At 40.6% G+C, this 72,089-nt stretch overlaps 1 non-coding gene across 1 annotated transcript; it reads right to left on the bottom strand.

Annotated features, from left to right (window-relative positions):
- Positions 1-46,968: 46,968 nt before the first annotated feature.
- Positions 46,969-47,074, bottom strand: LOC118484460. The gene has a single exon (XR_004873571.1). It is a non-coding gene; the product is annotated as a small nucleolar RNA R71 (small nucleolar RNA).
- Between the last annotated feature and the right edge of the window lie 25,015 nt (positions 47,075-72,089).

The raw sequence follows: 72,089 nt of genomic DNA, 5'->3' as shown, positions 1-72,089 counted from the left end.
TTTCATCCAGTTGTTTGGTGATTGATTCTTCTTTTACTCTAAGCACTGCTTTTAAATGCTCGTTTTCTTTAAAAGTTTTACCATTTCGATCATCACTATCTTTTACTGTGCTTTTGAGTTTTTGAAATTTTTTAGAAATCTGATGGTTTTCAAGAATTAACTTTTCATTTTCTTGTTTAACTTTTTCATGTTCAATTTTATCAGTTTCAATTTGAGCAGTTAATTCTCTTATCCGTTCAGTTGAAGCTTTAACTGTTTTGTCACAAGCAAGAATTTGATTCTCAACGTTTCTGACCTTCGCTGTCAGATCTTCAACTTTCTTACTGTTGAGATACGTGACTGTGTTACAAAATTTGCACTCTTTGTTGCAATTTTTGCAATCAGCATTTCCATCAATTTTCTTACCTGACGCATTTGTTGACAAGTTTGAACTGACCTGGCTTTTTGACTCAGACACGGAGTTAGAGTCTACCTCAAGTGCCTTTGCAGCCATCACTTTGTCAGCCATTTTTCCCAGGTTCTCTGCAGTCAACTCCTGCTTTTTATCGATAACTCCAGTATCAATCTTCTTTGATTTCTCTATCTCTTCTTTCTCCTTTCTTTCTTTCTCTTCTTTCTCCTTTTTCTCTTTCCCTTCTTTCTCTTTCTCGTCTCCAGTTTCCCACCATTTATTCTGCCAATACTCATCCTCATCTTTTAACTCCTTGATTATGGCTTCCAGATCAAGAGTTTTGTGATCAATCGCAATATTTCCATACTCATCAAGATAATACTCTCTGTCCGGATCCCATCTTTTCGCTCTCTTTGCTTCCAGATAGATACCAGAAATTCTAATCATTCTGTTTTCAGCAATCATTTTTCTGTATCTATACTTCTGCTCTTCAGTACGATTGTCTTTCCACGGAATAGGTTCATTTTTCGCCATAAATGCGTAACCAACCGCATCTTCTTCAGGTAGAACCTCTTTGCTCCAATCATACCCCTCATCATCGTAGATCACCGCAAGAGCCCTAGATTTCTCTCTGTTATCTTCAGCCTGCTTCAATCTAGGCGGCTCAGATTTATTCTGGTGATAAATCGCCTTCTTGTAGTAATCATCTCTGAAAGGATTCTCGGATTCATCCGCATAAGCGTTTCTGCACTCTCGCTTGAAGTGACCCTTTTTCTTACACTTGAAACAAGTCACTTTGGACTTATCGAACCCCAATTTGGTAGATGGACCACCAATTGTCTTCCTGCCGGTAATTTCCATAAAACGTTGTGCTCGACGAACAGCACTTGCCATAGCCCAACGAAGATCGATTAACTCCATTTCTTCAGGATCTATTTGATCATAGTCCTCTTTCGTTAGGTTGGTGTTGCCTATCTTCCCAGCTACTAACCCTTCATACGATTCCAACACCGATGCTAGGAAGATCATCTGCTGTTTAGCCGACTCCTCGTCAAAATTCTGAGCATTCTTTAAATCTATCGCGATGTTGCATTGAAACTTAGCATCAGAATGACTTGCAGATGATGAAGATCCACTGTGATAACCACTGTGATTTCCACTGCTTTGACTGCTTTGACTTTCTTTGCTTGCTGTTGACACATTCTCAGCAGAAAAAGCAGTTTTGGGAGAAGTTGCTTTTGGCATCATGCTCTTCGGATAATACAAATCCAGATTTTGTTGATAAGATGAATGATTGACTTTGAATGTTTTCTTCAATTCCAACTCGTGACTCTCGAGTTTTTCAATCAGCAAATCTAAAGTCAACTTTTCTGGTGCCTTGATGGTATTCTGTAGCATTAACGCATAGTATCTCCAATCCATCTCGTCTGGCAACGAATCAAACAACTTGTCAACAAGATCTTCTTCAGAATATTTGATTCCATGTCTTGCTAATTCTAGCTTCAAGTGACCAAACCTTTCTATCATTTTACAAACAGACTCATTCTTTAAACACCCAAACATATCAAACTCTTTCCTAACTAGTTTCATTTTGTTTTTCTTGATTTCTTCACTACTTGTACATTTCTTTTCTAACTTCTTCCAAAGATCTTTTGCATTCGAATAATCAATCAGTGAGATAATGTCTGCACGAACAGATTGAAATAACAAAGCCACGCATTTTTGCTCAGCTACAAATGATTCAATCTCATCAGCTGAAGATAGAGTTTCACCATTTTTGTTTCCTTGATCATAACCGGTTTTCAAACTCTTCCAACTGGGATATGCGAATGCCATCAGCCAATCTTCAAATTTTCTGGACCATCGACTGTACTCCTCTATAGCCATTAGCTTTGGGGGTTTATTGAATGTTCCGAAGGCACTTTCCAATTCCCAAGCTTCCGTTAACTTTTTCTTTGCATTTGGCAGGTTCTCATTCGTATTGCTTGAAGAAGAATCATCATTTTCGGAATTTCCAGCAAACGCGTACATATCACTGAACGGGTTCAAGAATATATCATCCATCTTGAATGTACCTGCAAAATCAGCAAACACTTAGACAAATTTTCGAAATTTTAGAAAGTGATGACTGATAAGCGAAACTATCAGTGTTGTCCAAATAAGCGAGACTATATATGTCTGGATGAGCAGACCTATCAATTGTCCAAATGAGCGAACCAGGATATGATCAAATATGTGGACCAGATTATGTCCGGATGAGCGAACCTGGTAAGTGTCCATTCGAACGGTACTACTATGTTCGTTCGAGCGGATCTACAAGGTTCGAATAAGCGAAAGTGGTCCTATGAGCGGAACTACCAAGTTATTTTGAGCAAAATCTAGGTATTACGAGCGAACCTATCGATGTCTGTAAAAGCGGACCTAACTTTTTACCCAATTCTAACCACTTTTAAGCCGAGTTTTAACCTGAAACTTTCTAGGGTTTGTTAATTGTACGTTCCACACATTATACTAAAAAATCAGACCATTTCAACCGTAGGAACCAGTTTAATTCAAAAAAGTATGAGAGAAAGTGAGTAGAAATGAGAGAATTCTGTAGATTCAAGCTGTAGTAGTATGAACTCCTCGTCCTGAGCTCTGATACCACTTGTTGGACCGTGTTCCGACCCTAAACAGTCAGTTGAGAATGTTCATCTTCACGTACGAAGGCGGAATCAACGTAAATGAAGTTACAACAGCTATTCCTTTCAATTCCTTCTTTATTAAAGCTTTCTGATTACAATTTGACAGAGTTTCAACACCAAAAGCTCTCAACAGGTTCGCTCCAACGTACACGAATAATGATCAGGTTCGCTTGTATCGCCTATATATAGTGTGAGAAGGTTCGCTCCAAGGACATGACAAATAAGCGGACCTATCTAAGTACCAAATAAGCGAACCACCTAATGACCACAAAAGCGAACCTACAACAATACATGTTCACAAAAGCGGACCTATTACATTATAACCTAAATTTGACTTTTAAGCTCCTATGTTGACCTATCTTGACCTAAGACTTGATGTAGACGTAGTTAACAGGCATTCTATGCATCAACAACCCATACCTATATGGAGAACCGATACCCCAGTACCCTGACCCAATACCAGCACCACCACCACCCATGAGTACCGAAAACGTGCCTGAACTCCGCACTTTTGGTGAGGAGTTAGTAGATGAAGGAGAAAGAATAAGACAAATATGGGAGAGGCTCGTTTGGAAGTACGACGAGCGAAATATGCAATACTGGATGAACCCCTAGTTACAATAATATATATATATATATATATATATATATATATATATATATATATATATATGTGTGTGTGTGTGTGTGTGTGTGTATAGTTTGAAAAAAGAATCAACTAGAATAGATAATCCAATACCTATTGATGCATAACTAGTATTGTATTTTAAATTCTAGTTGCCACTTGTAATAGATATAGATATCTATAAAATAGAGTAAATGTCGCAATGCACGACGGTTTTGATCAATGTGTTTGTTTGTGTAATTGCTCGCATTAAATCTTGTTCTGTGATATTAATACTTGGTAAATGTTTATAATCCAGATGGACAACGAAGAGAATCAGGAAAACCCGAATAACGATAATAACGGGAACCAATTAGATAACAGTGCCATCCAACACATAGTGGCACAAGGGATTATAGACGCTATGCCATATATTATCAAAACGGTTAAGGAAGTGGAAAATAATAAAACTAACAGTGGAAGTAAACGACCACCTACTGAACCCAGTCACGGTGTAAACAATGGACCGTTACTTGAATTGCATATTCCAAAAAGAAGAAGAACCATGTCATATGGTTGTTCTTACAAAGAATTCTGGTCTTGTAAACCAATAGAATTCTCTGGCAATGAAGGAGCCATTGTAGCTCTACGTTGGATAGAAAAGACTGAGGCAATCTTAAAAATAAGCAAATTTGCAGAAGAGGATAAAATCATATTTGCTTCCAATCTTTTTAAGAATGCAGCTCTAGAATGGTGGAACACTATTCTCCAGTCTAGGGGAAGTGACAGAGTCTATAATATGGAATGGACCGATTTTAAGAACATGGTTGAAAGAAAATTCTGTCCTCCCAATGAAAAAGAACAAATAGCTAATAAGTTCTTAAACCTTAGAATGACTGGAGTAGACTGTAAGGGTTACACTACCGTATTCTTTGAATATGCCAGAATAGTACCAACCCTAGCTTCACCCGAACCAGTATTAATCTCCCGTTACATCTGGGGATTAATCAGTGAGAATAGAAATGTAGTCAAGGCAGCTAGACCACAAACCATAGAAGAAGCAGTAGAACTAGCAAATACCTTGACTGATGAACTAGTACGTACACAAGAAGAAAACCAGAGGAAGAACCTAGTCCAAAAGCTTACTCAGGAATTTCGCTACGGTAATTCCAATCGTGGGAAAAACATAGGTTCTACTTCTACACCTTACTGTACGTCCTGCAAGAAGAAGCATTCGGGAAGGTGTTCTAAATACTACAATTTCTGCAAAATACCGGGACATAAAGAATAAGACTGTAGGAAGAAACCCAGTAATGGAGTATGCTTCAATTGTGGAGAAAAGGGGCATATCAAACCGAGTTGTCCGAAACTAGCTCCAGCCGTGAACAACAAGACTACTAAGAATGCTAGAGCATTTATTCTGACTGCAGAAGAAGCCAAGATGATCCCGGACGTAATTGCCCGTACGTTTTTAGTTAATGACATTTTTGCTAAAGTATTATTTGACTCTGGTGCGAACCAAAGTTTCATTAATACTTCATTTTTCAAACTTCTCAATCAACCATTAACTAAACTTCAACAAGAATGTCTGGTAGAAACGACAAATGGAGAATCCATTAAGATCACTGAAATCTTGCAGGGAGCAAGAATAGAAATATTCAACCATAATTTTATTGCTAATCTTTACCCAATGAAGCTGGTTGGATTTGATATTGTATTAGGAATGGATTGGTTAATAGCCAATAAAGCCAGTATTTTAAGTGATCAAAAGTCAATACAAGTAAATTACCAAAGGGTCAAAAGATCAAAATTAAAGGAGATAAGCCATCTAGATCCACGAAATTCATCTCTGTGATGAAACAACGAGTTATGCAAGAAAGGGTCATTAGTGTATATGATTTCCATAATCATTAACACTAATGGAAAAGAATTGAAAGATATTCCCGTAGTATATCAATTCTCAGATGTTTTTCCAGAAGAACTAACAGGACTACCGCCAGACAGGGAAGTCGAATTCAGAATTCACCTACTACCATGGACAGCTCCAATTGCCAAGGCACCTTACCGTTTGGCACCAGCTGAGATGCAGGAACAAAAGAAACAGTTGGACGAACTTCTGGAGAAAGGATTCATACAGCCCAGTTCATCACCATGGGGAGCACCAATCTTGTTTGTCAAGAAGAAGGACGGATCAATGCGTATGTGCATTGATTACCTGGAATTGAACAAAGTCACGATTAAAAATCGGTACCCATTACCGAGAATCGATGATCTGTTTGATCAACTGCAAGGAGCTCGATTCTTTTCTAAGATCGACTTACGCTCAGGATATCATCAATTGAAGGTACAGGAACAGGACATTCCTAAAACTGCCTTCAGAACAAGGTTATATAGCCTATGCCTCTAGACAACTTAAGAATCATGAAGAGAAATATACAACCCATGATCTAGAGTTAGGAGCCATAATTTTTGCCCTTCAAATTTGGAGACATTACCTTTACGGTAGTAAGTTTACCATTTTCACCGATCATAAGAGTTTAAGATACGTTTTTGGGCAAAAAAAGTTAAATATGAGACAAAGACGCTAGATGGAAATTCTTAGTGATTATGATTGTAGTATCCAGTATCATGCAGGAAAGGTTAATGTAGTAGCCGATGCTTTAAGTCAAAAGTATCATGAAAACCCAAGAAAAGTACGTTCTCTCAAATTAAATCTGCAGATAGATTTAAATGAACAGATGAGGGAAGTACAAGAATCAGTAATCAAGGACGATACTGAAAAATTTAAAGGAATGATTAAGGAATTAGAACAAGGAACAGATGGAATTTGGAGATTCCATTAGAAAAGGATTTGGATACCCAAACGAGGAAACCTACGCCACCGAATATTAGAAGAAGCCCATAAGTCTAAGTATACGATACATCCAGGAAATAATAAAATGTATCAAGACTTAAGAAAGAATTTCTGGTGGATAGGGATGAAAAATGATATAGCAGCCTATGTTGCCAAGTGTCTAACCTGTTCCCAAGTTAAAGCTGAACATCAGAAACCTTCAGGTTTATTGCAGCAACTAGAATTGCCAATATGGAAATGGGAATTGATAACAATGGATTTTGTTACCAAATTACCTAAGACACGAAAAGGTAATGATACAATCTGGGTGATTGTAGACAGATTAACCAAATCTGCTCATTTCTTACCAATGAAGGTAACTTTCAGTATGGAATAGTTAGCCAAGTTGTATGTAAATGAAAAAGTTTCATTACATGGAATTCCTTTATCTATTGTATCTGATAGAGATAGTTGTTTTACTTCTCATTTTTGGACTAGTTTCCAAAAAGCCATGGGAACCAAGTTAAATCTAAGCACAACTTATCATCCTCAAATGGATGGACAAAGCGAAAGGACAATTCAGACAATGGAAGATATGCTTAGAGCTTGTCTAATTGATTTTGGAGGAAATTGGGATGATCATTTACCATTAATAGATTTTTCCTACTATAACAGCTATCATACCAGTATCAATGCTGCACCATTTGAAGCACTTTATGGACAAAAGTGCCGAACTCCAGTCTGTTGGGCGGAAATTGGAGAAATGCAACTGTCTGGACCAGAGATAATACAAGAAACAACAGACAAGATTATTCAAGTCAAGGAAAGACTAAAAGCAGCACGTGATTGTCAAAAGAGTTATGCTGATAGAAGGCAAAAACCGTTGGAATTTCAATTAGGAGATAAGGTATTATTAAAAGTTTCGCCATAAAGAGGGGAAAGCTAAGCCCTAGGTATATTGGACCTTTTGAGATTATTAGAAGAATAGGACCCGTAGCTTATCATCTACAACTGCCAGAGGAAATGGCAGGAATACATGATGTATTTCACGTATGTAATCTCAAGAAGTGTTTAGTAGATGAATCATTAGTGGTACCTCTTAAAGACATAGAGGTAAATGAGAAACTTAAGTTTATAGAGAAACCCCTACAAATTGAAGACAGAAAGATAAAAAATCTCAAACACAAGAGATTAGTTCTAGTTAAAGCAAAATGGGATTCCAAGAGAGGACCAGAGTACACTTGGGAACTTGAATCAGAGATGCAGAGGAAATATCCACACCTGTTCTAGTAGACCTCAAGGACGAGTTCTAAAACAAGGTGGGGAGGATATAACAACCCTCCTAAAATTTATTAAAACACCCCTTTACGCCCTAAAAGACACCCCGTATACGAAAACGTCCCCGAAATACCTTTATTTTAACAAAAATTAAATAAAAACATGAAATTAGGGGCGCTCGCGGGGCATGACCCCCTTGTCTACATTCAGTCGTGGGTCGCGATAGCTTGGCCACAGGCTTAACCCAATGCCGCCACGTATCCCAGTCGTGTCGAAGCTAGCCCTTAAGTCAGACAAGTAGGGCCTCCCCTACCAGGTCTCGCGGGCCGTGAAGACCCTCACTAAAACTCTCGCGGGGCGCGAGAAAATGGTCGATCAGACCTATAAATAGGGGCCTCAGGCTTCAGTTGGACTTCGCTCATTCTCGATCTCTCTCTAAATTCTGAATAGTAATTATAATTGCCGGGCATAATACCCACTAAAATAGCGAAGCTCTACCTCAATGTAAGTATCATAACCCCCGGTTACGTATTAGATACGCTGCCCGATTGATCTAGTGCTCCGTAACGCATGTCAATGCTCTGCCTGACTAAGTCGTTGGAGTTCTGTCACGGGAAGGTATAGCGAATGTAAATTTGGGTTATTATACTAACGCGTGTGCATTGTTTAATTTAGTAGATTATAACAGGAAGTCACAAGGAAATACCTAAAATAGCAATGTGAGTTAATCCTTCTTTTTTGTGAACTGTTTTTATAAAACCTCAACTGTTTTAAATTATAATTAACAGTGATTGAGTATTTGTGATTCTAAAATTATCGTTGGTATGTTGGGGTGTCGTATACAAAATTTGTTACTAAACTGTGAGTAGTAACATTACCACAAGTTGGGATTGGCAGTACCATGGGTGGTAATTAAAGTAGATGAAAACAAATGTAATTGCTGGATTGCCCTCAATGCTGTAAAATGATAAAACCTGTTTTGATTAAACTGGGATTCACTCGCCACTATTTCTTGCTGATAAAATGTTTTTAAATGCGTTTCAGGTAACAAAATATGAAAGCCAATTAGAAGCCAGTTGGAGAGCACTGAAGGCTTGGAAAAGTAGCTATAAAAGTTACCTACATAAAAGAAGAAGTTTTATTTCAATAAATAAGGGTTTATCCCTATAAACATGTTTGTAATGGAAACTTGGGATTTTCCCATGTATTTATTAATTATAAAAGTGTGGTGTTTTACTCTGATAAACTATTTCCTGACTACGGTCTTGATGTAAATTTCGCTGCCAAATTAATAAACACCGATACCACCAGCTCTAAGTAGCTCGCGGCCACCCGCCTCCCGGGGCAGGGGTCGGGGGTTGCAGTAATAAAGGACAAGTATGGTAAAGTTGCTCTCACTCATCTTGAGGTAGGTGCATTGATCCATTTAATTCTTTACAAAACCTTGTTTCTTCATGACTTCATTAAACTTGAGATACCATTGACGTGATGCTTGTTTTAACCCGTAAATGGATTTCTTCAACTTACAGACTAGATGCTCCTAGCCTTCAGGTTTAAAGTCTTTAGGTTGTTTCATGTAAACATCTTCGTCTAACTCTCCGTTAAGGAAAGTGGTTTTAACGTCCATCTGATGTAGATCTAAATCAAAATGAGCCACTAGGGCCCTAATGATCCTTAATGAATCTTTACGAGAGATAGGGGAAAACGTGTCTTGATAATCAATTCCATCTTTCGGAGTGTAGCCCTTTGCAACCAATCTCACTTTACAACGTTTAATGTTCCCATTCGGATCCAGTTTTGTTTTGAATATCCATTTACATCCTACGGGTTTGAAACTGTTGGGTAATTCTACCAAATCCCAAACGTCATTTTTCTTCATGGATTTAAGCTCATTAATCATTGCTTTATTCTATTCAGAAGTTTGATCACTGCTAATGGCTTCATTATAAGAGATAGGATCATTGAACTTTCTGACATCCATTTCAGTTAGGTAAGTAACATAATCATCCCAATTAGTAGGCCTTTTGTGTCACGTCCGCTCGTAGCGGAAGCGCAAGGTGTGATCTGATCGGTTCTCATTGCATAACAATATAAGTGAACATACTAGATGAATAAAAACATGCTCCAATGCCATTTCCACAATTGTTTCAAAAGAACACAACATAAGTTTAAGTGTATCAGTTACAAACCATTAACTGAAAGTAAAGTGTCATTGTTTAATACATTAAAATGCAAGTTCTAAATTGTTAAGGCTTTGACCACTATATCACCACAAAGAGGCGGTATATAACGGACAAACACTTCAAATGGTGGCATGGAGTCTTGATACTTGTTTTCTTGTCTGAAATCCCCGACATGGTCCACTAATTACCTGAAATACATGTTAAGTTGAAAACATCAACAAAAGTTGGCGAGTTCATGCAGTTTAGTTATATAAGATGTATCTATAAAATGTGAGTTGTATAAAATGTATCTGTAAAATGTGAGTTGTATAAAATGTATATGTAAGATGTGAGTTGTATAAAACGTATCTGTAAAATGTGAGTTGTATAAGGTGAAAACAAGTATGTAAAGATGTAGTATGTAAAGCGTCAATGAAATCGTTGATCATTAATGTTTAACAAGGACATTAATATGTGTGAAAAATTAGGAAGCAATCCAAACCTAGACGATTTCATGTCGACTACCATCAACTGGGACACAAACGCACTCTTCAGTATGGGTCCACGACTAAGAGTGGGGCTCGCCAAAACCCATTAGATCTAACCCTCTGTACCTAGGTCCAAACTGGATTAATGGTGCTTAGATGTATGACCCTAATCGCACATGATCTAAGGTGTTTCATTCCATGACTTAACATACAATTGAACATGTATTTTCCCCGACAGTTGTAAAGTTGTAAAGCATTTAAAATGAATAGGGGACATGAACTCACAAAATTGCATTCCGTAAACTGTATATAACTGTAACCTCACTAGCTGTTGTCTTGAATTGTATGACGATCTACAAAGGTCCTAGATTTGTTAGACACTCCAGTCTTTCTATTGAATCATGTATAAGTCTTTTATCTTGAATATGTATTAAGACTTGTATGGATTTGTTATTCATTGAATTGTGTATTAGATGTAGTAATTGATAAATTGTTCAATATATTTCGCTAAATATATATTTTTTTTGTATTTTGTGAGTTGTATTACCGGATCAAGTCTTCTTGACTTCATGTTTCGTATGAATAAATTGTATATGTATGAATGTGTCTCGTATGAGTGAACTGTATGTGTATGAATAATTCCCATGTATGGGTATACTTCTATTATGAGTACTTGTATACATAACTATGTATCTTTGATTAAGTATCATACTTGTATAATTGTACTTTCACCAAGTGTTAGGTGATCTGAGTGAATATATAGTTACACGTATAGGAATACGCATGTTCTCGTGTTTATTATACGTGATCTTCTATTCTTAGAATATATATACTTATATATTCTAATATATATTCCATAAGAAGATATAATCTATACTTGGCAAAAAGGTATAAAAGTCATCTTAAAAATAATCTATTTTTAAGATTTGTTCTAAAAATATAATGAGAAGAAATTTTTTGTAAGAATAAAAAAGAAGAAATTTCAACCAATAAGAATGCTTCATTTTACTTCATTTAATTTTTGCATTTAATATTAGTGTAAGGGTATATTGGTAAACTTAGATGGAACATTAATTGGTAGTCATCCTTTTTAATAGCTAACTACATTAAATTTGTAACTTATTTAAAAAAAAAATATTTTTCAAAAAAAGAAAAAGTATATAATTTAAAGTGTAGCATAAATTACGAGGTGTGTAGGATGAATTACGCGCTGTGTAGGATAAATTTCAATATGTGTAGGATAAATTTCAAAACGTGTAGGATAAATTTTGATGTGTGCAAGCAAAAATTTAAGTGTGGAGGATGATAGTGTTTATGACTAATTAATTAGTCAAAGATAATAATAAATGAGTTGAGAGAAAAACTATTTAATGTTTTACATTTGTACCCTTTGTTCTTTTTCTTCTTAATTTAATTTTCTTCTCAAATGAACCGTCCCCTATATACATCTATATATATATATATATATATATATATATATATATATATATATATATATATATCTTTATATATTTTAAAAACAATACCTTTGTAAGTTAAACCATAAGTAATATATTTTGTATACTTGTAGAAAATATATGGTTACTTGTTTGGTTTAGAAAACGTAGTTTACCAAGTCTTTGATATAGTATAAATTGTAGTCCGAAATACTTATATAGTCCGTTTATTTGTCCGTAAGTCCGATTTGTCCATAAGTTGTGTCTGAATACTCGGATCGTCCGTAATTTGCTTTTAAGATGTATTTATGTGTAGTCTTGTAAGACTTTAGTTGTAATGTGTCTTGTGTTTATTTGTATCATTGTATTCAAGTTCCTAACTTTCATGTATATAACTAATACAATCAAATAACACATAGCACATAAGTTGTTAAGATCACTAAATATATATTTCTCAAAAATATATATTTATATCTAGTTTTTGCTTCTATAAAAACCATTCTTTCAAATCTTTTATCTTAGTAAAGATTTTGTCAAAAATGATAGTTTTTATAACATGTGATTTCTAAGAAAAATTGGCCATATTTCCTTTGAAATATGGACATTGCCATGTTTAATAAAACATATCTTTTTCTTTTCAAAATCACCAACAATTTACTCATAACATATGAGATTTATAACACAAACCTAACAAGATGAACTCATACACATGTAGGGTTTTGGTATGATCTTTACATATGTTTACTAGTTCAAAAATCATACTTTACTTCTAGTTTTATCAAACTTTTATGCAAAACCCATCTTGTATGTTTCTTTTTATAAATATTGTAAAAGCATTATTTTTAGTGAAAAAAACTTTATATGCTTTAATAATATCAATGATTATGATAATCCATTAAACATTATGTTTAACATAACCCTTTTAACACTTTCATGTACACTTGTTAGATCATGTTTTTAAACATCATCTAACAAGTTATTCATATGATATTCATCATAACTAGATCAAATATGCAAGTAATAATCTTTAAATCATAACAAAAACAATCTTTTATTTTATGATTTTTACTTTGCTTCTTTGTATTTTCATCTTATTTTGTATGATTGTTTTGGTTAATACTTGTTCTTTAAGCAACATATACATAAATAAGTATAAAAAAGGGATTTAGAAGGCTCACTTCTAGCTCATGTGGCTAGGGATGATCTAGATGATGATAACAGTAAAGAAAAATGTTGATCTTGATGCTTGAAAGTTCTTGAATGGAAGGAAATCACTTCTTCAAGTTGTGGTTGCTTTAGGTCCTCCTAAGTTCCATCAAACTCCATCCTAATCATCAAAGAAAGGTTAGAAAATGAAACTTTTTGGTGGGTGTTCTTGGCTAAAATGATGAAGGTTGAGAGAGTTCTTAAGTGTGTGTAAATTATGGTGAAAATATGAGGTAATGAGCTTAGTAAATCAAGTTACTAGTTGTTAAAAGCCTCCCACTTTCACCACTTGCAAAAGTGGGTGAAATATCCAAGTTCTTTTATCAAGTGGCCAAGGGGGGTGGGTCCCACATTGTGACCGTGAATGGGGGGGTGTCACACCTTGACCTTTGCGGAAGCGTGTACGTGTGACTTGATCAGTTTCATTGCATTCAATTATAATAAACAACTATATGACTAAAATGTTGTTCATCCATTCATAAGTTTTAAAAATATTACAAACACAAGTTGTCAAGTTTCAACCATAGTAATTTCAAGTTAAGTTACAAACCATCCAAAAGAGACTAAGTTCCATACATGAACTTTTAACAAAGGACTAGTAAACCAAGGCTTTGCTTCATATATCTTATCCATGATAAGATATACAAATCAAACCCTTCAAAAGTGGATGACATCTATTCTTGTATTTCCCATCTTGAAAACATTTACAACGCCGCAAGATCCACTTAGTTTCCTGAAATACATGTAATTTGAAAACATCAACAAAAGTTGAGCGAGTTCATGTGTTTTTATGTGAGATCTAGTAGACTTGTAAACATTTGAGAGAATTCTTTCGATAATCGGTTGATGCGTGTAAAGTGTGTTATAACTTAGGTATATATTTTAAGCCCTTTTACACTTTTTAGCCAACTTTTAAATTTATAAAACACGATATTTACAAACACTAAACACATATGGGCAAGTGCACCCATCGTGAGCGTAGTATAGTGTTGGTAAGATACCGAGGTCGTCCAAGGACACAAGAGCTTTTAGTACCGGTTTATCCACAACGTCTAATCAAATCAAAATGTTAGAAAAAGGTTTTTAAACTAGAATAAAACTAACTAAATGCTGAAAATAAAATAAAAGTAAAAACAGATAGACAAGATGAATCACTTGGATCCGACTCGTGTGTAGTGTGTAGGATCGTTTTAGGACCCGAACGAGTCGATCAGAAGAGATTATCTTAGTTTCAGAGGCGGAAACTAAGAAACTAAGTTCACTTCAGCAAGTATTACACTTTAAACTGTCGATTATATAGACTGAATGACTTTTACAGCGACTCGACACTTCGGCAGCACTTCGTTGCAAACCGGAAGGATTGATGTGTGATTTCGCTTAGGAGCACCTATATATAGGCTCCTGATTCCGCTTGAACTCAACTCAAGCGGAATCACCATCTTCATTTCAAGCGAAATCTGATATTTACTCTCAAGCGGAATCAGATCTATGTGATTTCGCTTGAACATGGCCTAATGCCATTTCAAGCGGAATCAGCTCTAAACACCACTATCTCATTTTTCGTGCCCTGATCTAATACATTCTATACAAGACTCGATACAAGACGAAGACGACAGGCGGATGCAACAACAAACTCCCCCTCAGATGTTGACAGAGTCTTCAGTTGCGAGTCTTCGCATCTTCAGTCTTTATCAGCCTTTGGGCTTTTCTTTGAAGTATTTGACACTGTAAGTATCCTCAATCTCTATCTTCTCTTCTATTTCATCATCATCAACAAACTCCTTCCCTCGGATGTTGAATTCTTCTCTATTCATCAGCACCAACATACACTCCCTCTCACATATTGAATCTTTAATCTCGTTAGCAACAACAGATTCAGGATCAGAACCTTGCTCTTTGTCATTCAGACTCCCCCTCTCAATCAGCTGGGATCGCAGTCTGGTTTTCACAGGTTCAAGATCGTTGCTTGACTCTAATCTGCACATTCTCTACCACAAAACATAAGTTTTATGATATTAAACTTTAACACACTCAGACACCTCTTTGTAAAAATCACAAAATGATCTAACATTTAGATTCTGATGAACCACTTGCAGGAACACAAATTTTACCACTTGCAGAATCGTTTTCTTTACAAAAACTTCTGATGACCACTTAGTAAAATATGTTCTAAACTCTCAAACATACTCTCCCAAACCAACTGTCGTCATGTTTAGCACTTGGAATTTTGAAAATCAACTCTACAACACCAGTTGTCGAAACTCTTTTTTAATTTTTTTTCAAAATTTATGCTAAAACACACTAAAATCTTCTTGGGATTTTTGAATATAATAAAATGCAGTAAAGAAATATTTACAGACAATCTTTTTGTGAGTTTTTGCAAGAGAATCATATCAGTTTTTGAGACAAATCACTAACACTGTTAAGCTTGATTTCATTTTAAGTTTTAAACAATTCACTTAGATTGTCAGTATGCTGGTCCACTTTAAATTTTCACGCAAAGTTCAACTGTTTTGAGATACAAGTTTAATGTCTTAAGAACTTACACTTATTCGCATATCCCACCACTTGAATATACTCCCGTATCCAGATCCCAATATTCAGTCTTACAGGTGAATATACCACAGGTGATATCTGTAAAGGGGTTAGATGCGAAACCGTGAGAGCTCAGGTCAGAACTTCCGTTCAGCAGAGAGATGACGGCTCGACTTTAGGTGTGTCCCCTTTAGAGGATCTTTTCTTCAACAACAATGATTATCAATTTTATTGTTTCATCATTTTGCTGAGGGCGGTGCTATGTTTCAAGCAATGCAGAAAGTATTATACGGGGACTAGATCAGAATTTCCATTCAGCAGAAGTCCCGGGATAATACCCCAGATATCACTGAGTATAAAGACCTAGTATCTCAGAAAGATGGACCTTTCAAACAAGATTTCGGGGGGTTACCCATATATCCAAGAAATGTTACCCACGAAATAAGCAAATTTGAATTTAGGTTTATATTCGTCATAATCTATTAAATGTGCAAAAACCTATTGGCATATCCACAGTGAGATTGTTTATCACATTTTTAACTTTCCATTTCTTTAGCATGTTGTGACAGTTCACCGATGTACCATCATTTCCTCTTTTATACACCAAAACTCATTTTTGATTTTATCATGTTTTTGGCTTTTTCAAATTTTCTAATGTTTTTGGATTTTCTGAAAATTTTTACTCCCCCTAAAATACAAACATAATTAAAGAAATTTGAAAAACAAACTGAGCTCTTGACCCACTTTGTAGAAACAAGTGTTAAAAACAAACTATACACATAAAATGACAACCGATATCGAATTGCTTCAATTCGCCATCCACTAGGCATAAACAATCAGAACTTCCCCTTTTAACAAACTATTTTCTCATTTAGATATTAAAACACTTAAGTTTGTTTTAATCAAATGATTTTTCCGGAAAATAAGTTTGTTTTACCACTTGTAGGGATGTGATACATCATATTGTTTTTCAACCATTTTTAATGAGGATTACATCAAGTTCAACTTAATGACCTTGACGAATCACTTGTACCACTTGTAAGAACAAACCTATGTACCAATTGTAGGAATATTACATCTACACAAATACATGTTACCAATAAAGATGCCGATTCCTGCTTCACACTTACCAACCTGGAAGCTCCGGCAAGTCACAACTTGTAAAATTTAAACAACTTTAAGACTTTCACAAAAACAATCTTTAAGAATGATGCCGATTCCTGATCCGCGATTACAAACTTGGGATCTCCGCCAAGTCAGATGTTTCAAGGGAAAAGAAATTCCACCAAAGTCTTTCCAACCTTGGGTGTTTTTAATTCTTGTTCAGTAGGGTTATAAGTTGCTTTCTTTGTCGCATAAAAATCTTTAACCCCTTTGGCCTTTCCCTCGACCATTTTCCCAAAAATTTTCTTAACATTCCAATTAAATGCTTTCTCAACATCAAATTCCTTCTGATCAGAATAGAATTGATTTGAGATTTCCACCTTACCAACCTTTCGTTTAAAATTCTCATTCTTCAATGGTGGAATTTTAGCATCATCCACTGAAGACACTAATTTTTCTTCTTTTATCTCAACCTGTGGCTCCTCTGATTTTGTAGAATCAGGTTCATCGCCGACTTTCTCACCACACTTCTTAACAACCCACATTTGGTTGTCTTTTGCTTTCTTTTTGTAAAAATTTTTCTTTGAACATTCACCAACTTCATAAGTAGAATTTTCAAAAGTTTTGAATGCTTCAGTTGGTGGTTCAACATCAACAATTTTTTTTTTCAGTTTTTCAGAAACTCCCTGTTTTGGTTTTGCCGTTTGAGAACAAGTTGATGCAATAACCAACTTCATTTCATTTGAAACAATTTTGAGTATCCTTTCTGTGAAAATCTCCAGATCCTGTTCTCTTCTTCTCAGCAAGAAACTCCTGGTTTGATTGTCTCTAGAAAGGTTTCTTCTGTTCTTCTTCTGCGCTTCCTCCTGAAAAAAAAATTTGTGTTTGTTTTAGAAATTTTGTCATTTTTAGAATTTTCAGGTGGAATAAAACCTAATCCTTTCTTTTTGTAGTTACCCTTATGGTTTGGTTTCTTTTGAAAACCAGAACCAGAATTGTAACCCTTTTTCTTGTTTAATCGCTGTTGAACTCTTGAAGTGTATTTTTTAGGTTTTTCAGTAAGATTTAAATCTTTTATTTCAGAAATATTAATTTCTGTCATTTTGAAAAGCTTTTTGATCGTTTCAAACTTAACACTTCTTATTGGAAACTCTTTGTCAGAATATAATTTGTCAGAATCATTCAAAGTATATGCTACTTCGAATGTTTCATCATTCAAATTTGCTTTTGATAACAAAAACTCTTTACTGTAAGTCCTTTTGACCATCGGTTTTGAACTGTTGACTGACGAACTTGACCCTCCAGACTCAGACTTTGACTCAGACTCCTCATCAGTATCCAACACCTGATCGACCACCTTTTTGATTAACTCAGACTCATGATCAGTGTTAGACGATGTGAAAGTGATGTCAATGTTTTCTGGTAATTCATCAGTTGTGTCGGTTTTTAACTTTATATTGACTGCTTTTTCGACTTGTTCCTCATTTGGTTTTCTGGGAGAATAACTGTGACACTCTAGGTTTTTCCGAACGAACACCTTGTAATATTTTGTGTATACATATGATATTAAATGAAAACGTGATCTTTGTGCATGATATGTGTGATATGTATGTAATATATATATATATGTATGAAAGTCGAGACCACGACTCGAGACCATGACTCGCAACCACTCGGTTGCGAGTGGGCCACTCGGTCTCGAGTGGGCCTCTTGGGCCGTAACCGGTTTGGGCCGAAATCCCTTAGCCTACTTCGAACCTTGTATATAAATCCCCACTTTCCCCCACTTTCCCTCATTTGCTACACAAACATATCCACACATACACTCCTATTCTCTCTCAACTAGGAACCCCAAACAACAACACCACTTTCTTCCCCAACTTTCGGTTCAAGCTCAAGGATCTCGGACAAGGAATCTCGGTCAAGATCATCACTCGGACACTCCATCTTCTCGGTTCCTTTCTCTTTGTTTTCGGCTCCTTCTTCACAACCGGTTAGTGTTGTTATTATGTGCATAGAATTTATGAAATGTTTATGAACTAGAATGTGCTTGGTTAGAAACATTATGCATGATTTTTGGATGGTTTGTGAGGTTTGACTATATGTGAAAACCTTTATGTATGAAAGCATGATATTATGTTTAAATGGCTAAAGAATAGTGGTTTAGGAATGATTATGCCAACCGAACTATGTTTAAGGTTACAAAATGTATGTTTTGTTGTTCTTGCATATTGATCTTGTTAAAATATGTGATTTTTGGTTCAAAAATGTGTGGTTATGTTTGACATGAAAACCCTAAAAATGATGAACATTGGATGAACTTGTTGAATGTGGTTTGAAGATTTCAAAAATGGCAAAGTTTGATCTATTTTCATTGATGGTCAGATTAGGCAAAGTGTTAGTAGAAACCTTATTGGTTGTTTCCTGATTTGGGCCTGATTACATAGTACATTTCGGACTGATGTATCTGCATCATCACGTGTACATGAAAGGGACAGCATTACGACTCGCAACCGCACCGTTGCGACTCGCAACCATAGCATGACAACTCGAGACCACGCAGTTGCGACTCGCAACCATAGCATGACAACTCGAAACCTCATGATTGCGACTCGAGACTACGACGGTTGCGACTCGCAACCACAGCGTGATAACTCGAGACCACACGGTTGCGACTCGCAACCACAGCGTGACAAGCCGAGACCTCCTGGTTGCGACTCGAGACCATCTGGTTGCGACTGGGCTGTCCACTTTGGTTATTGGGCCATAGTATGCTTGATATGGGCTACCTGTTGACTGATCTGCGTGTTACTGTTTGACTGTTTAAATGCTAGGGCCGGCCCAATAACCCACTTTCTATATTGTTTTGCATGCAACGTGTTAGTTATGTGTAAGTTTTTACGGGATTGCTTGTACGCCAAACCTGACCTATACCGGTAACCATGTTAGGACGTGGTGACCAGCGTGTTTGACCAAGTAACCTAAATCTACCGAGCAACCCAAGGTGAGTTCACAACTTAAAAGCATGCGTCCCGGTGGTTTGGGACACGAGACTAAAACAACCCTATCCCCTTGTAAAGGGGATACCATTTACATTCCTTCCCTAGTTACTGGGAACAAACTTACTTTTCCTTCCCTTGTATTGGGAAACCTTTTAGTTAATTACTGTTTATACGGAATGCAACCAAACGGCACTAAACGCAACTCTATCACTCAAGTCCCTACTACATAATACCGATTAGTCGCCGGGGCCAGGCGAACGGGTTATTAGTTGATATCGCTATTTAGGTTTTACCAGCCTCACACCGTGCCCTGGTTTGGGATCGGTCGTGAACTAATGTACTCAGGCATCCGTCAATGATGATAGAACATTGACATCGGGGCATCCTGCGGAAACGCAACGGTTACCTAGTGTTCGGTATTGGAAAAACAGTTTAGTCGCTAACTTTTGGGGTAGCTCCCCATGGCATGTATAAACGGATAAATTAACTGGTGAAACAAGTTTTTGGTAATTAAAACTGGACAACTAGTGAACTCACTCAGCATTATTGTTGACCCCTTACTGCATGCTTTTCAGGTAACCAGTGACGAAGGAGCTTGCTGCTTGGGAACGAGTAGTGTCTGTCCACCCTTGTGTTGGGTGTTACCTTATTTTGAACTATGAACTTTGTTTAAACTGCCTTACTTATGCTTCCGCTACTTATTAACTGTTTGAACTTGAAACCTTAAACTCTGAACTTGACATTTGCTAATCTTATGGTTAGTAAGTATTACTTTTGTTATCAATTTTAATTATTCAGTATAATTGGTGGCTGGATCCTGGTCAGTCACGCCCTCGAAGCGGGTGTTATCCGTAGGTGGATTTTGGGGGTGTGACAGATTGGTATCAGAGCCATTGGTTATAGTGAACTTGGTTTTAAAAAGGGGAAAATCTTTTTGAGAAAAACCAGACTATAACCCGTGACTCGCGACGACACTACACTCCAAGTGCAAGGCTCAACACATTGACCTCATAGCTCGGACCAGTGTTTACTTGCTTGCTTACCTTATGTTTCCTGTTTTGCTATACGTACTAGTGTGCCTAAATTAGATAGATACACCTCTCTCTTCTATCTCATTCTCGCTACGCTACGGCATCACACTCATACTGTGTTTTCTGGTTATGAAGACAATGAGTGGACGTGGAAGAGGAAACATCAACATGACTCAGGCTCAGTTCACTAACCTACTCAACACAGTGGCTGCAGCTTTCGCAGCTCACCCTATAGGTAAGCTCGTTGTTTTAGGATGTTTAGATCCTACCGTCACATCGTCTTTTCGCCTCTAAACCTATACGCTTCGCACGAACAGGTCAGCATGCACCTGCGCAACCACCCGTGTGTACTTTCAAAACCTTCATGGATTGCAAGCCTCTCCCTTTTAACGGCACTGAGGGTGCTATAGGTCTTCTGCATTGGATTGAGAAAGTTGAAGCTGTTTTTGCTGTCTGTGAGTGTCCCCCTGCGAACTGGGTGAAGTTTGCTACTGCTACGCTTGAAGGAAACGCGCTTTCTTGGTGGAAGGCGCAAATTCAAATGTTTGGATTGGAAACTGCTAATGCTACTGCGTGGGAGGATTTCAAGGACATGATTAAGGAGGAATACTGTCACCGGGATGACATCCACAAGCTTGAGAATGAGTACTATGCGCTTAAGATGGTTGGGTCCGAGATTGAAACCTACACCAAGTTGTCCAATGACTATGCTGCTCTTTGCCCAAACATGTCTCGACCTATGTATCGAAGAATCGAACTGTACATCAAGGGTTTGGCTCCAGAAATTCGAAGCCATGTAACTTCAGCCAACCACACTACCATTCAGCCGATCGTTCGACTTGCTCACAAACTTACTGATCAGGCCGTAGAAGAGGGCAGGTTGCCCAAAAGGATCAGTGCTACTGTCGGAACTTCTAGTGACAGCAAGCGTAAGTGGGAAGGAAGTCAAAGCAAGGATGCTAACCCCACTCAGGCCCCAGCACAGCAAAGGAAAACTGAAAACAACAAAGGCACTCAGCAACAAGGTGGCTACCGGGGAAGCTACCCTAAGTGCAACAAGTGTAACAGACACCACAATGGGGCATGTAACAAGGGCCAGTGTCAGCGGTGCCACAAGATGGGGCACGAAGCCAAGGATTGTAGAAGTCAGTTCCCAGCAAGACAGAATCAGCAACAACCCCAACAGCAACAGCAGCAGGGAAACGACCGAGCATGTTTTAAGTGTGGAGCTGAGGGGCACTTTAAGAAGAATTGCCCTGAACTGAATCAGAATCGCAACAACAATCAGGGAGCTGGAAACAACAATCAGAACAACAATGCTGGGAATGGTGCTAGAGGAAGGGCTTTTGTGATTGGAGCTGGAGAAGCAAGGAATGACCCCAATGTCGTGGCGGGTAAGTTCCTACTCGATGATCGTTATGTTTCTGTGTTATTTGATTCCGGTGCCGATGCTAGTTATGTATCCCTACGTATTAGTAAGAAGCTTAAGCGTCCGCTTTCGTTACTAAGTTCGCATCATATCGTCGAGTTAGCTAATGGTAGAAACATCGAGGCCTCACATGTTATCAAAGGCTGCAAACTAGAGTTGTCTGGTCAGGCATTTAGTATCGATCTTTTCCCTGTTACTCTTGGAAGCTTCGACGTCGTTATTGGTATGGATTGGCTATCCAAGCATCGCGCTGAGATCCTCTGTCAAGAGAAAGCAGTTCGTATTCCCCGCCGTTCTGGCAAACCCCTCATTATACAAGGTGGCAAAGGCGGAGAAATCTCCGGCGTTATCTCATTCTTGAAGGCCCAGAAGTGTTTACGAAAAGGGCACACCGCTATCTTAGCACTTGTCACCAACACGCAGGAAAAGGAAAAGAGGATTGAAGATTTTCCAGTAGTGCGTGACTACCCCGAGGTATTTCCTGAAGAACTACCTGGACTCCCTCCCCACCGTCAGGTCGAATTCCAAATCGAGTTAGCTCCCGGAGCAGCGCCTATAGCTCGTGCGCCTTATCGACTAGCCCCCGCAGAGTTGAAGGAACTCTCTACGCAGCTACAGGAACTATTGGACAAAGGATTTATCCGTCCTAGTTCATCACCCTGGGGAGCCCCAGTACTCTTTGTTAAGAAGAAGGATGGCACATTCCGAATGTGCATTGACTATCGTGAGCTGAACAAGGTTACCATCAAGAATCGTTACCCTCTCCCGCGCATCGACGACCTATTCGATCAGCTGCAAGGATCGAGCTACTATTCTAAGATCGACCTACGGTCAGGTTATCATCAGTTGAGAGTACGTGACGAAGATATTTCCAAGACTGCGTTTAGGACCCGTTATGGTCACTATGAATTTCTCGTTATGCCTTTCGGAATGACTAACGCACCTGCAGTGTTCATGGATCTCATGAACCGAGTATGCAAACCCTACCTCGACAAATTTGTGATCGTGTTCATAGACGACATCCTGATCTACTCAAAAACTCAGGAAGAGCATGAACAGCACCTACGCCTTATCCTCGAACTCCTTCGCAATGAGCAACTGTATGCCAAGTTCTCGAAATGCAACTTCTGGCTTCGAGAAGTCCATTTCCTTGGGCACGTGGTTAACAAGGATGGAATCCACGTCGACCCAGCTAAGATCGACTCAATAAAGAATTGGCCTACCCCTAAGACTCCGACCGAAGTCCGCCAATTCTTGGGACTGGCGGGATACTATCGCAGATTCATTCAGGGATTCTCAAAGATTGCACAACCCCTCACTACGCTCACTCAGAAAGGCGTCACCTACAAGTGGAATGAAGCACAAGAATCTGCTTTTCAGAGGCTAAAGGATAACCTCTGTAGCGCTCCTATTCTCTCGTTACCTGAAGGAACTGACGACTTTGTGGTTTACTGCGATGCATCCATCCGTGGGCTCGGTTGTGTGTTAATGCAACGCGACAAAGTTATTGCTTACGCCTCTCGACAACTTAAGACGCACGAAAGGAACTACACTACGCATGACCTGGAACTAGGAGCAGTGATCTTTGCGCTTAAGATATGGAGACATTACCTGTACGGTACCAAGTGCACCATTTACACCGATCACAGAAGTCTCGAGCATATCTTCAAGCAAAAGGAATTAAACATGCGACAACGTCGATGGGTGGAACTCCTGAATGATTATGAATGCGCCATCAAATACCATCTGGGCAAGGCCAATGTTATGGCAGACGCCCTCAGCCGAAAGGATACTACGCCCAAGCGCGTGCGAGCATTACAACTTACCATCCAGTCTAATCTCCCTACCCAAATTGGAAATGCTCAGACTGAAGCTCTGAAACCGGAAAACGTCAGGGCTGAGTCCCTGCGAGGATCGAGACAACGACTAGAACAAAAAGAAGACGGCGCCTACTATGTGGCAGGGCGCATTTGGGTCCCACTTTACGGAGGTCTACGAGAGCTTGTGATGGACGAAGCCCACAAGTCCCGTTATTCAGTACATCCTGGTTCAGATAAGATGTACTACGACTTAAGGACCACTTACTGGTGGCCTGGCATGAAAGCCCACATAGCAGCATACGTTAGCAAATGTTTGACCTGCGCAAGAGTCAAGATTGAGTATCAGAAACCAGCAGGCCTACTCCAGCAACCCGAAATCCCGAAGTGGAAATGGGAGCAAATTTCCGTGGATTTTGTTACGGGGCTACCTAGATCCCAACGCGGGAATGATACTATTTGGGTAATAGTAGATCGATTGACCAAGTCCGCGCACTTTCTGGCTATTAAGGAAACAGACAAGTTTTCTACCTTGGCAGAAATCTATTTAAAGGAAGTAGTCTCCAGGCACGGGGTGCCAACTTCTATTATTTCCGACCGAGACGCTCGTTTTACTTCCGAGTTGTGGCAAGCTATGCACAAATCCTTTGGCTCACGTTTGGACATGAGCACCGCTTACCACCCACAAACGGATGGGCAGTCTGAACGCACCATCCAAACCCTGGAAGACATGCTTAGAGCATGTGTGATCGATTTTGGCAAGAACTGGGAGAAGCATCTACCGCTGGTGGAATTCTCCTACAATAACAGCTACCACACTAGCATTTAGGCGGCACCTTTTGAGGCATTGTACGGTCGTAAATGCCGATCACCTCTTTGCTGGGCGGAAGTCGGTGATAGTCAACTCACAGGCCCAGAACTGGTGGTAGATACAACGGAAAAGATTTCCCAGATCAGGCAACGCATGGCGGCAGCTCGTGACCGTCAGAAAAGCTACGCTGATAAGCGTAGGAAACCACTAGAATTCCAGGTCGGGGACCGGGTTCTACTTAAAGTCTCACCCTGGAAGGGTGTGGTCCGTTTCGGTAAACGAGGCAAGCTGAATCCGCGATATGTTGGACCATTCGAAATTACCGAGAAAATCGGTAAGGTTGCTTATAGATTGAACCTGCTTGCAGAGCTGAGTGCAGTACACAATGTCTTTCACGTGTCTAATCTGAAGAAGTGTCTGTCAGATGAAACACTCATAATTCCTTTCAAGGAACTCACTATTGATGAACAGCTACACTTTACTGAGGAACCGATTGAGATCACGGATCGAGAAATCAAATCCCTCAAACGTAGCCAGATACCTCTCGTGCGAGTTCGTTGGAACTCACGACGTGGCCCAGAGTTTACCTGGGAGCGGGAAGACCAGATGAAGTCCAAGTATCCCCAGTTGTTCCCAAACGAAAACCCCAGCACTGAAGCTACAACTGAATTTCGGGACGAAATTCCAAACTAACGGGGGGATGATGTGACACCCCGTTGAAACACGCTAGCTTGGCAGTGGCTGCCTTAACTTTCGGGACGAAAGTTCTTAAAACTTGGGGATAATGTGACACTCTAGGTTTTTCCGAACGAACACCTTGTAATATTTTGTGTATACATATGATATTAAATGAAAACGTGATCTTTGTGCATGATATGTGTGATATGTATGTAATATATATATATATATATATGTATGAAAGTCGAGACCACGACTCGAGACCATGACTCGCAACCACTCGGTTGCGAGTGGGCCACTCGGTCTCGAGTGGGCCTCTTGGGCCGTAACCGGTTTGGGCCGAAATCCCTTAGCCTACTTCGAACCTTGTATATAAATCCCCACTTTCCCCCACTTTCCCTCATTTGCTACACAAACATATCCACACATACACTCCTATTCTCTCTCAACTAGGAACCCCAAACAACAACACCACTTTCTTCCCCAACTTTCGGTTCAAGCTCAAGGATCTCGGACAAGGAATCTCAGTCAAGATCATCACTCGGACACTCCATCTTCTCGGTTCCTTTCTCTTTGTTTTCGGCTCCTTCTTCACAACCGGTTAGTGTTGTTATTATGTGCATAGAATTTATGAAATGTTTATGAACTAGAATGTGCTTGGTTAGAAACATTATGCATGATTTTTGGATGGTTTGTGAGGTTTGACTATATGTGAAAACCTTTATGTATGAAAGCATGATAATATGTTTAAATGGCTAAAGAATAGTGGTTTAGGAATGATTATGCCAACCGAACTATGTTTAAGGTTACAAAATGTATGTTTTGTTGTTCTTGCATATTGATCTTGTTAAAATATGTGATTTTTGGTTCAAAAATGTGTGGTTATGTTTGACATGAAAACCCTAAAAATGATGAACATTGGATGAACTTGTTGAATGTGGTTTGAAGATTTCAAAAATGGCAAAGTTTGATCTATTTTCATTGATGGTCAGATTAGGCAAAGTGTTAGTAGAAACCTTATTGGTTGTTTCCTGATTTGGGCCTGATTACATAGTACATTTCGGACTGATGTATCTGCATCATCACGTGTACATGAAAGGGACAGCATTACGACTCGCAACCGCACCGTTGCGGCTCGCAACCATAGCATGACAACTCGAGACCACGCAGTTGCGACTCGCAACCATAGCATGACAACTCGAAACCTCACGATTGCGACTCGAGACTACGACGGTTGCGACTCGCAACCACAGCGTGATAACTCGAGACCACACGGTTGCGACTCGCAACCACAGCGTGACAAGCCGAGACCTCCTGGTTGCGACTCGAGACCATCTGGTTGCGACTGGGCTGTCCACTTTGGTTATTGGGCCATAGTATGCTTGATATGGGCTACCTGTTGACTGATCTGCGTGTTACTGTTTGACTGTTTAAATGCTAGGGCCGGCCCAATAACCCACTGTCTATATTGTTTTGCATGCAACGTGTTAGTTATGTGTAAGTTTTTACGTGATTGCTTGTACGCCAAACCTGACCTATACCGGTAACCATGTTAGGACGTGGTGACCAGCGTGTTTGACCAAGTAACCTAAATCTACCGAGCAACCCAAGGTGAGTTCACAACTTAAAAGCATGCGTCCCGGTGGTTTGGGACACGAGACTAAAACAACCCTATCCCCTTGTAAAGGGGATACCATTTACATTCCTTCCCTAGTTACTGGGAACAAACTTACTTTTCCTTCCCTTGTATTGGGAAACCTTTTAGTTAATTACTGTTTATACGGAATGCAACCAAACGGCACTAAACGCAACTCTATCACTCAAGTCCCTACTACATAATACCGATTAGTTGCCGGGGCCAGGCGAACGGGTTATTAGTTGATAGCGCTATTTAGGTTTTACCAGCCTCACACCGTGCCCTGGTTTGGGATCGGTCGTGAACTAATGTACTCAGGCATCCGTCAATGATGATAGAACATTGACATCGGGGCATCCTGCGGAAACGCAACGGTTACCTAGTGTTCGGTATTGGAAAAACAGTTTAGTCGCTAACTTTTGGGGTAGCTCCCCATGGCATGTATAAACGGATAAATTAACTGGTGAAACAAGTTTTTGGTAATTAAAACTGGACAACTAGTGAACTCACTCAGCATTATTGTTGACCCCTTACTGCATGCTTTGCAGGTAACCAGTGACGAAGGAGCTTGCTGCTTGGGAACGAGTAGTGTCTGTCCACCCTTGTGTTGGGTGTTACCTTATTTTGAACTATGAACTTTGTTTAAACTGCCTTACTTATGCTTCCGCTACTTATTAACTGTTTGAACTTGAAACCTTAAACTCTGAACTTGACATTTGCTAATCTTATGGTTAGTAAGTATTACTTTTTTTATCAATTTTAATTATTCAGTATAATTGGTGGCTGGATCCTGGTCAGTCACGCCCTCGAAGCGGGTGTTATCCGCAGGTGGATTTTGGGGGTGTGACAATAACCTTCCCAGATTGGAGGTGGACACTTGTTATAGCTAACACTCGGTTTCTTACCAGTATCTTTCTTCTTTGGCTTGTCGTCTTTGAATGCTTCAAAACCTGTAACAGTCGGATAAATTCGATCAATAAGATAATCAGAACTAGAATAACTTTGTAATAAACGTCTGATCTTCTCATTCTCAATTTTCTCAGACTCCAACTCTTGCTTCAGCTTAGCATTTTCTTCAATGTAATGATTGATTGCTTTTTGCTTCGTCATCATTGTTGTGTTCATCATGGTCAAAGCGTCTTCTCTCTCAGAATTTGTCTTTTGAAGACCGGTTACTGTTCTATTCAAAACATCATAAGATCCCTTCACGTAGTTGAGATTAAACAGTAATTGTTCCTTCATCTTTCTAGCTCAGCCAACTTTTCGTCTTTAGCTGCACATTCTTTGCAAGACTCTAAACACTTCAAGCACGACTTGATGACTTCCACAATCTTTTCTACTTCAATAATCTTTTTAGATTCAACAACTTTTTCAGCTTCAGTCACCTTCTCTGCTTCATCAACCTTCTCAGCAACAATTTTAACTTTTTCAACTTGAACAATCTCATCTTGTTGAGCAACACCTTTAGATTTCATCTGCTTTTGTTCTTTTGCTGCTCGTTTCTCATTCAGCTTCTCCAGTCGATTTGCAAAATAAAAATGAAAACTTTCAGTGGAGAGATGAGATTTTGCATCATTAATATGTCTTTCTTCTTCATCATCACTACTGTCATCAGTTGGTGATTGATCAAACTCAATTGACTTCTCAGAATTATCATCTGAAGAACCAGAATCAGATGGTGTTTGATCAAAAACAACTTCTCTCTCTGAACTTTCATCACTTTGTAAACTTTCATCTGAACTCTGTGAGCATTCTTCTGATGAAACAGATTTTTCATCTTCATTCTTCACACTAACTCCAATAGATTTCATCCATTCAGTAAACATATCTGGTTCTTTCACAATTTTAGCAATGAAAGCTTTAAATTCTCCTTTCTCATCCACAAACATGTCCCAGCTATAGCCTTCAGGTAGCCTTTCATCATCTTGATTGATTAGGCATGCTTTGCTATCGGATGAAATGTATTTGTTCCAGTTAAAACTTTCTTGATTCCCCAAAAATGCTCTCTTTGAATCCTCAATCACTTTTCTACCATGAGCCACTTGTGGTTCTTGTTGTTGTTGCTGACCAACTTGTTGGTATATAGCTTTCCGGTAGTAGTCATCTTTTCCGAACGGATTCTTTGCATCATTCGCATCTCTATTCTTGCATTCCCTCTTGAAATGACCTTTCTCCCTGCATTTAAAACAAGTAACTTTAGATTTATCGAAACCTAAAGTAGAAACATGTGCATCAAGAAAGTCATTTCTTCCAGTAATCATCTTGAACTTTTCTGCTCTCCTAAGGACACTAGCTAGACACCATTTGATGTCCATGAGCTCCATTTCTTCAGCGTCTTTTTGATCGTAATCCACCTTTGTGAGCATAGGATTCCCGATCCGTCCTGCAACCAAACCTTCATAGGATAGTAGCACAGTACCAAGTAATGCCATGTGATCTTTCGCAACTTCTTCAGAGAAACTTTGACCATCAGGAAGATTCAAAGCAATGTTGCATTGTGTCACATAACCATTTCCACTTTTAGAACTTTGATGCCGAAAGCCTGATGTTATATCTTTTGGATTAACACTCGGATATGAAGAGAAACCACTGCTTTTGTTTGAACTTTGATCAACTTTTTCAGATGAATTTCCTGCACTAAACGCAGTTTGTATCTTCGGGCTTCTTTCAGGTTCTGGAACACTACCTTTGTAGTACATTTTCACATCTTGTTGACCACTCGGATTGTTCATCCTCGCAATCTTTTGCTGTTCCAGATCTTGACTCTCAATCTTCTCGATGAACTGAGAAATTGTCAAATCATCATAAACTCCAGTGTTCTTCAAAATCATCAAGTAAGTACCCCACTCTTTTTGCGGTAAAGCATCAGCTAACTTGTCGACCCATTCTTCACGATCTTTGGTTATGCTCAGCATCGACATGGACCGCACTAAATGGCAATATCGTTCAATTAGCTTCTTTGTATCTTCCCCGGGCAAACTAGTGAAAAGATCAAATTCTTTCTTAAGCAATTCCTTTTTGCTCTTAATCATATTTTCACTACCCTCAAACTTGACTTTAAGAGCATCCCAGATTGATTTTGAAGTTTTGTCATGTTGAAGTAACACAAAGATGTCTTCTTTGATAGCTTGCTGAAGTAAACTGATCATCATTTTTTCAGCTCTATACATTTCTCGTTCTTTGTCATTAAACTCAGAAATTTGTTTTTTAGTTTGCAGTTCAGTACGTGGTAGAACATATGTGACACCCCAGGAAAACCAGTGAACGCTATAACTTACCTAGCTTCCTCAGTGAGTGCATACCAAATTTCGGGACGAAATTTCCAATTAGTGGGGGATAATGTGACAACTCGAACTTTAGACTTGCTTTGATGTAACGTTACGTGCTTATGAGAACTGAATTACATGATTTCAAATGAATATTTGTTATGTGTGTATGTATGTTATGTGTTGCACGAGCCCAAACTACACAAACCGGTCACACAAGCCCGTTTGGGCCACACTTTGAAATCGGATCCATTAGGCAGCCGAGTTGGGCTCGGCCCACCCCTCTACCGTGTAAACACCTTAGGGACTTGGTTATTTTTCTCATTTGTTACAAACACCACCACACACACACAACCCTAGACTCTTTCTCTCTCTCTCTCGGTCGCTTGGAACCCGACGGCAAGAACACCCCTAGTCGGAATCACTCTCTTTTCCTTCTTTAATCCGGTTAGTGATTATGTTATTGGTTGTGTGTTATTGTTTGTATGTTGATAATTGCTTGATACCCGAAGGATTCTTGTTATGTTGTTTATGATAATAGTTATTATGATTGTGAACCGGCTGCATGATCATCGAATTGAATTGGTCCGGATGTTGTTTGATAACCGGCTGTGATTAAAGAATTAGGGTGCATGCTAGGATGATGATACGATTAGGATTCGGTTTAGAGTTGGTTGATAATCCGATTATTGATTTGATGCTGTTATGAACATGCTAAATGGTGATGATTTGAAGATATTATGAATATGATTGAATGCTGAATAAACATGGTTTGATCTGATTTCCGAAACTGCCTAAGTTGTTTGCTAGAATCACGGAATGATTGTTACAGGAATTATGGAAACCAGTTACATTTGGTTGCGACTCGGATTGCGAGTCGGAACCCCACTCGAGACCACAACAGCACAAGCCGATACCATGGTTGCGAGTCCAGTTGCGACTCGTAACCAGACCATGACGAACCGAGACCACCTGTTGCGACTCGTAACCCGGTTGCGACTCGAGATCATTAGTTGCGACTCGTAACCCAGTTGCGACTCGAGACCAACATACACGTACACTGTTTTGGGCTTACATTGTCAAAGGCCCAATCTATTGGGCCAAATGATTGAACTTATAACTGTTACGTGATTGGATCTATGTACTGGACTGTATACGTGATTCTTGCCATGATTATATGTGTAAACATACGTGTAACTTATACGTGCAATAGTTGAGTACGAACCTAACTTGCATAAGTAACCATGATAGGACGTGGTTGATTCCTTACTTGTATACTTGAGCATTTTATTGTCTGCCGAGCAAACCCAGGTGAGTTCAAACTCCTACTAAGGCATGGGATTCCCGGGTCGTGGGAATGGGATAAAGGTTACAATTGACTAAGAACGTACATATGCTTTTTCCTAGACTATCACCTACCATGATCCTCGGATGTCAGGACGGTTCCATAGGTTAGGATAACACCTACGTGGTTATATGCCAACTACTGCCTCGGATGTCAGGCACGCACGTAAAACCTACGTGTACGCATTACTTACTTCTATCCTCAGTACAAAGGATACGTACGTGAAACCCACGTACACCCCCGCGTCTCCTATCCTCGGTTGTGAAGGATACGTACGTAAAACCTACGTACACCCCATACGCGCTACTGTTCTCGGATGAAGAACAGGGATGATACGAGTAGTTGATACGAATAGTCTAGTGGTCACATAACATGGGAAGCCCCCACCAGTATAACTTACTATCGGCCCAGTAGAGCCACCCGTTACTTACTGTTACGCATTTACTTACTGTGAACTCGCTCAACTAGTTTGTTGATCATTCTGTTACATGCCTTGCAGATCGTTAGGCACATGGAGCTTGCACAAAGAGGAGCCGGTCGTTGTGGACAGGGATCGTTTACTTTGTTAGACACTTATGACATTTCAGTATTTTTAACTTGAGTTTACCACAATGCTTCCGCTACTTAAACAATGCTTGGTTTGGAAACATCGATCATGTCATGATGAACTACTTTAATAACTTTTATTACTATTACATGCTATGTTTGATATGATTGATGGCTTGATCCTGGTTATGTCACGCTCCCAAACGGTGGTACTCCGCGGGTGGATTTTGGGGGTGTGACAGATTGATATCAGAGCCATTGGTTATAGAGAACTTGGTTTTAATATGGGAAAAAGTTTTCATTAAAACCGGACTATAACCAGAACAGTGCTCTCAACGATCCACAACGACGCTTCGCTTCACGTGCAAGACTCGACATTTTAGGTAATAAGGTTGATGTTTATTGCCTACTTGCTAGAATTACTTAGAACTTTGCTCGTGGTATGCTTAGACTACAATGCTCACTATTTGCTATTGCTTAAGAACCCTTACGTGCTTACACTTTTCTGTCATCGCACTATTCGCGAACTTTTCTCACCTATTTCGCCTTTGACATGAAGATCAATGGCTGGAAGAATTAACATGACACAAGCCCAGTTAGAGGCTCTTGTTCAAGCCCAAGTTGCTGCGGCAGTTGCAGCAGCTCAAGCAGGTAGTATATCCTGCAGTATAGGCACACACTAGGATCCCTAGATCCTACATTCACTCTTGTATTTAACTTTGCCCTATTCGTACACAATAGGTCAACACGCGCAGCAGCCTGTCTGCACTTTCAAGAACTTCATGGACTGTCGTCCAAACTCTTTCAGCGGCACAGAAGGAGCGGTTGGACTCCTCCACTGGTTCGAGAAGCTAGAATCAGTATTCGAGATGTGCGAGTGCCCTGAGGCTCGCAAGGTCAAGTTTGCCACCGGCACCTTGGAAGGAATCGCGCTAACCTGGTGGAACGCGCAGGTGCAGATTCTTGGGTTGGCAGCTGCTAACGCCACCCCATGGAACGATTTTAAGGAACTCATCAAGCGTGAGTATTGTACGCGTGAAGATATTCACAAGCTGGAAGACGAGCTGTATAATCTGAAAATGGTTGGGTCGGAGATTGAAGCGTATACCAAGCGGTCAAACGAGCTGGCCGTGCTGTGTCCAACTATGGTAGACCCTCCATACAAGCGTATCGAGATGTATCTCAAGGGGTTGGCACCAGAAATCCAGAGCCACGTTACCTCGGCTAACCTCGACAACATCCAGGAAATCCAGCGTCTCGCTCATCACATCACCGATCAGGCAGTGGATCAGAATAAACTGCCTAAGCGTGTCAGCGCTACTGCTACAGTCACTCCTTCAGCTACTCCCGTTATCCTCAGTGACAACAAGAGGAAATGGGAGGGGGATTCAAGGAAAGCATCAGTTTCGGTTCAGTCCCAGAATCAGCAGCGAAAGACCGACAACTATCAAAGCCCTAACCAGCAGTCGTCAGGTAGCCACAGGCAGGGTGGATATCGCGGAAATCTTCCAAAGTGCAACAACTACAACAGGCACCACAACGGTCAGTGTACCAAGGGTCGTTGTCAAAGATGCCTCAATATGGGTCACGAGGCCAAAGACTGTAGAAGCCTTCGTCCTGCGAACCAAAATCAGCAGCAGCCTCACGCTCAGCCTAACCAACAACAGGGCAACAAGGGATGCTACAATTGTGGTGCTGAAGGCCACATCAAGAGACACTGCCCACAGCTCAACAGGAACCAGAACAACAACAACAACAACAACAACCAGGGCAACGGCAACAACAACAACGGAGGAAATAACAACGACAACGAAGCTCGGGGTCGCGCTTTTGTGCTAGGTCGAGGTGACGCAGTGAACGATCCCAACGTTGTTATGGGTAAGTTTCTCCTCGACAATATTTACGTTACTGTTTTGTTTGATTCGGGTGCGGATACAAGCTATATGTCTGTGAAAATGTGTCAACTACTAAAACGTGCACCAACACTTTTACCCACCAAACATGTAGTAGAGTTAGCTAACGGTAAAAGTCTAGAAGCCACGCACGTAGTTCAGGGTTGTAATCTTATCCTAGCTGGTCAAGCCTTCTCTATTGATCTCATTCCCATAGTTTTGGGAAGTTTCGACGTCGTGATTGGGATGGATTGGTTATCCCAACACCAGGCAGAAATCTTATGCAGTGAGAAGATCATTCGTATTCCACGTTCTGGTCAAGAACCTCTCGAAGTCCAAGGCGACAAGAGTGGTGTTGTGGTTGGCATCATCTCATTCTTGAAGGCTCAGAAGTGCTTGCGTAAAGGTCACACAGCCATTTTGGCTCTTGTTTCAGACACATCAGTAAAGGAAAAGAAATTGGAGGATATACCAGTCGTACGTAACTTCCCTCAGGTGTTTCCTGAAGATTTATCTGGCTTACCGCCTCATCGTCAGGTTGAATTTCAGATCGAGCTCGCTCCAGGAGCAGCACCCATAGCTCGCGCACCGTATCGTCTAGCTCCATCGGAATTGGAGGAACTGTCAAAACAGCTGCAAGAGCTCTTGGAAAAGGGTTTCATTCGTCCAAGCTCTTCGCCTTGGGGAGCTCCAGTGCTTTTCGTGAAAAAGAAAGACGGTACGTTCAGGATGTGTATAGACTACAGGGAACTGAACAAGGTGACGGTGAAGAACCGTTATCCTCTTCCACGCATAGACGACTTATTCGACCAGCTGCAAGGGTCGTGTTACTATTCCAAGATCGACCTACGGTCAGGATATCATCAACTGAGAGTCCGCGAGGAGGACGTCTCTAAGACAGCATTCAGAACTCGCTATGGTCACTACGAGTTCTTGGTTATGCCGTTCGGACTTACGAACGCACCTGCAGTATTTATGGATCTTATGAACAGGGTGTGCAAACCCTATCTCGACAAGTTCGTCATTGTTTTCATCGACGACATCCTGATTTACTCTAAGAGTCAGGAGGAGCACGAGCGACACCTACGCCTTATATTGGAACTCCTTCAGAAGGAACAGCTGTACGCCAAGCTTTCTAAATGCGACTTCTGGCTTCGTGAAGTCCACTTCTTAGGCCACGTGGTAAACAAGGATGGGATTCACGTCGATCCATCCAAGGTAGACTCGATCAGGAACTGGCCTGCACCACGTACGCCAACGGAAATACGCCAATTCTTGGGTTTGGCGGGTTACTACAGACGGTTTATTAAAGACTTTTCAAAGATCGCGCAACCACTTACGCTACTGACACAGAAGGGTGTCACCTACCGTTGGGGCAACACGCAGGAAACTGCTTTTCAGTATCTAAAGGATAGGCTTTGCAGCGCACCTATTCTTTCATTGCCAGAAGGCACAGAAGACTTCGTAGTATATTGTGATGCATCCATCCAGGGTCTTGGATGTGTGTTGATGCAACGTGATAAAGTGATAGCCTACGCTTCTCGTCAACTAAAGGTTCACGAACGAAACTACACGACGCACGATCTAGAGCTGGGAGCTGTTGTTTTCGCGCTTAAGATATGGCGACACTACCTGTACGGTACCAGGTGCACGATTTACACCGATCACAGGAGTCTCGAGCATATCCTTAAGCAGAAGGATTTGAACATGCGTCAACGACGATGGGTCGAGTTACTTAACGACTACGAATGCGCCATCAAGTACCATCCAGGCAAAGCCAATGTTGTGGCTGATGCCCTTAGTCGAAAAGACACTTTACCTCGGCGCGTGCGGGCGCTACAGCTTACGATTCAGTCTAGCCTTCCTGCACAGATACGAGCTGCTCAGACAGAAGCACTGAAGCCCGAAAACGTCAAGGCCGAAGCCTTACGCGGCTCACGACAACAAATGGAACAAAAGGAAGACGGCGCCTACTATGTAACGGGCCGGATTTGGGTCCCTCTCTATGGCGGTTTACGCGAACTTGTAATGGATGAAGCTCACAAGTCTCGCTACTCGGTACATCCAGGGTCAGATAAAATGTACCACGACATCAGCACTACTTATTGGTGGCCTAGCATGAAGGCCCACATCGCTACGTACGTTGGAAAATGTTTGACCTGTGCGAGAGTCAAGGTTGAATACCAGAAGCCAGCTGGTCTACTTCAGCAGCCTAAGATACCACAATGGAAATGGGAAGAAATTTCCATGGATTTTGTTACAGGCTTACCTAGATCTCAGCGTGGGAATGATACAATATGGGTCATAGTTGATCGACTCACCAAGTCTGCACACTTTCTGCCGATTAAGGAAACGGACAAGTTCTCCACTCTCGCAGACGTCTATCTTAAAGAAGTTGTTTCGAGGCACGGAGTGCCCACCTCTATTATTTCGGATCGCGATGCACGATTCACGTCAGAGCTATGGCAAGCAATGCATAAATCTTTCGGCTCACGATTAGACATGAGCACAGCATATCATCCTCAGACGGATGGGCAGTCTGAGCGAACGATTCAAACACTTGAAGACATGCTTAGGGCATGCGTTATAGATTTCGGCAACGGCTGGGAAAAGCACCTCCCTTTGGTGGAGTTTTCATACAATAACAGTTACCATACCAGCATTCAAGCCGCTCCATTCGAGGCATTGTACGGACGTAAATGCCGGTCACCTCTCTGTTGGGCAGAGGTGGGGGATAGTCAGATTACGGGTCCAGAGATTGTAGTGGACGCCACAGAAAAGATAGCACAGATACGACAACGCATGGCGGCAGCACGCGACCGTCAGAAAGCCTACGCGGAGAAGCGTAGAAAGCCTTTGGAATTTCAGGTCGGAGACCGGGTTCTACTAAAAGTTTCACCCTGGAAGGGTGTGGTACGTTTTGGCAAAAGGGGCAAACTGAATCCGCGGTACGTCGGACCATTGAACCTACCAGCTGAACTCGGAGCAGTTCACAATGTCTTTCATGTATCGAACTTAAAGAAAAGATTGGCAAGGTAGCCTACAAGTTGAACCTACCAGCTGAACTCGGAGCAGTTCACAATGTCTTTCATGTATCGAACTTAAAGAAGTGCCTATCAGATGAAAACCTCATCATTCCTTTTAAGGAACTCACTATCGACGAGCGGCTGCAGTTCGTCGAGGAACCAGTAGAAATCACGGACCGGGATGTGAAGGTCCTCAAAAACAAGAGAATCCCTCTTGTTCGAGTTCGTTGGAACTCCAAACGTGGCCCAGAGTACACCTGGGAACGCGAAGACAGGATGACAGAAAAGTACCCCCAGTTATTCGAAACCAATGCAACCACTACTGAGGCTGAAGCTACTACTTCGGAATTTCGGGACGAAATTCCAGATCAACGGGGGGAGGATGTGACACCCCAGGAAAACCAGTGAACGCTATAACTTACCTAGCTTCCTCAGTGAGTGCATACCAAATTTCGGGACGAAATTTCCAATTAGTGGGGGATAATGTGACAACTCGAACTTTAGACTTGCTTTGATGTAACGTTACGTGCTTATGAGAACTGAATTACATGATTTCAAATGAATATTTGTTATGTGCGTATGTATGTTATGTGTTGCACGAGCCCAAACTACACAAACCGGTCACACAAGCCCGTTTGGGCCACACTTTGAAATCGGTTCCATTAGGCAGCCGAGTTGGGCTCGACCCACCCCTCTACCGTGTAAACACCTTAGGGACTTGGTTATTTTTCTCATTTGTTACAAACACCACCACACACACACAACCCTAGACTCTTTCTCTCTCTCTCTCGGTCGCTTGGAACCCGACGGCAAGAACACCCCTACTCGGAATTACTCTCTTTTCCTTCTTTAATCCGGTTAGTGATTATGTTATTGGTTGTGTGTTATTGTTTGTATGTTGATAATTGCTTGATACCCGAAGGATTCTTGTTATGTTGTTTATGATAATAGTTATTATGATTGTGAACCGGCTGCATGATCATCGAATTGAATTGGTCCGGATGTTGTTTGATAACCGGCTGTGATTAAAGAATTAGGGTGCATGCTAGGATGATGATACGATTAGGATTCGGTTTAGAGTTGGTTGATAATCCGATTATTGATTTGATGCTGTTATGAACATGCTAAATGGTGATGATTTGAAGATATTATGAATATGATTGAATGCTGAATAAACATGGTTTGATCTGATTTCCGAAACTGCCTAAGTTGTTTGCTAGAATCACGGAATGATTGTTACAGGAATTATGGAAACCAGTTACATTTGGTTGCGACTCGGATTGCGAGTCGGAACCCCACTCGAGACCACAACAGCACAAGCCGAGACCATGGTTGCGAGTCCAGTTGCGACTCGTAACCAGACCATGACGAACCGAGACCACCTGTTGCGACTCGTAACCCGGTTGCGACTCGAGATCATTAGTTGCGACTCGTAACCCAGTTGCGACTCGAGACCAACATACACGTACACTGTTTTGGGCTTACATTGTCACAGGCCCAATCTATTGGGCCAAATGATTGAACTTATAACTGTTACGTGATTGGATCTATGTACTGGACTGTATACGTGATTCTTGCCATGATTATATGTGTAAACATACGTGTAACTTATACGTGCAATAGTTGAGTACGAACCTAACTTGCATAAGTAACCATGATAGGACGTGGTTGATTCCTTACTTGTATACTTGAGCATTTTATTGTCTGCCGAGCAAACCCAGGTGAGTTCACACTCCTACTAAGGCATGGGATTCCCGGGTCGTGGGAATGGGATAAAGGTTACAATTGACTAAGAACGTACATATGCTTTTTCCTAGACTATCACCTACCATGATCCTCGGATGTCAGGACGGTTCCGTAGGTTAGGATAACACCTACGTGGTCATATGCCAAATACTGCCTCGGATGTCAGGCATGCACGTAAAACCTACGTGTACGCATTACTTACTTCTATCCTCAGTACAAAGGATACGTACGTGAAACCCACGTACACCCCCGCGTCTCCTATCCTCGGTTGTGAAGGATACGTACGTAAAACCTACGTACACCCCATACGCGCTACTGTTCTCGGATGAAGAACAGGGATGATACGAGTAGTTGATACGAATAGTCTAGTGGTCACATAACATGGGAAGCCCCCACCAGTATAACTTACTATCGGCCCAGTAGAGCCACCCGTTACTTACTGTTACGCATTTACTTACTGTGAACTCGCTCAACTAGTTTGTTGATCATTCTGTTACATGCCTTGCAGATCGTTAGGCACATGGAGCTTGCACAAAGAGGAGCCGGTCGTTGTGGACAGGGATCGTTTACTTTGTTAGACACTTATGACATTTCAGTATTTTTAACTTGAGTTTACCACAATGCTTCCGCTACTTAAACAATGCTTGGTTTGGAAACATCGATCATGTCATGATGAACTACTTTAATAACTTTTATTACTATTACATGCTATGTTTGATATGATTGATGGCTTGATCCTGGTCATGTCACGCTCCCAAACGGTGGTACTCCGCGGGTGGATTTTGGGGGTGTGACAACATATCTCTTCAAAATACACTCCCGCGATCTAGATGGTTAGCTTGAACCCAGTTTTCGAACTGATCTTTCCATCCATAGTACTCCTCAATGCTCATTAGCTTCGGGGGCTTTTGTTTAGTTCCGGTTTCATTTTCCAGATTCATGTTTTGAACAATGGAAGCCGGATTAATCGAAGATGTGGCAAATGTGTTGTAAAATTTGTCACTCATGATTCTTGCAAGTTCAAGCGAAATAACTCTCTTAAGTGAAATCAAATTTTCAATCACAAAACCTGTTTAAGTGAAATCACCTAAAAAACAACTTCAAGCGAGATAAGCAGTTCAAGCGAAATAAGACTTTTAAGTGAAATGACCTGATTTCGCTTGAAATTCAAGTGGAATAAGGCTTTTCGAGCAGAATCAGACAATTCGAGCAAAATCACTGATTTCGCTTGAAACTTTTGAAGCGGAATAACGCTTTTGAATCGAAAACACTGATTTCGCTTGAAACTTTTCAAGCGGGATAACAAGTTTGAAGCGGAATCAGAAGCTGTTCGTTCGAGCGGAATTAGGTTTATGGTCCATTTCAATCACTTTTAAGCCGCATTTTAATGTGAAACTTTCAAGGGTTTGTTAATATGAAATTTTATACAATCTGTGAAAAATTTGGCTGATTTAACCGTTAAATTTTGTTTAATTCAAGAAAGAAGGTGTAGAAGTCAGAAAACACAGTGAAATCAGGCTATAATCTGCAGAATTCCTCCATCTGAGCTCTGATACCACTTGTAGGATCGTTTTAGGACCCGAACGAGTCGATCAGAAGAGTTTATCTTCGTTTCAGAGGCGGAAACTAAGAAACTAAGTTCAATTCAGCAAGTATTACACTTTAAATTGTCGATTGTATAGATTGAATGACTTTTACAGCGACTCGACACTTCGGCAGCACTTCGTTGCAAACCGGAAGGACTGATGTGTGATTTCGCTTGGGAGCACCTATATATAGGCTCCTGATTCCGCTTGAACTCAACTCAAGCGGAATCGCCATCTTTATTTCAAGCGAAATATGATATTTACTCTCAAGCGGAATCAGATCTATGTGATTTCGCTTGAACATGGCCTAATGCCATTTCAAGCGGAATCAGCTCTAAACACCACTATCTCATTTTTCGTGCCCTGATCTAATACATTCTATACAAGACTCGATACAAGACAAAGACGACAAACGGAAGCACCAACATAGTGTAACCTTTGATTATTTTCGCACTTTTGCACTTATTTAAGAGATTATCTTAGTTATTGTAGTAGGCCCCTCTTTTGAAGGTGACGTTACCCTCAACCCAGTAGTTTGAGTCAGCAAGGATACAATCCTAAAGGGTCGGATTATTGAAAGATAATTAATTAAGTTATTAATGCATAATGTGGTAGGCCCCTCTTTTGAAGGTGACGTTACCCTCGGCTAAGTAGTCTGAGTCAGCAGGGATACAGTCCTAAGTAGCCGGGTTAAAGTTTTAATAGTAGTTTAACTTACGAGGGGATCAAAGAGTTTGGACCCCCGCCATCCAATACCGGTGGGTATTGAAGGAGGTCCTACTAAATTTGACCCAGGTCCTTTGCAGGATCTATACACTAGACAATGGCAAGACTCTTACCAAACCGTTCCCTTATCCCCCGACCAGGTAGCCAACATACCTCCATATAGACCATGTAGATATGAATGGTGAAAATCTTTTATTTTATATAGACAGTAAAATAATGCCAAGACACCACGGACAAACGATAAGGAAGAATCACCTTCAACATAAGAAACTAGTTATTAAAGTCATTAATACATAACCAATTAAAAAGTGCAAAAGATTAAAAATAAAAAGTATTACACTAAACACTTGTCTTCACCAAGTGATGTAAGAGACTTAGGCAAACATGGTCTTTGATTGTCAAGAACTCTTACGATCAATCTTGGATCTCGAGACGACTCACACACTTTATGTTGGACAATGGATGATGGTGGTGGATGATGGTGTTATGATGGTGGTGGGTGGTGGGTGAAGTGTGAGAGAGGTGGTGTGCGAAGGGATGAGTTGCAAGAGCTCCAAGCACTCCTATTTATAGGCTGAACAGAAGCTCGGGCACGGCCCCGTATCCATCCTCCTCTCTTTCTTCATTAAATGCAGTTTGTCTGCATTAGTTGACCACGCCCCCGTGTCCGCTGAGCACGACCCCATGTGCAGAAGCATATCTGTACTATCAAGATTTGCCTGGATTCCGCGAAACTTATAGTTGACCACGGCCTAGTGCCCGCTGAGCACGGCCCCGTGGTGGGCGATGGAAACTTCTACAAGTTTGTCTTTTCTGCTGACACTTGGGCACGCCCCCGTGCTCACTGAGCACGGGGCGTGTTCAGCCTTCTGTTCTGTTGTTTTGCTTGGGAAGATGGTGTCGGGAGGCCGGGCATGCCACGTTTGTTCCTTTTCTTGCATTTATGTTAGATTTAGCTGCCTTTTTGCTTCTTTTGTTTATTTGAGCTCATTTAATCCTGAAAATACAAAAGGAAGACAAAAGCACACTTTTTCCAACATTAGTACTAAAAAAGGGTTAGTTTTATGCCTTAATTGATGTAATTTATATGTTGCATTTTGCGCACATCAAATACCCCCACACTTGAATCTTTGCTTGTCCTCAAGCAAAACTCCTTATAATGTGGCTTTTTCCCTCCCAAATGGAAAGGGTAGAAGAGAAGGTTTTGGGCTTGTCATAGAGTGTCGGGATTTCCAAGCTTCTTTAAGTTTTATTTTTATTTATTTACAATCCTATTCGTCATGATTTATTAAAAACGTTACATAAGATAAATTACTTATTAGGGCATAACATGCCTTTTATTTAAATTTCATTTATATACAAGTTCACATACCTCACCGGGGATTACTCAACACTCGGCCGAAGATGTATTTTAGTGAATCACTCGAGAGCGGCATGGAACTTACTCCTACCATAAGCTTGCCAAGCAATCAATCCTCCTCCTTTTTAACTATATACCTTTGTAAATATCAAGAGGACTTTTGGGTGAAGGTTTAGGCTTGGGCTAAAGGTGGGTGGTTGGTTTAGTGGTTAGTAAAAGGGCGAAAGCCGTAAAAGTCATCGGTTTTTTAAAAAGACTTTTATTTTATTTTGATGAACCATTTCTTTCAAACAAAGTTGTTTTTGATAAACTTGTTTGTTTATTTGGTTTCATCATTGTTTTTTTTTTCACATAAGTCATGAGAAAAACCGAGCTTTGTTACTAAAAGAAAGGGTAAAAATGAAAAAGGGTTTAGGTGGGTATAAAGGGTGTTTTGGGTAGGTTTAGGCTCAAAGGGGTTAACTAGGGGGATTTTGGGTAGGTGGTAAAAAAAAGAAAAATAATGGTGAAGAAAGAAAAAGGGTTAGTCCTAATGCCTCCATCATTTACTTACTCGGGTTTAAGTTGGTAAGGACCGGGAATGCATTGTCGTGGCAAGTTCTAGAGTTGTAAGAACCAAGCGGCTATTCACACAAGAAACGAAAGATGAGCATTTAGTTTAAAGATATGTATTTGTATGCTCAATAAAGGCTCAAAACTCACTTTTGTGGGAATGGGTTTTTATGTGATCAAATATATATAATCAAATTTTAACTAAGCTTATCATGCCGTTTTATAATTTTCTTATGTTGGTTCTTTTTATCACGACGCTATCGGTTGTAAATTTGTAGAAATATAAACTCGTTAGAACTTGAAATTCCCAAATTAAACCTAGACAAGTAAAAAAAAATATTGAAAATTTTTTTGAAAAAAATTGGGGTGATTAGCGGTTCCAATAGAGTTTTGTGTAAGGCTTGTTAATTAGGACTTGTAAGATTCAAGGTTTTAGCATCCCCCCACACTTAAATTACACATTGTCCTCAATGTGTACCAAAAATAAGTTTTTAGGTTGATTGAAAGTGTAAAAAGGTGTAAAAAAACAAAATTTTGTGTTACTGGGTGCCTGGACATGGCCCCGTGTCGGGTAGACATAACCCTGTGTTCAGGTGCAAGTAACAAAAACTTACAGAAGGTGGACACGTGGGCGTGTTGGCTGGACACGGCCCCGTGTCTGGCAAAAATGTGCAGAAATAAACAAACAGCAGGTCTTGGGAAGTGGGCACGGGGACGTGTCGTCTGGACACGACCCTGTGTCGATAATCTGCAAGGTTGAAAAACAGGTTTCTGGCTTCAGTTTTCCTGTCCCGGCTTTAGTAGTACTAATATTTAGTACTCTAAGCCTCGTATGTACCTGTCTTATCAATAAACACCATACCAAACCATCGCAAACATCCTAAATTACCAAAGTTTATCATCCACGTCACAAAGTAAAAAAATAAAATAAAAACAAATGCAGAAAAATAAAAAGAGTTAGGGAAAGTAAATTGTTCAATACTTCGGCACGCAGGCCGGAAATTGTTTGATAGAAGGGGGGGGGTTAACCTGTGGGATCACCAACCAACTGCTCCTGCTCCTACTCCACCTGCCTAGTCCATGTCTTCATCATCGTCCTCGTCATCACCTCCTCCTCTGACGGGTGGTCCATAGGACAACCCTTAAAAGGCTTAACATAACGCACATTCTACATTTTATCCGGTTATTTGCTTGAATTAGGTAATCACAAGATGATGTTGATGCAGGTGTTAAAGTGTGCAAAATGCGGGTTTTAGGAAGCTTGAACGGATGCTAGAAGCTGGCATGATCACGATGAATGAAAACCAAGGGGAATGAAGGAACTAGGAGCAAAAGACCACTCAGAGCCGTAAGCTACGCCACCAGGCCGTAGCTTACGGCACCTATAATATGCCAAAAGTGTGCACCGTAAGACAGGGGGCAGGCATCGTAAAGCACATTGATCGCCGTAAGCTACGGCGATGAGCCGTAGCGTACGGCGCTATGAGAGACCCGGAAAGACACTAGTCACCGTAAGCTACGGTAACTGGCGTAGCTTACGGCGACGATCGATCTAAAAACGTAACTCCTGCATTGAAAAGCCATTTTATTGAACATTATGGATTCTAATCATAGTTTTTCGGTTACACCTGAGGGGAACACGATTTGGGAGCTTAAATGAGAGACTTGAAGGCTTTGGGGAGAAGATCTTTGGCATAATCTTTTTACTAGAATCATTTGGGGAACAATCTTGGCACAAAATTCTGGTCTTGTCTTTGTTGGTGGAACTTGTGAACATTGTTATTTCTATTTTGTCATGATGTGTGTTAAAGCCATGAGTGGCTAGGTACTTTAAAGACTATTTTGTGGTGAAGGTTTGTTTAGACTTTTGTGTTCTTATTTGCATTTCTAGAATATCAATCTCTTTTCATTTAAATTGATTGTTATGGTGTGTAATCGATTGTTAGTAACAGGTTGATTCTTATTTTAAACTAATTAGAAACCATACGTTCTTGGTGCCGTTGGCAATCGGGATATCATGGGTATAGTTAGGTTTGGGTAAGGGTTGATTGATCATCGGGTGATAACCTCACGTTCTCGGAATCTGAGTACTTCGTCCCCTTTCATCACTGCAATTGTTTATGCATGAACTATGTCTATGTAGTTCTTTCTAGTTAAATGATTAACACAAAAGTTGAAGCAAACCGGATACACAAGATAGTCGTTTATTTCTCAATTGTTTACAACTTCAAGTTTCATTTCGCAAATTAGTTAATTAATCTTAGTTTTTAAAACCAATCAAATCCAAACAACTCGTGAATTTTATTTTTCTTGCAATTAGTTTAATTTAGTTAACCTAGAGAAGCATCGCAAATAGCACATTTTCCACAAACTCCCTGTGTTCGATACCCACTTGCCACTATTTACATAGTTGTTATTGGGATTAAATTTGCGTGACCACGACATCACGTCAAATTTTGGCGCCGCTGCCGGGGAGTAGTGCGCAACGTGTGTTATTTTTGTTTTTGCTTTAAGTTTGTTATTTTTCTGGTTTACGCGAGGTGTGTTAGTGTGCAGGTATTTACAGGTGCATGCGTACTAGGAGCTCTCACAAGCTATCACCATTGGCGTTTGATCCGGAAATCGAGCGAACTTTGCGAGCAAACAGAATTTTGCTAAGGGAAAATACAATCAATAGTTCACCAACAACACCAGTTACACCAATTCGATACATGGATCCACCACCACCACCACCCACTACGGGTGAATTTACCTCACCATTCATACCAACATCCACTCAACCTTCACCTAATACTACTATTCCACCAAATACTACCGAACCTACCATACTTCAACAGGTTACACCAACCAACACCACACAGCCCATTACTACCCAAGAAGAACCAACCGTCACCTTTAACCCTTCCACTACTATACCACCATTATCCCATTTTTTCCCGGGTGCGGGTCCATCATATTCAAGTCATACTATGGCACCAATTTCATCTATTGTCCATGCTACACCGTATCGACCACCAAATCAATCGGGTTTCCAATACTCGACTATTCCATTTGGGCAATCATCGGGAATTCAAGGAGATGGGTATGATGAAGGTTATGAGGAATTTGAAGGTTTTGATGAAGAAGGATATGGTTATGGGGGTGATGGAGAGCTAGGAGAGTACGGTTATACGCAAGGCCAAGTACAAGTGATTCCAAATGTTGGTGGGGTTCAACAACAACAACTCATACCTCAACATATTAGGCCAAGGCCACAAGGGCCGCAAATGCAACGTCCGATTCCTTTGCAACAAGTTCGACCACAGCAGGTGCAACCGCAAATTCAAAGGCCAATTCAACAACCAATGGTACCACAAGGGCCCATGCAAAGGCCGATGGGTCAAGTTCGTCCAAGAGGTCGATTTGGTGTGCCAAGGAGGCATCTTAGGGAAAATGCAAGGGGAATTGAAGCACATTTTAGACCGGTGATAACGCACAATCCTTCACCGGTGGTTATTCCCCATAACAACCAAGGGAGAACTTTTGAAGTAAGAACCAATTCTTTACAAAGTTTGCCGAAATATAAGGGGCTAGCAACGGAGGAGCCTTATTTCCATTTGGAGGCCTATGACTCAATTTGCAATACTCTTGGGAGTCAAGGTTTTTCGGCCGATGATATCAAGTTCGTACTATTTCAATTTTCTTTGGAGGACAAGGCAAAGAAGTGGTTCTACACTTTGCCTTCGGCATCTATTTATACTTGGGCGGAGATGCAACAAACATTCTTAGACGAATTCTATACCGCCCAAAAGACCAATGATGCGAGAAAAGGGTTGAGGAGCTTTCAACAACAACAAGGCGAAATGTTCCATGAAGCATTCGAGCGTTTGAACATGATGATTAAAAATTGTCCACATCATGGGATTGAGCTTTGGGAGTTAATGAACGCTTTTCATGAAGGGTTGTGTGCCGAAGATGCACGAGATTTGATGTCCATTACAAATGGGACATTTGGCACAAACTATGAGCATGAGGATTGGGAATTTTTGGAACAAATGGCGATCACCTCAAAGAGAAAGGCTCAAGCTTCAAGGAGAGCACGACCAGCTGTTACCCGAACACAAGTGCATGCGGTTGATGATGGTAACATACAAACTTCTAATAAAATTTATGATGTTTGTGCATTGTGTAACGAAATAGGTCATGCGGCGGAAAATTGCCAAGGAATGGTGGAAGGGCAATTTGAAGAAGTTCATGCCATTCAAGGTCAAGGAGGGGGTGGTAGAAATTACAATATGAATTCTAACACTTATCACCCCGGGTTGAGAAACCATCCGAATTTTCGTTATGGGAACCCTTCGAATCAATCAAACCCGAACTTTCAAGGTAGCCAAGGGAATTATGGTTCGCGCCAACCTTACAATAATCAAGGTGGATATAGAGGTGGGAACAACCAAGGATACCAAAGGCAATACCAAGCGGGTCAAGAACAAGGGGGGTCTTCGGGTGGAAATGAAATGATGGAAATGTTGAAGAGTATGCAAGCGGAGATGCAAAAGAGGAACCAAATGGATGACGCACGCATACAAAAGGATGAGGCGCGAGACAAAGCAATCCAAACTTTGACCACTCAAATGGGTCAACTTGCAACCGAAGTGTCCGAATTGAAGAAGGGTAAAGGTCAATTACCAAGCGACACTAAGGTAAATCCATCCCACGGTACGTCAAGAGGTAACAATGTTAATATTCATCATGTGAGTGTTTTGAGAAGTGGGAAAGAGTATAAAACCAATCCTTCACCGGATTTGGTTGAAGGGGTGGTTGAGGATATAACGGGTCAAGAAAGTGAGGAAGAAAATGAACCACCCATTGTTTCTTCTAAAAAACCCAATTTTGAAAAACCCGAAATTATTAAAGAAAAAGTAAATGAGGGTGAGGGGTCTAGTGAAGTACCGTTTCCTTCGGCATTATTAGACCCGGGTAGAAAAAATTTTATTTCAAAACGGGGTCCTCAAAAAGAGGAAATGTGGGAGGTCTTCAAACAGGTTAAAATTAATCTTCCTTTACTTGAAGCTATTAAACAGGTACCCGCTTACGCCAAATTTCTAAAGGAATTGTGTACTCAAAAGAGGCAACAAAAAGTGCCTAAATTGGTGGATTTGACGGAGCGGGTAAGTGCGGTATTGAAAGGAGACCTTCCTCCTAAGTTACAAGATCCGGGAACGCCCTTAATAAATATTCAAGTTGGAAATTTTCAAACCACGAGGGCATTATTGGATCTTGGAGCCGGAGTAAGTATCCTACCGGGGGGGTTATATGACCAATACGATTTTGGTCCATTGAAGCGGGTCGAAACAACGGTTGTATTAGCCGACTTGTCTCATAAGCTTCCCCGGGGTATCGTACGGGATGTTATAGTTAAAGTTGATGAATTTTATTATCCCGTTGATTTCCTTGTGCTAGATTACTCATCCGCGGACCCAATTCAACAACAAAATGTTATTTTGGGTCGGCCATTTTTGAACACCGCACATGCTATTATTGATTGTCGCTATGGCACAGTTGACATGACATTCGGTAATAGAAAAATGAGATTGAATGTTTTTACTAACGGTACTAATGTGTATGGTGATGAGTGTTTCTTAGCAGATTTTATAGATGGTTATGACCCGAAGGTGTTCGAAGAAGAAATTTTGGGTTCTTGTGTTTGTGATATGTCTTTGCAGGTTCACACATGTGAGTTAGAGGTAGAAGAGAAAGAGCAAGAAGCTCTCGCGGTGAAGGAAGGAAGTCCACCATGGACTTACCAAACGGATACATTACCGGTGGAAATCGATTCGGGCACCAAGCCTTCTTTGGAAAGTCCACCAAGTGTGGAGTTGAAGGAGCTACCAAAGCACCTAAAGTATGCATTTTTGGGGGAGAATGACACTTTACCGGTGATCATTGCTTCCAACTTGGAGGTAGCTCAAGAGGAAGAATTGATGCGGGTGTTGAAGGCTCATAAGGCGGCAATTGGGTGGACGATAGCCGATTTAAAAGGCATTAGTCCATCCATTGTGATGCACAAGATTATTACAAGCGAGGATGCGAAGCCGACCCGTGAAACACAAAGAAGGTTAAATCCGAATTTGAGAGAGGTGGTGAAGAAAGAAGTCATCAAGTGGTTGGATGCGGGGATCATTTACCCCATTTCGGATAGTGCATGGGTAAGTCCGACACAGGTAGTGCCTAAAAAATCCGGCATCCAAGTAGTGAAAGATGAACAAGGTGAGCAAATCGCCACCCGCCCGGTAACCGGGTGGCGAGTGTGTATTGATTATCGGAAATTAAACGCGGCTACCTCAAAAGACCATTTCCCGTTACCCTTCATTGACCAAATAATTGAGAAACTTTCCGGTCAAAAATATTATTGTTTTTTGGATGGGTATTCGGGATATAACCAAATTGCTATTCACCCGGACGACCAACACAAAACCACGTTTACATGTCCATATGGTACATTTGCTTTTCGGCGAATGCCATTTGGATTATGTAACGCCCCCGCCACGTTCCAAAGATGTATGATGAGTATATTTTCGGACATGGTCGGGGAGTCTCTTGAAGTGTTTATGGATGATTTTTCCATTTTTGGTCCAAGTTTTGACTCTTGTCTTAATGAATTAGAAAAAGTTTTAAAAAGGTGCGTTGAGACAAACTTGGTACTAAGTTGGGAAAAGAGCCATTTTATGGTTCAAGAGGGTATTGTTTTGGGGCATGTCATTTCGGACCGGGGAATGGAGGTAGATAAAGCAAAAATTCGGGTAATTTCATCTTTACCTCCACCAAAGAATGTTAAGGGGGTGAGATCTTTTTTGGGACATGCGGGATTTTATCGAAGGTTTATTAAAGGTTTTAGTGTAATTACAAAACCTTTATGTAACTTGTTATTAAAAGATGTTCCTTTTGATTTTACTGACGAATGTTTGCAAGCGTTTCATGTTTTGAAGGAACAGTTGGTGAAGGCTCCCATTTTGCAACCACCGGATTGGTCAAAGCCGTTCGAGATTATGTGTGATGCTAGTGACACGACCATTGGAGCGGTTTTGGGTCAAAGGGTTGATAAGAAGCCGGTGGTGATATACTATGCAAGCAAAACTTTGTCCGACGCGCAACTCAACTACACCACAACCGAAAAAGAATTATTAGCAGTGGTGTATGCCTTGGACAAGTTTAGATCTTACATTTGGGGGAGCAAGGTGATAGTGTATTCGGATCATAGCGCGGTCCGATATTTGATGGAAAAGAAGGATGCGAAGCCCCGGTTGATTCGTTGGGTGCTTTTGCTACAAGAATTCGATCTTGAGATTCGGGACAAAAAGGGATGTGAAAATGTTGTTGCGGATCATTTGTCCCGAATCCCGTTAGAAGGTGTCGATGACCCAAGTGAAATCAATGAACGGTTCCCCGATGAAGACTTGTTGGCCGTCTCCACTTATGTTGCACCTTGGTATGCCCATTATGTCAATTATTTGGCTAAGGGTGCAATTCCAAGTCATTGGACTAGGAAAAGACGACAACAATTTCTTAGTCAAGTGAAGCAATATATATGGGATGAACCCGATTTGTTCAAAATCGGAGCCGATCAAGTGATACGAAGATGTGTTCCCGAAACGGAAGTTCTAGAGATTTTGATTCATGCTCATTCATCGGCGTGTGGTGGGCATTTTAGTGGGAACAAGACGGGTTATCGGGTGTTATCTAGTGGGTTTTATTGGCCCACGATTTTCAAGGATTCTTGTGAGTATGCCCGGAATTGCATCAATTGTCAAAGAATGGGAAGTATTTCGAAACGTGATGAAATGCCGTTAAACCCGATTTTGGTAGTAGAAGTATTTGATGTTTGGGGAATTGACTTCATGGGTCCTTTCCCAAACTCAAATGGGTTTTTATACATTTTAGTGGCGGTTGATTACGTGTCGAAATGGATTGAAGCTATTGCCACAAGGACCAATGATCACTCCGTTGTATGTAAGTTTGTGCAATCTAACATTTTTGCTCGTTTTGGTGTGCCTAGGGTGATAATAAGTGATGGTGGGTCGCATTTCAAGAATTTCAATTTTGGAAAGTTGCTCAAGAGATACAATGTGAACCACCGCATTGCCACACCCTACCACCCGCAAACGAGTGGTCAAGTGGAAGTATCTAACCGGCAAATTAAAGAGATTTTAATGAAGACGGTGAGAACGGATCAGAAGGATTGGTCAAGCAAGCTTGACGATGCATTGTGGGCCTATCGAACGGCTTACAAAACTCCACTTGATACCACTCCTTATCGGATGGTTTATGGGAAAGGATGCCATTTGCCTATGGAGTTGGCACACCAGGCATATTGGGCAATTAAGACGGTAAACGCAAATTACGATGAAGCGGGTCGGGCGAGAAAGCTTCAATTGAATGAAATAGAGGAAATAAGGGATCAAGCCTACGAATGTGCATCCGCGTACAAAGACAAACTTAAAAAAGTTCATGATGCGAAGATCAAGAAAAAGAACTTTGAAGTGGGTCAGAAGGTGTGGCTGTATAATTCAAGGTTGAAATTGTTTGCGGGGAAATTAAAAAGCAAGTGGATGGGTCCTTACGTTGTCCGAAGAGTGGGAAGGTTCGGAGATGTTGATATTCAAGACGAACGAACAAACAAGCAACAAACGGTTAATGGGCATCGCCTCAAACCGTACTTGGAAGGGAATGATATCAACAATCTTGAGCTAGATAAAGTGGGCTACATTTTAAGCCCAGTGGATGATGAGGAAACATGAAAGAGGCCCAGGTTTGGTATTTGTAAATATTTAGGATAGTTTATTTTATTTCAAATAAGTCTCGTTCAAACCGGTGTTTGAAACAAGTGTGGGGAAATTTTCACGAATTTCCTGAACATAGTGTTGAGGACAACACGGGTTTTTAACGGGGGGTAGTGTAATATTTTAAGTTTTTCTTAAAATTATAAAAAATTCACAAAAAAAAAAATAAAAAAAAATAAAAAAAAAAATAATAATTAAAACAAGTTTTTCCGGCCCCCCTATGCCCAGTACCCGCCGTAAGCTACGGTGGGGGGCGTAGCTTACGGCGGCAATCAATTAAATTAAGTCTTACGGCAGCTGGCCCCTGTTTTACGACGGAACAAATTGGCCCAGTGATCACCGTAAGCTACGGCATGGTGCCGTAGCATACGGCGCCGAGAAGATCTGTTGACCTGGTTGTCGTCGGTGCAGGTATATAAAAAAAAAAAAAAGAAAAACAACAATTCCGAAAATTAATAATAATAATAATAAACTTTTCCAATAACCCCAACCACACCTTTTCCATTATCCCCAACCACATCTTTTCCTTTTCTTCTTCTTCTCCACTTCTCCTTCTTCACCTAAGAACCCTAACCTTCACTCTTTCATATCTTGCTCAAATCTAATCCGATTTTAGTGATTCTTGGGTCCATTTTGGGTGAAATTTCACAAGGAATTCAGATTTAGTCTTAAATCTTGAAGTTTCTTTTGTTTTGGGGTCGGATTTGGACCTAGGAGATACCGAAATTTGGGGTTTTTTTTGAGGGTTTTTGTGTGAACTTCAAGCTCTAGTGATTCTCATCTTCTACAACACCAAGGTATGCAATTTTTGTTCATTCTTTGAAGTACATTGAGGTTTGTAAGTTTTCATCATGTTTTTGCTTACACACTTGCTTGTATGAGATAGATGATAGAACTTTGTGAATCATTGATTGTTATTGGTATAAATGTGTTGATGTTTTTAGGAAAATTTGTTGGAAAAATTCTGATTTTAGGGGACATCATGCCAAAATTTTGTTTGAAAAAATAAAAATTTTTGGGTTTTTGCACATTTATACCTATAACATGAAGCAAGTGTGGGGAAGATGGGATAAAAATAACTAACTTGAATTGTTTGCTTGTTGTAAATGTGTGTAGGTATGGCGTCTAGGAAAGGAAAGGGAATTGCAAGTTCTTCCCAAGGGGATGCGGCACAACAGAAAAGGAGGAAATTGGCTCGGATTGGTGACCCGGATTCGGAGGAGGATGCACCGCCAAGGGGGCCAAAGCCGGATTGGACATCCGGTTCATTGTTGGACCAACCCGCGGAATGGAGAGAGGATCTTTTTCACGAACAAATGAACAAGTTAAAACAAAGGGGAGAAGCGTTTATTTGTGAAAAAGAAATCCGGGAGGCGGATTTTGCCCCGTTTGGGATCATCGCCAAGTTTAACGCGTTGGGTTGGGGAGCGGCCACAAAATGTTATGACGGTGAGACGAAGAAAATGTATGACGCGCAGATTCAAGAGTGGGTGGCATCACTCGAATGTCCCCCATTCAAGGCTCCGAGCAAAATGCGGTTAGTTGGGAAGTGTAATGGTGTGAAGGTAGAGATGTCGTATGACTCTTTGCGCCGGGTGGCAAAGTTTGATGATGGACCGGCCAATGAATATATCTACCCGAGTCTTAGGGATCTTTATCATGAGCCCGCGAAACATGAACAATGGCAAGCCATGCTTGATTACCTCTTCCTTCCGGGCACAACACATGGGAAGTTATATAGAAGAAATTTAAGGATGGAAGCGAAGTTGTTATTAACGTTGTGCATGTACAATGTCATGCCAAGGCGGGGTGACAAGATGGAGGTGCGGTTTCAAGAAGTACCAGTTTTGTATATGTTGATGAATGGGTCACCAAAGGTTCCTTTCCGATTTTTGGTACTAAACAACATTTGGTTGAGCAAGAATAGTGGGGAAAGGAAGATTATACCCCATTGCTGGTTGATTACGGCATTACTCAAGAAGTACGGGGCAATCAAAGGAGATGAAAGAGGTTCGTACAAGAGGTTTAGACCATTCGACCTTAAGAATCTTGGGTCGGATTGGACATACACCGAATCGGATAGGTTTCATAAGTTGAAAACGGATGGTAGAAGGTGGAGAGCGTTAAAAGTAGATGCGAGACCGTTACGACCGGGGGAGGAAGAGGAGCCCGAGTCAACGGATGATGAAGTGAGTGGGGATGATGATTACCGCGAAGACACATTCACGGTAGATGCTCAAGTAAGAGGTGTTGGTCAAGCGGGGGTTCAAGGAGCCGGTGTACAATCTGGCTATGTGGGGAGTGCATTTGACTATGCACAACAGGCTTATGACCCGTATTGGGCCCACTCGGGGGATATGGGTCAAATCATTCAACAAAGGCGGCCACCCACATTCGGCAATTGGAGTGAACCAAACCAAGTGTTATTTGATCAACAAACTTTTTTGGGTGCTAGTGCGGAAAGGGCTATCAAAAGAAGCTATGATAGGAATGAGCAAATGAACCGTGCTCATAGATATGCCCATGAAGAAGAGATGAATAACCGTTACTTGGATGATCGACAAAGGCGCATGCATGATCAATGGCATGCGGGGCAACCGGTTGTGGGAGATCCACCCGTTGTGGATTACACCACACTTCCACCATATGATGGTAGTGTATCATACCCCACCCCGCCATTGCATCATTCTCAATGGGTGGACCCGCATGCCATGAGTTATCAACAAGCAAATCCAAGCAGTGATCAAGGAAGCAGTAGTAGCGGTGGAGCATTTGGTTTTGGTGAGTGGACGGATATGATGACGTCCATCTTTGGGCCTCCACAGCCGAAGTATTACTAGCCAGGTCGTATTTCGCTCCTTTGTACATTTTTGTATATATGTCTATGTGTTTATGTTTGTGTTGCGGTTGGGAGGTTGGGTGGTGTTTGTGTTAATGCGTTGTTGGGTTGTGAACGTTGGTGGTGTCTTTAAAAAAAAAAAAAAAAAAAAATGGGTTTGAGAATATAAGCAATTGGGAATGTTCTTTGTGAAAGCGATTTTTCCCTCAAAACCATACATTGGGACAATGTATCCCAAGTGTGGGGATGGGGGAAATTTTTGAGAAATTCAAAATTTTTGCAAATCCAAGCGAAAGTGTAAAAGTTTGAAAACTTGATGTTGTTCCATTTGACACACCGACACCCATTTCAAATCTTTTCTTGGTGAGAATTGAGCCACGCATGATTGTTAGTGATATTTTATTGTTTGAGTGGCGGTGTGTGTTGTGTGTTAATAGAACTTGTGTGTGAATACTTGTTAAATCTTAGAGTCAACATGCTTTTGAAGATGATAGGGGACTTTTAGGATGCCTTGTCTAGGTGAGTGCGAGTGTGGGACTTGGGGGGTTGGACCTCATTAATTATATATATGAGCATGGTTGCGAGAGGGGCGGGGGTTTGGACATTTAGTTGCCCATTTTGTGCCTAAAGCCTATCATTTGTACCCCCCTAGTTAGTTACCTAAAAATTTACCCGATTTGACCCGGTCTTATAGTATTAGTGGTTGTTTAGTAATTTGTAATTTAGTTGTTTAAAAAAAAAAAAAAAAGAGAGAAAAAGCAATGAAAATATGAAAAAAAAAAAAAGTGATGCTTAGTTGTCTTGTATATAGTAGTTAAGTTTGATAGTTGTTCGTTTGTTTCATTGTGTAATAAAAGACCGGGTTAAATCCTTCGCTACTACATATATATTCCTTTTCCTACCCTTGCACCTAGCCCCATTACAACCCGTAAGTTTCCTTGATTCAAAAGCATGCTAGACATTGGTTAGGAGGCAACTTGATTTTCATACAAGCTTATTGTCGCACACACACATATACGCATTGAGTGGTTTAGCATAATTTGCTAATTTTTCTTGTCACCAAGAGTTTTGTGAGGGGTGTGTCTTGTGGTTCGATAAAAAGCTAGTAAAAGGACGGCACTTTGGTTTGATTTGTATGATTGGTTGCTTATGGTTAAAAACAGTTTTTGAAGTGGTTGCTTGGGACAAGCAACGGGTAAGTGTGGGGATGTGACGGGTGGTCCATAGGACAACCCTTAAAAGGCTTAACATAACGCACATTCTACATTTTATCCGGTTATTTGCTTGAATTAGGTAATCACAAGATGATGTTGATGCAGGTGTTAAAGTGTGCAAAATGCGGGTTTTAGGAAGCTTGAACGGATGCTAGAAGCTGGCATGATCACGATGAGTGGAAACCAAGGGGAATGAAGGAACTAGGAGCAAAAGACCACTCAGAGCCGTAAGCTACGCCACCAGGCCGTAGCTTACGGCACCTATAATATGCCAAAAGTGTGCACCGTAAGACAGGGGGCATGCATCGTAAAGCACATTGATCGCCGTAAGCTACGGCGATGAGCCGTAGCGTACGGCGCTATGAGAGACCCGGAAAGACACTAGTCACCGTAAGCTACGGTAACTGGCGTAGCTTACGGCGACGATCGATCTAAAAACGTAACTCCTGCATTGAAAAGCCATTTTATTGAACATTATGGATTCTAATCATAGTTTTTCGGTTACACCTGAGGGGAACACGATTTGGGAGCTTAAATGAGAGACTTGAAGGCTTTGGGGAGAAGATCTTTGGCATAATCTTTTTACTAGAATCATTTGGGGAACAATCTTGGCACGAAATTCTGGTCTTGTCTTTGTTGGTGGAACTTGTGAACATTGTTATTTCTATTTTGTCATGATGTGTGTTAAAGCCATGAGTGGCTAGGTACTTTAAAGACTATTTTGTGGTGAAGGTTTGTTTAGACTTTTGTGTTCTTATTTGCATTTCTAGAATATCAATCTCTTTTCATTTAAATTGATTGTTATGGTGTGTAATCGATTGTTAGTAACAGGTTGATTCTTATTTTAAACTAATTAGAAACCATACGTTCTTGGTGCCGTTGGCAATCGGGATATCATGGGTATAGTTAGGTTTGGGTAAGGGTTGATTGATCATCGGGTGATAACCTCACGTTCTCGGAATCTGAGTACTTCGTCCCCTTTCATCACTGCAATTGTTTATGCATGAACTATGTCTATGTAGTTCTTTCTAGTTAAATGATTAACACAAAGGTTGAAGCAAACCGGATACACAAGATAGTCGTTTATTTCTCAATTGTTTACAACTTCAAGTTTCATTTCGCAAATTAGTTAATTAATCTTAGTTTTTAAAACCAATCAAATCCAAACAACTCGTGAATTTTATTTTTCTTGCAATTAGTTTAATTTAGTTAACCTAGAGAAGCATCGCAAATAACACATTTTCCACAAACTCCCTGTGTTCGATACCCACTTGCCACTATTTACATAGTTGTTATTGGGATTAAATTTGCGTGACCACGACATCACGTCATCCTCCATGCCCCTCCATGTACTTCCGGATGCTTCCAATGTCATCCTGGATGTCGGATATGTTTCTCTCAATAGCCCTGACCCGGTTGTACGTGTTGTTGGCGAGGTTGTAGGTGTTCCTAGTGCACATGAGGTTTTCCTGCAATAAATCATGTAAACTTTGGAAGTTAGGAAAACCACCTCCTTGTGAGGAGGATTGGCCAGGATCACCGTGAGGCTGGTACTGGTAATGAGGAGGTTGTTGAAACTGTGGAGTGTGAAGGACTAGCGCCTCTTGCGGGTTCCATGCGTGCCCTTGCATCCTCTGGAAGCTAACCGACCCGTCTTCCGCCTCATAGATTAGGTTCATGGAGCGGCAGATGTGTACATCCACTCTTCCTGACCATGGGCTCCTTTCGAAAGACCTAGGTATGTTCACGAAGTGCTTGAAGAGACGGTATATCCACCCCCCAAAGAAGATAGGGGTTGGTGCAGTAGCAAGCCGGTTTAAATGCATGTTTCGGAGCAGGAGAAACGGAACATCGAGGTGTCTTCGGGTATGAATGCAGTGAAGGACTATCAAATCTCTCAACCCAACAACGCCACTGCTATCATGCCTTTGGCTAAGAGAGTAACCGAGGACCCTATGGATATATCGGTAGAGTGGGTCCCTCAACTTAGTACTCTTAGTGCTGCTCGGGTTGTAGTACCCTTCATCAATCTGAGCCCACGCGGCTTGGCGTTGGTTCTCATCCAAATCCCGCACCCCTCTGGTGTTCTCCTCATTACCCGCATCTTCTTCTGCAAATAGCCCAACTATCGACCCAAACTGTGCCTTTGAAATCGAGTACCGAGTTCCACCACATCTGAATTGCACCCCATCGTTGTCGAAAGGGTCGCTCCTTGAATTTAATGTGAAAGTGCTATAGAACTCCATAGTGCACTCGTGGACTGATCGAAGTCGAGTGGTTAGAGCAATCCTTAGAGGGCCGGTAACGAGGTTGTTGAATCAGTCAAGTTGGTTCACCAGTGCTAAGAGATCCGTGCATGCTTGTCTTAGGTATTCTTCCGGTCTTGTTTGAAGTACGTCATATCTTGCTCTAGCATCGAGCTCATTTGCGTTGAACCTCATGAACTTCTTCGACATCTGAAAGGATACGCCACAAGTTAGCACGAAATAATGAAATTTTCGGAGAAAACTGAAAACAGTGGGCTGGACACGGCCCCGTGCTCAGCGGGCACGACCCCGTGTCCAGGCGTCTGTTACTCAAAATATTCATTTTTCGACCCGGTTTCGGAAACTTGAAAATTTTTGGTTCAGTAGGTGTGGTTTTCCCCGAAAATGAAACCCCAAGTTCCGTTTTTCCCAAAACAAACAGTTTATCCCTTCGATTTTATCTTTTATGGTTCAAAAACAAGGGTTTGGGGGTTTTTTGTGAGAAATCGGGCAAATCTATCAACAATACAAGTGGGCTTACTTCCCATAACACTAATCTATACTAATGCTAAGAGATCTATGCAAAAATTTGAGGTTCGATCCTGGATGAACTTCAAGAACCCTAGATTTTCCCCAAAATTTTTGATGTTTTAACTACATGCAAGTAACTAATCTAACTACTAATGATGATAGAATCATACCTTGATGTTGTTAGAATGAAAGGAGATGTCGAAAATCTGCGGAAAATCGCCTGGACCAGAGCGTTTTGCGGGGAAACGGGGCGTGTTGAAATGAAGAAACTATTTTGAAAACGGCCCCATGTCCAGTGGACACGACCCCATGCCGAGCAAAGTTTTGATTTTTTTTTATTTTTTTTATTTGAAGTGTTCGTGTGAATGCCCTGTTTTCCCAAAACTTGGTTAGAAGACTTACCGATTTCGATGTTCATCCGCTTGTTCGTAACTCACCAGGTATGATGTTGATATTTTTACTCTTCGAATGTTTGAAGCGAGATTTCTTCCTCCTCATCCTCAATGAATCCTTGATAAAGCTTCAGCCATTGGCCATTGACTTTGAATGGAATTCCATTCCGAGATTTAATTTCTACTGCACCGTGAGGAAAAACATGGGTGATGGAAAAAGGTCCTGACCACCTAGATTTTAATTTACCTGGAAATAATCGAAGTCGTGAATTAAACAATAGAACTTGATCTCCTACTCCAAATTCATTCGGTTTAATGTGTTTGTCATGCAAATTTTTCATTCTTTCCTTATAAATTTCGGAGTTAGAATATGCATAATTCCTTAATTCGTCTGATTCAATTATTTAACAAAATCGAATTTTACCGGCAAATTCTAAATCTAGGTTTACATTTTTTATTGCCCAGTAGGCATTGTGAGCTATTTCTACCGGCAAATGACAACTCTTTCCATACACGAGCTTATATGGGGTCGTGCCTATTGTTGTTTTATAAGCAGTTCGAAAAGCCCATAAAGCGTCATCTAATTTATCGGCCCATTCCTTTTTATTTAATCCTACGGTCTTTTCAAGTATTCGTTTTAAACCTCTATTAGTTACTTCGGCTTGTCCGTTTGTTTGAGGGTGATATGCTGTTGAGACCCGGTGGTAGACCCCATATCTTGTTAAGATTTTTTCAAGTTGATGATTACAAAAATGGGTACCTCTATCACTTATTAATGCTTTAGGTGTTCCAAAACGAGAGAATAATTTTTTCAGAAATCTTACCACGACTCTTCCATCATTTGTTGGAAGTGCCTCAGCTTCGGCCCATTTAGACAAGTAATCTACTGCCACAAGTATATATTTTTTTCCTTTCGATGGCGGGAAGGGTCCCATAAAGTCGAGTCCCCACACATCAAAAATTTCACAAACAAGAATGCCATTTTGTGGCATTTCGTTTTTGGAAGAAATATTACCTGCTCGTTGGCAAGCATCACATGTCTTAACAAGACTTTGTGCGTCTTTGTAAATGGTTGGCCAATAAAATCCTGAATCAAATACCTTTCGTGCAGTACTAGCGGCACCATGATTTCCTCCGTATGGATCCTCATGACAACAGCGGAGAATCCTCCTTGCTTCACTACCATGTACGCATCGTCGGATGAGTTGGTTGGCACACATTTTGAAAAGATAAGGATCTTCCCAAAAGTAATGCTTCACATTAGCAAAGAATTTCTTTCTTTGGTGGTGTGGCCATCCTTTTGCAACTATACCGCTAGCTAGGTAATTAGCATAGTCAGATACCATGGTTCTTCTTTGTATTCCACCATTTCTAGGGACTCCGTTGGAAATTTTTCGTTGATTTGCTCATCCCTGGTCTGCAGTGTTTTCTGCTCCTCTTTTGTCTTTGATTTCAATATCAAATTCTTGGAGGAGTAGAATCCACCTAATCAAACGGGGTTTTGCGTCTTGCTTCTTGAAAGGTATCGAATGGCTGCATGATCTGTATAGACTATTGTTTTAGAAAGAACAAGATAAGAACGAAATTTATCAAAAGCAAACACCACAGCTAGTAATTCTTTTTCAGTTTTTGTGTAATTTTCTTGTGCATCGTTAAGTGTTTTACTAGCATAATAAATTGGGTGAAAATGCTTTTCTTTTCTTTGCCCCAAGACTGCTCCAACTGCAAAGTTACTTGCATCACACATGATTTCGAAAGGTAATTTCCAATCAGGCACTATCATGATAGGTGCATTGACTAGCATTTCCTTGAGTGTAAGAAATGCTTGATTGCAATCCTTGTCAAAGATGAAAGGGGCATCTTTTTCAAGTAATTTCGTTAGAGGTCTTGAAATTTTGGAAAAGTCTTTGATAAATCGCCTACAAAATCCGGCATGCCCTAAGAAACTTCTGATTGCTCTAACGGAGGATGGTGGAGGTAATCGAGAAATAGTGTCTATTTTTTCTCGAACCACTTCCATTCCTTCGCTTGAGATCTTATGACCTAGTACTATTCCCTCCGTTACCATTAAATGGCATTTTTCCCAATTAAGGGCGAGGTTAGTTTCCTCACATCGGGATAGCATTCGTTCAAGGTTATCGAGGCATTGGTCGTATGAATCTCCAAAGATAGAAAAGTCATCCATGAAGACTTCCATTGTCTTTTCTATCATGTCATGGAAGATGGCCACCATGCAACGTTGGAATGTTGTGGGGGCATTACATAGACCAAATGGCATGCGTCGATAAGCAAAAGTTCCATAGGGACATGTGAAAGTTGTCTTTTCTTGGTCTTCGGGTGCTATCGGGATTTGAAAGTAACCTGAAAAACAATCCAAGAAACAATAAAATTTATGACCGGATAATCTTTCTAACATTTGATCAATGAAGGGCAAAGGAAAGTGATCTTTCCTTGTAGCTTCATTTAATCGTCTATAGTCTATACATACTCTCCATCCTGTGACGGTTCTCGTTGGTATTAATTCATTCTTTTCATTAGTTATTACCGTCATACCTCCCTTCTTTGGAACTACTTGGACAGGACATACCCAAGGACTATCGGAGATAGGATAGATAAGTCCAGCGTCAAGTAATTTGATGACTTCCTTTTTAACCACTTCTTGCACATTTGGATTTACTCTTCGTTGTGGTTGTATTACCGATTTGTAGTCATCATTCATTAAAATTTTGTGCGTGCACATGGAAGGGCTTATTCCTTTAATATCTACAAGCTTCCAAGCGATCGCGTTTTTGTGTTTTTTCAAAAGTTTAATTAATTTTTCTTTTTCTAAACTACTTAATTTAGATAAAATAATTACAGGTGATTTACCATCTTTGTCTGGAAAAGCAAATTCCAAACCTTTTGGAAGTTCTTTGAGCTCAAGAGGTGGGTCTTTAGGAGACTCCTTATTTGGTTGCTCATTTTGATCAAGAACCTTAAAAGTTTATTCTATGGCGACCTCTTCTTCAATGAAGTGGTCAATCTTCTCACTTGTATCGGTTGGCTCATCTTCATCTTCAATTAGGGGGTCATTGTTGCCAAAAGGATATTTCATTGAGCGCTCAAGATCTATGCTCCTTTTGAATGCCCCTAGTTAAAGAGGTAGATTGTTGTATTTCCGGTTTTTCAAAGCTTCGTGAGTTTTAACAAAAGTTCGTCCCAACACTAGAGGAGCGTCATTGAGGATGACAAAGTCGGTTGGGATTACCATTTGATTTGTTTGAACCAAGACATCCTCAACTATCCTGATTGATTTTATTACTTTCCGGTCGGATAGAAAAATGGGTATTTGAAGTGGAGAAAAATCACTAATACTTAATTTTTCGAAAATGTAGTTAGGCATTATGTTAACACAAAGATCTTTATCAATCGTGATATTACTAATAAAGGAATTTTGAAAAAAACATGGAACCGGTGTAATGTTAATTTCAAATGGGTCTTCTTTTATTAGCGAAGTTTGACCATTAGTTAACTTAACACTTACCGTTTCATCAATCTTAGTGTTAGTGTTTAACTCTTTTAAAAACTTAGCATGAGTGGGTACTAAACAATGATTTTCAAAAGAAGGTGACAAGAGATTAATTTCTTCAAAATTACACTCTTCTTGAATTTTAGCATTGACAGACTCACCTCTTTCGTTGTTTAACTCATGTTTCGGTTCTTCACTTATTTGTTCTTCCATTTTTACACTTTCAACTATCTCTTCTTTATTTAATTCTTCTCTTGCGCGGGACTCCTCTTCCCATGTTCGAGATTCTTTTATGTAACGTTCGATAGTTTTAAGGTGTTCTAATATCCTATTGGTCACTTCGGTCATAGAATAAGGACCGGAATCCTTAAAGCTTGAATCCGGTTGTTCGATCCTTGGTTCCTCATAGTACTCATATGAAGTAGATGGTTCACACCATTGTTCCTCATTGTAAGTATATGATGGATAAGGGTCGTAATTTTGTTCTTCATAATACTCATATGAGGTGGGTTGTTCACGCCATGGTTCCTCATAATAAGCATATGAAGGTGGTGGCTCATATCTTGGTTCCTCAAAGTATGAGTATGAAGGCTCATACCTTGGTTCATCAAAATATGAGTATGAGGGAGAAGGTTCGTACCTTTGGTCTTCATAGGATGTGTATGAAGTCGATGGTTCGTACCTGAGCTCCTCATAATAGGTGTATGAAGTGGATGGTTGAAATAAGTTACAATATTGTACCGAGTGCTGGTTACCACAATTAGTGCAATAGTCTCTCCCATAATCATCCTCCTCATAGGTGTAGTTGTAGCCTCCTGAGTATTGATCCATAAGAATCACTCAACAGACCACAACAGAGTCTCGGGACCAGAAAACAAAAATAAAGACGGAAACAGAAGCTGAACACGGCCCCGTGTTCAATGGACACGGCCCGTGTTCAGTGGACACGGCCCGTGTTCAGGATATGTATCTGGGCGTTTTAATTAAAGTTAGTGGTTTTGTTGAGCATGGGGGCGTGTTCAGTGAGCACGACCCCGTGTTCAGACTCTGTATCTGGGTGTTTTATAAAAAATATGCAGCACGGCCCCGTGTTCAGGCTACTGTAAATGCAAACTAAACTAAAATGCAGAAAAATATGCGCGCGTTTTGAAAAAGTTTTTGTAAAACTGATTAGGCCGTCGATTTTAAGCTTTCTTAAAATCCTTGTGTCCCCGGCAACGGCGCCAAAAACTTTATGCGTGTGAAGTGTGTTATAATTTAGGTATATATTTTAAGCCCTTTTACACTTTTTAGCCAAGTTTTAAATTTATAAAACACGATATTTACTAGCACTAAACACACATATGGGCAAGTGCACCCATCGTGAGCGTAGTATAGTGTTGGTAAGATACCGAGGTCGTCCAAGGACACAAGAGCTTTTAGTACCGGTTTATCCTCAACGTCTAATCAAATCAAAATGTTAGAAAAAGGTTTTTAAACTAGAAACGTAAAACTAACTAAAATGCTGAAAATAAAATAAAAGTAAAAACAGATAGACAAGATGAATCACTTGGATCTGACTCGTGTGTAGTGTAACCTTTGATTATTTTCGCACTTTTGCACTTATTTAAAAGATTATCTTAGTTATTGTAGTAGGCCCCTCTTTTGAAGGTGACGTTACCCTCAACCCAGTAGTTTGAGTCAGCAAGGATACAATCCTAAAGGGTCGGATTATGGAAAGATAATTAATTAAGTTATTAATGCATAATGTAGTAGGCCCCTCTTTTGAAGGTGACGTTACCCTCGGCTAAGTAGTCTGAGTCAGCAGGGATACAGTCCTAAGTAGCCTGGTTAAAATTTTAATAGTAGTTTAACTTATGAGGGGATCAAAGAGTTTGGACCCCCGCCATCCAATACCGGTGGGTATTGAAGGAGGTCCTACTAAATTTGACCCAGGTCCTTTGCAGGATCTATACACTGAACAATGGCAAGACTCTTACCAAACCGTTCCCTTAACCCCCGACCAGGTAGCCAACATACCTCCATATAGACCGTGGAGATATGAATGGTGAAAATCTTTTATTTTATATAGACAGTAAAATAATGCCAAGACACCACGGATAAACGATAAGGAAGAATCACCTTCAACATAAGAAACTAGTAATTAAGGTCATTAATACATAACCAATTAAAAAGTGCAAAAGATTAAAAATAAAAAGTATTACACTAAACACTTGTCTTCACCAAGTGATGTAAGAGACTTAGGCAAACATGGCCTTTGATTGTCAAGAACTCCTACGATCAATCTTGGATCCCGAGACGACTCACACACTATATGATGGACAATGGATGATGGTGGTGGATGATGGTGTTGTGATGGTGGTGGGTGTTGGGTGAAGTATGAGAGAGGTGGTGTGCCAAGGGATGAGTTGCAAGAGCTCCAAGCACTCCTATTTATAGGCTGAACAGAAGTTCGGGCACGGCCCCGTGTCCATTGGGCACGACCCCGTGTCCATCCTCCTCTCTTTCTTCATTAAATGCAGTTTGTCTGCATTAGTTGACCACGCCCCCGTGTCCGTTGAGCACATGTGACAACCCTCACCAAACCAGGTATCCGTACGAATTAATTAATATTTAATTAATGTTTAATTACTGTGCTTGCTTACAATTGTGGATAAACTGCTACGTGATTTCTGATACATACATGTACTTGCATCATACTTTATTAATTGTCACTCCATTTATTTACACAGAACTATAGTGACAAACTTGATGCACAAAAAGCACAGTAGCACAATAAATGGATAACCCAGTAAACATGCTGACATAGCCAGCATCAGACAAACACTGTCTCTAAGGCCAGTATGAGCCGGGAATAGATCACTACACTAGTAGGGAGTGTAAGGAAATGAGGATTATAGAACTGCGTCACTAGGTATTAGTTATAGTGACCGGATGTGCCTAAAACATGTTTTAAACACAAAATTCTGCACTTTAATGCAAAAATTCAGCATTTAAGCTAAATAGTAAAGTGCAAAAACACGGGAAAATAATACTAGACACTTTCCAAAGTGTCGGGAATTCATTGTGTCACTAAAAATAGTAATAAAGACACTTTAAAGCTTTGTTTGACACTTTAACGGATCAGTATCCAACCGAACAACCGGACTTTACCCGGAACATAAAAATATTGTCAATGACATTGTTTTTCCTTTTCTGAGCTAGTTAGGGTCCCCGAACACCCTAACACCCGTCACAAAACACTACACACCAGTAATTAGTTTAACCTTCTAATTAAACTAACTAGTACTTAACCTTATAGTTGAAAACAAACCAAATACCCCCCCCCCCCCACCCATTGATCCGATCGGTTCCCTAGGGAACACACACCCAACTTTTGATTATTTTAATCTTGCTTGTCTCATATCCAGTGAGCACTTTATCTCTTGGTGAATCAAGTTAAATGGTTTATAAATATAACCTTGAGACCACACTTATCATTCACAAAACCCACCAACAAAAATCTCATCTCTCTCTCCCTCTCTTTGATATCCTCGGCCGAACACAACCATTCCCACCTCACCATCATTCAATCTTGATCTTGCCATTCTACATTCATACAAGTGTGCTAGAGTTCACATAAGGAGACCCGGTGCTTACGGAATCACAAGGACCTCTCTACAACGCTATTAACCACCTTGTTTTCTGTTGATTTCTTCCCTAGCCTTGATCTAGTTGTAAGTGATTCTAAGCACCCTCTTGATCTTATCTAAAGTGGTTAATAAGAAGTTTAACGGATAAAAATCAAGAACTTGCGAAAACAAAACTAAAAGTCTAGTAAGAATGAAGAACAAGATGGTTAAAGAGTGAATAATGGTGTAAGACTCATGAATCTTATTTAGTAATGGTTATTTTATGTTGTTGATTGCTAGTAATGGAACGGATCGTCATCTAACCACGCTAGATCATGTTCATGAAACATGAACTAGCATTATGTTAAGTAGGAAAGTTACTAGATGACGAACCCTTTCATACATAAACATGAACTTGTGTAAAAATAGTTTTTCTTGTAAAATGGAGTTCTAAAATAGTAGATCTAAAGATCTACAAGTGGTATTTTCAAAGAACCAAGTGTAAGATGAAACCACGTTTAAAAGCCGGATCTTTCATGAACCAAAAACATTTTTGTGAACAAACAAGTGTGTAGACACTTGTGTAACGAAAGGATTTAACAAAGAAATATTTTCGTAATCCTTGGACTAGAAGTTGTAAACTTGCATTTTCTTTAAAAATAAGATTTCCGAGAAACTGATTTTATTTTTAAAGATATAAAGATCCACTAAAAGTGTCGGAAAGTTACTACGCATTTTTACACAACTTACAAGTTCATGTGTTTGCGATTTATACTTGTTTTGACTAGTTTAGTGTTTGAATATTGTTTGTTGATGTTGGGAAAATTGTTGATTGAATTTTGAAAAGAAAATGATACGCTAGAAAGCGTGGCCACCTCCAGTTACAGAGGAAACTCTGGCGAAATTTTTCCAAAAATATAACACTTGGAAATATTTTTGTAACAAGTGTTGTGAATGTATTTTTAACTTATTTTCCAAATAAAAATTCGCCATGATTTTTATTACAAAACTTCCAAGTGTCGGAGGTGGAATTTTCATAAATAGAACTTGCTAAGTATATATTTAGAATATATATTTTTCATAATAACACTTGTGTGGATTTTATGATTAATTTGTGAACTACATAAGTATTATTTTGAGGTAAAAATAATATTACTGGAATACACTGAACAGTAACGACTCCAAAATAATACTAATGCTCTCACACAATAAATATTTAAGTTACACCGGTATTATTATTACCACACAAACTCTAAAAATGTAACTTATGTATTTTCGGAAAAATACTCGTAAGTGTGTATCTTGATAAAGGTATTATTTTGGAAATTATAAGATGTAAAATATAATATTTTTTGGAAAAAATATGTATATTTTGAAGATAGAATATTTTAGACAAACAAATTAAAATATATTTTATTAAGTGAGACTTAATAATATATTTTGGAATTACAAAACGCGCATGTATTAAAACCCCCATTCTTGGGAAGGAATATAAGTAATACATAATTACGAAGTGCAAATACGAAATAGTTGCCTAACTATTTCCCAAAAACTTAAACCTTAAGCCAAGGCACGGCCGCCCGTCTAATAGAAGTTAGTACGTGTAGGTCGTCACGCAGCGGGTTGACTGGGAGATTACTGTTTCGAGACACACTTCAGCGAGTTCATGTCCCCCTTTTCTCTTAACTGTTTTCAGTTTTTTTAAACTGCGGGGGTGAAATACATGTTACTATGATTATGAATACTTTTGCATGGTATGGTTAGCGTAAGGAGGGTTACTACTTAGATCATGTGAGTGGGTAGGCGGGAACTGGAGGCCATTAATCCTGATGGTAGGACCAAGGGTCTTTAACGGTAGATCTATCTGGGTGTAGCGAGCCTAGCCTAGGCCCAACCGTACGGACCTCGGGGTGACTTGGTACCCGATGCAAAAATCTGCTAGGTTTAAGTCTTCCTACTGCACTTCACACATATCAATAGCCTTGCAAACCATTGGTGATCTCTTTATTTCCTTATTTGCTACATACCAGGGATTTTCATATTACAAAGGTTTTACATACTCACTTACACATGAACTCGCTCAACATTTTTGTTGATTTTTCCAACTTACATGTATTTCAGGAAACTAAGGATCTGGCACGGTATGCTACGTTTTCACGCTGCGTAAGAGTTTTGGGATCATCCAAGTTTAGGGGTTGTGGCTTTTACCTGGACGAGTCACAGTTCTTAAACTGCGTCTGTTTTATGTTTGTGGTTATGCCTTCAGAACAATGTTTTTATTTTAGTTGTGTTGTATTATCATTGCATGTGTCGACATTTTAAAACTATGTTGTGGTACTTTTATTTTAAAACATAACTCAATGGATGATCTGCATGGTTTTACTTTCATATAGCTTTGTTGTGATTAAGCTAGGGTATTAAGAAGTCACACCAAATTAACCCACGCTTCCGCAAAGCCAGGGTGTGACAGCTTGGTATCAGAGCTTTGATCATAGCGAACTAGGATTCCTTCTCGAGTCTAGACTATGATCACTAGGGCTCTCACGAAAACATTTTTACATTGCATCCACTAAGTCCAGATCCTGAGAACAAAATATTATTTTTACAAACAAAAGTTGAGCACATTTTATTCGTTAGTTATGGCTCAGTCTGAGAGGCTGAGGGAGTGGTCTAGTGGGACTAGGAGGCTCAATCTGGGAGGCTGAGGGAGTGGTCTAGTGGGACTAGGGAGTCAGTCTGGGAGGCTGGGAGATTAGTCTAGTGGGACTAGGGAGTCAGTCTGGGAGGCTGGGAGATTAATCTAGTGGGACTAGGAGGTTCAGTCTGAGAGACTAGGAGATTCAGTCTGAGAGGCTGGGAGGTTAGACTAGTGGGACTAGGAAGAAATGCTTGCTTATTTATTGGTGACTAACATGTTTAATTGACTATGTGATTGATTATTTGTGCATATGTGTGTTTATGTTACAGACGTCATGCCTTCATCTGGTACTGGAGAGTCGGACACTACGGATCCCATGCCTATAGTATCAGATGACATAGTCTCATCAGAGCACGAGGTGTATACTTCAGATACTACCAGCACGGACGATGACGACTTCCAGCCCTTTGCGCTGCCCGATGTCGTAGTAGAGCCCGCTGATGGCCATCTTGTTGGGGATTTGCCGCTCGCGGTGATCCCTGCCCCTATGCCTCTTACAGCTTACCCTATTGTTGATATGCCCCTCGACGTAGTCGCTGACGACGACGTCGACTTGTTTGATGAGGACCCACTCGAGGATGACTTTGAGGGCGAGGCCCATATTGCTGTTGGTGATATTCTACTTCTTGCTGATGCTCCTACTGAGGAGGCACCCGCCCATTCACCTGTCCCAGACTCCTTCAAGTCTGTGGCATCCGCACCTTCGCATGCGCAGGGAGTGCAGCACCATTCGCATGACACAGACCCTGATAGGGCGTCATCCGCTGCACCTACCCCTGCCCCTAGCTTTGAGTTCGATCATGATATTGAGGATGATTCGGATCCTGTTTTTCCACCTGGCTTTGATCCCGATCTTGACATTGAGTTTATTCACTTAGATCAGCCCATGGAGGATCCTGTAGCCCTGTTGATCCCTTGTTTGTTGATCCAGCTGACTTTGGCATGGAGTTTGATGATCTGGAGCCTGCCGTGGCCCCTGAGCCAGTTGTTGCTCCTGACCCCGCATTTGAGCATGACTCTGAGCATGTGATGCACCTGCTGTTGCTCCTTTGATTGATGATTTACCTGTTGATGATCATCCTGTTGTTGTTCCACAGTTGGTGGATGATCATGTTGCTATTGATGCTTATGTTGATGCTCCTCATGTTGCTGACATTCCTGCCGATCCTGTTGTCGCACCACATCCTGATCCTATGCCAGTGATGTTCGATCGTGCACCTTTCGCGACCCATATTGATCCAAGATACGCGCACACCCGAAACGGGTGGATAGACGATGATGATGATTTTCCACCTTTCGTGGTACCTGTTACACCACCTGTAGCCCCTGTTTTAGCCCCTGTCTTAGTTCCTGTTGATGTTCCCTTGATTCCCACACATACTACAGATATTCACCACACCGACTTACCTGTTACATTTCTTCAGGACATCCCTCCGTCACGTCCTGGAGAGGGTTTATCACGACAGCCTTTTGGTCATACACCCTTCATGTCAGGAGGAGACCAGTTCGTACCCCAGGTTCCTCATCATACTTTTGTTCCCCCTGTTACGCCATCTGCTATACCATCCTTCGCTCCATCTAGTAAGTCGTTCCTCTGGACTTCGCCACCCATTATGCCACCATCTGATCCTTATCATCCTTACCATGTGGGTTATTCTACAGAGGATATTCTCAGATCTTTCATGATACAGCAGGAGGCGCTGACCCGTCGCGTGCAGGAGCTCGAGAGAGCTCAGAGACTCCCGTGCCAGTGCCAGACTCCACCTGCAGTATCTCATCCTCCACGTCCACTTTCACCCGATTCTGCTGCTCGCTTTTGGACTCCTGAGCAGCAGATAACTTACTTGTTGCGCTCTCATCGAGCTATGGAGGAGGATTGGCTTCACATGCGACGTTTGCTCTTTTCTCATTTTCCCCCTCCTCCACCGCCATCAGCTTAGGCCATTTTGTACGATACAGGTAGACTGTTGATGAGAGGATCACGATTGCACAGCTTTTGGGGGACTGCATTTTGATTATGACTTTTGTTGTTTTGTATATTGGATGTTGTTTACACTGGTTAGATATTATGGACTAGGGCGATGTGGCCCTTAGTCATGGATATTGTATGATGATACAGTTGTGTACTTGTAAACCTTACATTGTGGTCTCGATTTATGACAGTGCAATCGCAGTATTCTCATCATATGTGATGTTTGATTTATTGTTTATGTTCTTTAACATGAGATGTTATGTGTTTGATTTGTTTATAACATGATATGTTATGTGTTGATATATTTGCTATGTACGTACACTTTACTTACTATGATCTGACCAACGTGAAACATCCTTTTAGAAGATGCGTCCAAGACGCCAGACGCGTATGCCTGCCAACGAGGCAGAACTTCAAGGAATCATCGCTGCCGCCATTGCGCGGTATGCAGCCTCACAAGGAGGAACCAGCGGAAGTAATTCAAACAACAACGACAATAACAATCCGCCTAATGGTAATGTTATGTCGTTGAGGCATACTACGATACAATTGGATATTTTTAACACGTTCGCTAATACCATTTGTATATTCTAATGTATGTGCAGGGTGCACCTACAAGCAGTTCTGTCACACCCCCAAAATCCACCCGCGGAGTACCACCGCTTGGGAGCGTGACTGACCAGGATCAAGCCATCAATCATATCAAACATAGCATTCAATAATAAAAGTAATCAATGTAAATCATCATGACATGATTGATGTTCCAAAACCAAACATCGTTTAAATAGCGGAAGCATAGTATGTAATCTCAAAATAGTTATAAGTTCAGATAAAGTTCATGATCCATATCCCACAACGCCCTGCTCCTCCCTGTGCAAGCTCCATAATGTACCTAAGGTCCTGCAAGGCATGCAGCAAATAATCAACAAACTAGTTGAGCGAGTTCACAGAAAGTAAGTTCATAACATAGTGCATAAGTATAGCTAGTGGGGGCTTCCCATACTAGTGTGTACTAAAGGTGGGGGCTTCCCAAACCTTGTGTTCATAATACTGGTGGGGGCTTCCCATGTTTATCCTGGCTAATGAGGG

Source organism: Helianthus annuus, chromosome 11, assembly GCF_002127325.2.
Source record: "Helianthus annuus cultivar XRQ/B chromosome 11, HanXRQr2.0-SUNRISE, whole genome shotgun sequence".
NCBI classification, from domain to species: Eukaryota; Viridiplantae; Streptophyta; class Magnoliopsida; order Asterales; family Asteraceae; genus Helianthus; species Helianthus annuus.
The sequence above is the reverse complement of the archived record's forward strand: the minus strand, read 5'-3'. Positions and strand labels throughout refer to the sequence as shown.